This window comes from Lygodium microphyllum, chromosome 1 (genome assembly GCF_053477565.2).
Source record: "Lygodium microphyllum isolate KBCC chromosome 1, Lygodium_microphyllum_v1.1.10, whole genome shotgun sequence".
Classification (NCBI taxonomy): Eukaryota; Viridiplantae; Streptophyta; class Polypodiopsida; order Schizaeales; family Lygodiaceae; genus Lygodium; species Lygodium microphyllum.
This window is the reverse complement of record NC_141135.1, coordinates 130,781,339-130,853,427: the sequence shown is the minus strand read 5'-3', so window position 1 is coordinate 130,853,427 and position 72,089 is coordinate 130,781,339. Positions and strand designations below refer to the sequence as shown.

The window sequence follows — 72,089 nt, the reverse complement described above, 5'->3', positions numbered from 1 at the left end:
AGCCATAGGGTTAGCCACAGAAGTAGGTGGCTTATTGGATACATCAACTGTCTTGCCCGTAACAATGGGCAAGCTAGAGACATGCAATCTTTCTCTTCTTCTATGCTTCTTCACAAGTGCAATAACAGCTTCCTTGACATGTCTCCACTCTATTTTCAAACATGTCTCTAAAGTTTAATCCTCCAGTAAATCATCAAGCTTCTCTTGAAGCTCAGGATTAGCTGCCTGTAGAAACAATTCAATTTTCTAGCTTGCAAGAGCATGTTGTTTTGCAAGATCCAACTGTTCAAATCGACTTTTAAATTCTCTTAAGAATTTTGTAGCCACAAGACCCTTATTGGATTGTAAAACCCACTCTTGAAAAGTCTTGCATGTAATCAAACTAGTATCTTCAATGTAAAATTCTTCCATGAGTGTCTTTTTTAAGGCTATCCAGTCAGCATCCTACATGTATAATTCAATAATCCGTGCTTTTGGTTCATGTACAGTAATACGTATAAAATACCGGCTCCATGCAGGTTGAGCCATCCCAAAGAATTCCATCTTCTGAGCATGGGTATGTACATATGCAGATACATTCCTGCCATTGAATAACTTCACCTCACGCTTAACTACTTGCAAAGCATTCATCACAATACTTTCTATTTGAGCAGAAGCTTGCATCACCTGTTGTTGTTGTTGTACCTGCATAAGCATATTCATATTTTGCACCAACTGTTGCAAAACATCACTAGAGATTGTGTTTGAAGATTCTCCCATCTTGTGTTTCCTTCTTCTGATGACCTTTCACATCGGGTTCACCAATGTCGGAGGGGTTTTTGTCGAAAGGTCAAATCCACCAGGGATTAGAGATAGAAGGAAGTAGAGATAGGAGATGGAAGAGAAGAAAGAGAATAGATAGCAAGTAAATACGACAAAGACAAAGCATAATGAAGTGAATCAATATGTATTGAAAGAACCTCGAATCTTTGCACCACTCATAAGCAATCTCCAGGCATTAGATCTCCTGGAGCTTCTTCGTAGAACAAAACGTGCATCAAAATTACAACTTCTTCTCTACTACTCGGAACCCAAAACTGATGTCTCCGTTGGCTTCGAAAGGGGGGTAAAACTCTAGGACACCTACTCATGGATCTCCCAGAGGAAAAAGGAGGAGGATGACATAAGCCTCACCGTGTGTAGGCCCATTGAGCAGTAGTTCAGGCACGACGAGCCGGAACCTTTAAGACCAATCTAAAATGAAGGGCGGAACTCAAGCACCCAGGTGCTAGAATTTGTGTAGTGCAAGAAGGCAAGGGCAAAGCCCCAATTACCCCCATTCCCACTCTCTTGACACTCACCATCACCATCACCACCGCCATCTCCACTCCCAGCTCCACGACCCAGGTCGATGCCAATAACCTAATGGCTTGGGTCCAATACTTTGTGAATAAAGAAATGGGCCAAGGAGCAGGAGAAGGAACCCCCCTTGTGGGAACCAAAAGGCCAACTGCAGTAGATGCTGAGTCGAGGCAAGACCTGCAGAGGCAAAAGGTGGCAAGCTCCACAACCTCTGCCCCCCACAACAGAGAGGCCACATGAAGACTACGACAAGTACATCAAGGAGCTCCTAAGGAAAGTCAATGAACTGAAAGAGCAGCTACAAGCTAAGGAAGAGATAGAATGGAATGGCAGGTGTGCTTGAACGAAGAAATTGAGGCCACACAATGCCTATGGTGTCACAATGAAGAGATTGTGGCACACTATGAGTATCTACAAGCTGAAATGGAGAAAATCACTAAAGCCATAGAAGAGCTGGAGAAGCTGAGGGAGGAATGAGCTCACAGGTATGAAAGAGAGGCGAAAAAACTAACACGAGAGGCTGCCACAACACAAGTTAAGGATAGAGATGGAAGACCAAGAACACAGACGAACAGTGCTAGCCTAGAGATAGGGAGAGAACCACACAGATATGAGCAAGAGGGCAGAAGAATGGGCTGATCAGAATGAAAAAATAGTTAAAGCCTTGGCATGCTGACTCGTTCAAGTAGGAAAAGAAAAGATACTTGCTGAAAGTAGAGCAGAGACCGCCCAAGTGAGCTTCCAGACCCAACAACGTGTCTTCTTAGGTACCCTATTGGACATCACCCAAATAGAAGATGGAGAGTCCATAGAGGCAATAAAAAGGAAACTGGGAATGGCTCACAGAGCACTGAAAGAAGGACTATAGATGCTGCCACAACCTAGCGAGGTTGGCCCAAACCTGCACAATAAAATAACTGCACCAGTAAGTCAACCTCATAAAGATACCATAATCCAATGTGGCCTTAAGGTATTGCAATGTATATCTCACACTATCCAAATGAGGCTTACAAGGAACCTACATAAACTCACTCTCCCAGCTAGCTATGTAGTTATAATCTAGCCTGGTGGATACATGCATGTGCACACACACACAACCCATGCACTAGAACCCTTGCATGTGCGCACACGCAAAGTGCACAAATGTACATGCACACAACACACTTGCATATAGATACATCTATGCACACACGTGCACACCATACACCACACACACTATGTGCACATCACCCGTGTGCACATAAACTCATGCAACCCCCACACACACTAGACACACTTGTGCATGTAGACACATTTAGACTCACATAGACACACGCCACATGCACATATGCACACACACACAACCCATGCACTAGAACCCTTGCATGTGCGCACACACAAAGTGCACAAATGTATAGGCACACAACACACTTGCATATAGATACATCTATGCACACATGTGCACACCATACACCACATTCTATGTGCACATCACCCGTGTGCACATAAACTCATGCACCCCCACACACACTAGACACACTTGTGCACATAGACACATTTAGACTCACATAGTCACATGCCACACGCACATATGCACACCAACTCACAATGCATCCCATTAACACCCATACACATGCTCCACACTACACACATAGACATAAGACTCATGTCACACACACACAGACACACACATAAACCCACAAGACATACATAGGAGCACGTGGCATACATGAGGCACACATACCACACCTTATATCATACATATACACACTCCTTACACACATTCGCTACACACATACTCTACAATACCACACACATATAGATGCACGTACCATACATACCTATGAAGAACACATCGCACACACATAGACCCCTTACACACATACATCTCATACCCCACCCACACATATACCTTGGTAAACATATACGCATACACACACATCTCACCCATACACACATAGACTTAGCATTACACACACATATGCACATATATATAGGCATGCACATAGATACACATAGTTGCACACATAGTGATACACACCCTAGGCACACACACATTACTATATACACACTACCCCACTCACACACGCACACACACAAACTCTCTCTCTCTCTCTCTCTCTCTCTCTCTCTCTCTCTCTCTCTCTCTCTCTCTCTCTCTCTCTCTCTCTCTCTCTCTCTCTCTCTCTCTCTCTCTCTCTCTCCACAAACATCACGTATACATACACTACATGCATATAGACACATGCACCACCTACGTGCACGCACAATCACATAGCCTACATAAGTGCACACACATCGCAACATGTACTGCACAACCTAGCTACACACATAGAAGCTACATACACAAGTACATCCACACCTCTCTAGTGCATACACATAAACCCACTCCCCACATTTACTCCACATATAGATACACATACATGCCACAAACACCTTCTCATACACATTGATACACCACACACCCTACGAGATACATACACCACACACACCTTACACTCGCATAGTGTTAACACGCCGTGACACACTAGACACCCTAGATACACACTCACACATAACTACCTCATGCATGTAGCACCATCCATACATACACACAACATAGACACATACATGTTCACATTGCATCTCGCATCTACACACACAAATAAGTCTAGGGAATATAGCCTAACTCCAACCACGACACGCATAAATAACTTTGTGCTGGTGAACTTAAGGAAGCCCAAGAGCTACAAAATGCAAATAGCTACCACAATCACTACAATCATTGTTGAATTATAATTAGCTTATTAAAATGCTGCAAGTTTCACAAGTATTTTATAAGAATAGGAAGCTTGCTTGTGCACTATGCAATTGCACATAACTAAAATCATGGGAAGGTGGAGACATTGCTTTTGATGGTCAACAATTGTTTTGCGAAACCATAACAAGCTATTACAACACCTTTGTGGCTGATCAATTAAAGAAGGAGTCATTCTTTTGGGGTGTTATTCTTGATCACAACTTTACACAATTGAAGGAAATGCTTACTTCAGCCCCCATCCTCATATGCCTTGATTTCTTCGAGGAGTTTGCCATTCAGTGTGATGCCAGTGGTGGATGGTTTATTGTATTGTTGCAAGAGCATGGTGTAATTGCTTTTGAGAGATATAATCTTGATGACAAGGAGATGCAAATGAATGTTTATGACCAGGAGATGTTGACCATCCTCCACGTTGTCAAGAAATGGTAGCATTAACTATATCACAACCGTTTTTTAGTGAAGAGCAACCATCGAGTCCTGACTTGGTCTACTTCGACTCCTAAGCATAGGAGATGGGTGTAACCTTGCAAAACTATGATTTTGACATATCTCATACTCGGAGCAAAGATAATATCGTGGCAGTTGTTTCACTTTCACGGATGTGGGCATGCATAGTATCTTCCACTTTAGAGTTGCATAGTGATTGGATTGAGGAACTTCAAGAAGCTTATTTGGTGGGTGAGGACTTTAGCCACATATTTCAGAAATTACAGCATGGGGTAATGGATGAAAACTCCCAATGTCAGCTCAAACATAGCCTTATTTGATCCCATAGCAAGATTGTCATTCCCCACACTTCTCCCTTCACATAGAAGATCCTGGAAGAGATGCATTTTTTCTCTATTTTTGATCACTTGGGTGTTTTCAAAACATACAATAGGATTGCCAAGAGCTTTCACTAGAAAGGCTTATGGAGGGATGTCAAGGATTTTGTGATCAAATGTGTTCCATGCTAGGCAAAACAAGGACAATATGCTTAGATCCATCAGCCTCTTGTAGCCCCTACCTATTCTTGAAGGGAAATTGATATATATTACCATAGAGTTTATTACTGGCCTCCCCATTACCAAGAAAGGATGGAACAATATATAGGTGGTAGTTGATTGCCTCACCAAGGCTACTCACTTTATCCCTATTAAGACCCAATATGCCGCCTCTCAAGTGGCAACTCAATTTATAGAGTATGTATACAAGTTTACATGGATTACGGCAAGTCGTAATGCATGATTGGGATGCCAAAGTTTATGAGCAACTTTTGGCAAACAATTTTCACATCTATGGGCATCCACCACTACATACCACCCATAGACTAACGGGCCAAATAGAAAGGGTAAATAAATGGCTTCAGGAGTACCTACGATACTTCTGCCATGATGTACAACAATGTTGGGATATATGGCTCCACTTGGCTGAATTTGTATATAACAATTCCACCCACTCTAGCATAGGGGTTTCTCCTTTTGAGGCATTATATGGGTATAAGGTTCCCCTCCCCACAGTCTTCTTCAATTATAAGATCAACCTTGAGAGTAAAGTCAAGTTGGATGGCATGCAAGCCTTGCTTCAAGAATGAAAAGTGAATTTTGAAAAGGCACAACTATTATGAAGCTTTATGCCAATGAGAAAAGAAGGCATTTGGAATTCCAAGAGGGAGAGCTTGTCCTCTTGAAAGTGCCAAGTCTCATTACTCCACTCTCAAGAAGGTAGCAGTAACAAGCTGGCCCACAGTTTCTATGGCCCCTACTAAATCCTCAAGAGAGTTGGTGACTTGGCTTACCGACTAGAGCTTCCCCCTACCACCAAGATTCACAATGTGTTTCATGTCAACCATCTGAAGCCCTTCATTGTGGCACCTCAATGGACTATGTGGAAGAGCTTCCCCCTATAGACGAAGAACATATCATTCAATACATCTCTTAGGCAATCATTGGGTAGCAAGATAAACACTTGAGATCTTGATCCATCAAGGAATACCTCATCAAATGGCAAGGCCTACCCCTGGAAGAAGCCTCCTGGTGCCTAGCCACTATTGTGAATGAATTTCCTCGCCTCCAAGAGGCCCAACGGGTTGAAGACTAGCAAGTTATTTTCCCTTTTGACCACACACACTACTTGCAGAATGCACACTATTTTAGAACAGTTTTGTAATTGCCTAAATTATAGCCATGTGCTTCATATGTGGCCTGAAAGTAGGCGTCATAAGCTCCATTTCATCATGCAGCATGCTCCATTTGGAGCAACCCATCAAAAGTTATGGCAGATTCACCCAAGTAGGCCTATAGTAGATAGCATGTTGTCCATAGTCTTCACCCACCCCTTTTCATTGTAATGTGGATCAAAGTAGTACTATGCACCCCAGTCCTTAGCCCCTCTATCAAGTTCCTCTAGTTTTCTTTTTTTTTTAAAAGGGAAAAAACTCTCAGGTGAGGATGGAATGTAATGAGTGGGATACACGAGGACCAAGGGTTAAACACCCAGCCACACTGACTAGGGTATATAAGGTGTAAAAAACCCAGTTTAGGGCATCCAGATATTATCAAGAACTGACTCTTCACCTTCATCTTGATCTTCCATGCTTCCTCTCTCTTTCTTCCCTCTTTCTTGTCTTTCTCTCTCCTCTTCTAGTCTTTCTTCTTCTTCTTCTTCTTCTTCTTCTTCTTCTTCCTCCTCCTCTCTTTCTCTCTCTTTAGCTCATTCTCCTCTCTTCTCTCAGCTTCATTCATTACACAAGAAGGGCTATTTTATGTGGAAAAGCAAGAATAAAGGAAAGAAATAAAGTGATGAAAATAGCAAGAAAAAAGAGAAACAAAAGGCAAACATAAAGGAGGTTAACACCATAAGTGGTGATGATAGTGATGTGATGTATGTCTTTACACTTGGGAAAGGTTCTTGGTTGCTATTATTGATGACGGCATGTCAAGATTAGATTTTTGATTGAGGAGCATCCTTTCGTGTTACTCCTCATAGCACGTGGTTTTCTTTATATGATGGTAAAAGAAAGGGATATGTCCGTTTAGGGAATAATTTTGATTGCAATGTTGTTGGGTGAGAGATGTACACTTTCACTAACTAGTGGTTTTTCTTTTGTACTTAAGAATGTACTTCATATACTAGACTAGAATAAAAATTTAATGAGTACTAGATAATTAGATGATTGTGGTTACCTTGTGATCTTTGGTAATCATGATTAGAATACATGGAAAGGATCCCTTGTAGTTGCTAAAGGGCCAAATTATATACCTTATAGGTGCAAATGTAGTATCAAACATGCTACTTTGTGCCCCAGGCATCAAGCCAATGCTACCATACATAGGGTTTGGGGATTATATGTGTGGCAATGATGCATTCCAAAAATTCTTGGCCTATACAAAAAGTTAGTCACAAAAGAAGTTAAAATGCATAAGTACTAATAATGGTGGAGAGTGTCGCTCTTGTGCATTTTAGAACTATTTTATAAGCATAACATCAAAAGAAACTTAACCTCTCTTAAAAACTCAAGTCAAAATGGCATGGTTGAAAAGATGAATAGAAACATTCAAGAAAGGGTTTGAAGTATACTATTAATACAGGCTTAGCTTATGGTTTTTGGGTTGAAGATGTTAAGAAAATTATTTATTTCATTAATTACTTAGCCAACAAGCCATTGGATGGCAAAATTTCAATAGAGTTTGTCAAAATCAAAAGTGGTCTAATAAGCACAACATGTAGGGGTGATGTTATCTCATGTCCCCTCTTGAACTATGTTGAAACATATGGCTTCTCAACATTACTTATCTCATCTCAAAATACAAAAGGATATACTTTACTTAATGTTGCCTATGTAGTAAAATATTTATAAGAAAATGCATAAATAATACTTGATAAGACATGCATCTTCTCTTAGCATCTAGTTGAGCAACATGCATAGTATGGATGGGGTTGATGCACAATGTGGATGGGAAGGATGCAAAAATATTGAAGCATAATAAATCTTGGAGCTCCAATTTAGTCCAATCATTAGGTATCCAATTAGCATGTGAGCAAGACACCTTGCACTCACAATCAAAATAGTACATACTAACATTAAAAATAATCATAGTATATAGCCTCTATATATAAAGGAGAACCCATATTAGTAAAATCATCAATTGGTAATCTTTCTCTAAGATTTATATGAATCTTGTCATTTATAGATATTGGATATAGCATAACTTACAATTCAATTGGTTAGGCTAAAATAAGATAATAATGGAAAGTAAAAGTGAACATTTAACAAATAAAGGGTATAAAAAACCTAACAAAATGTATTAAGTACTTTCATTTAATTACATTTTTACTCCCATATGTAATAAAAAATAGATGTATATAATCAATTTGGTGATGGACAAATGGAAAGTTTACGTGGAGTAAGCAAAAAAAGAAATACAACACTTATTTGACAGTTTGAAATGATTTCATATTAAAGAGGGAATGAGAAGGTATAGTACTTTTTATAAAACTTCATTGTACACAATACCAATGGTGGAATTTACTGTATTCTCTTTCTCATCAATCAAACTTGTAATTTGTGCGGTGGCATTACTTTAGAGAATACAACCCCAAACATGATGTTATTTGTCTTTGAGATTCATTAATTGTTTGTGCAAATGCCAAACTAATAGGAAAGTGTGTGTGTTTCATAGAAAAAGAAAGTTGAATGTAGTTGGGATGAAAGTGATTATTTGAATAAATAATATACCCTAACATGGTTCATGTTATTATCTATAACTCAATGATCTTCCTATTAAATGCATAAACCATTAGAAGAATTCAAATTCCTAAGTGACATTATTGGAGCATTTATCTTTAATGGCAAGATGTGAGAATTGATGCTTCCACTCAAGTCAAGGGAGTTAAAATTTTTCATAGAGTAGAGGAAGGAGTTTTGCTCAATCTCATCAATGGAATCAACCTTACTAGGCGCTCCGCGCCTAGCCTCGGCCCGGCGCTTCGCGCCAAAATGTGAAGCACAAATGTTTTAATTTCTTCACACATTCTTCCACTTAGTAATGAATCAAATAGTCTTGCAATCTTTAAACTTCATTATAAAATCTACCAATTCAATATAATAACATTGATTATCTCAACCATAATAATTGGAAAAGATAACTGAAGCAAAAATGATTTTTAAATATCATTGAAAGAATTCCAACTGTAACAATAGGTAAATGGAAAAGAAAGTATATAATGTTTTCAAAAAGATAGTCGTATTGTCGAAAATCAACTATCGAAAAGAAAGCTTTCTCTTCTTAGATGAATTATCAACAGTGGATCTAGAATGGGGAACATGTGTGGGCGAAGCTGTGACACACCCTGCCCCAAATTGTGCTGCAACATCTAAAAACGAAAAAAAAAAGACTTTAGAAATAACAATATTAAATTTATAAAGCAAAACATTAATGAAAATGGTGAGTAAGAATTACCTGGGGACGTGATATGATTGGCTCTAACATTAGTAGAGTAGTTGGTGAAATTTGGATGAAACTGATGCAAAGTTACAAAACATGATAAATCTTGAAACTCCCATTTACTCCAGTCATTCGGTATGTGTCTAGTGTGGGACCGAGATATGAAGTACTCAACATCTGTTTGTCCAACATAGTAGCATTGGATCCATCTAAAATATAAAATTTCTACATACAAAGGAGTGTTTCCATTAGTAAATCCATCATTGGGTAATCTTCCGATTACCCTAGCCAAGTTCTATGGATAATATCATCCGTAGCAATAGTTCGCAATGCTTCTTGAAGTCTCATTTGATAAGGAGAGGCACGATAATATTCGAACATTGTTTGGGCCATCTATTAATAAAATTTAGAAAACATAAAAATTAGTAATATTGATCAAATTTTTAAAAAGGAAAAAAATGAGTTTACAATATTGAAATTAGAAGACCAATTTAGAAGAGAAAAAGAGTTTGTAATGCATATTTTATAAATATTGTATAAAAGAACTTTATACATGATAATTTCTCAAAACTTATTTTTGTATAAATGCAAATAAAATTTCATAGAAAATAAGTCAAACATGGTTTTATTCAAGGAATATAATATTTCAAAAGAGCATGAAAGATTAAAACATTTCATTTTTTGTTAAAGGAAAAAAGTTGAACTTACTTTTCTTTGAAGACCTTAATACTTAAAAAGAACAGGAGACAATAAAATAGTTCATTTCTTGATAATATATAATTAAAAAAGAATAAATAAACTTTGATGATATTGCACCAAAAATATTATGCAAATATAATATGAGAAAAAAAACATTACAGTTATGATAGAAAGTTCAAATAACTTTTTATGGTAGAAATAATTGAACAAAGAAGAAAAAAAGGCTTTGATTGTATTGAAATAAAAATATTATGCAAATATAATATGGGAGAACAAAGATTACACTTTTGAAAAAATAGAGGTTATAATACTTTATGTAAAACTTCTTTATATACAATATTGATGGCACCATTTACCATGTCCTGTTTCTCATCAATCAAGACTTTCAATCTATCCGGAGACTTTACTCTTGAGAAAGCAACATAGAGTTGACCATGAGTAAAGACTGGGGTTTTTAGATATATCCCCAAACATGATAATGTTTGGCCTTGAGATTTGTTGATTGTCGTTGCAAACGCCAAACGGATTGGGAATTGCAAGTGTTTCATTGAGAAAGGAAGTTCCAGTGTAGTTGGGATGAAAGTTATCCTCGGGATAAAAACTCTGTCACCAATATTGGTCCCTATAATTATCTCTGCATCAATGACCTTGTTATTGAAAGCCTTGCATACCAACCTGGTACCATTGCATAAACCTTTAAAAGGATTGAAGTTCATGAACAATATTATTGGAGCATTTACTTTGAGCGGCAAGATATGAGGAGGAATACCTCCACCGAGGTCAAGGGAATTTAGATATTCCACAGAATAGAGGAATGAGTTCTCCTCAATTCTATCCACAGAATCAGCATTGTAGCATTGTTTAACCTCTCCCGGCATCACCTGTAATGCATGATTGTTTATCATTTCCACATCATTGTTTCGAGGTGCAAGAATGGCACGTCCACTAAAGAACATTTTGTAATCAATTACACAATTCATTTCACAATAGACAAAATTGATCAAGTCTTGCATAGATCCTCCCTTTAACAACAATGCAGGTGGAATTTACAATATATTATTAGTATGTGTCAAATCTTTTCCATCTCCAATGTCTTGCAACCATGCAACAAACTGATCCTGATCTGATGCGACCCGCATATTCTGTGTAAGTTTCAAAACATTGAAATATTGCCACAAATTGGAACAACATATAGCAGCACCGACAATATCCTCACGGGTACCCTTTGGTACAACAGGTAATATTTGCCTAAAATCTCCACCTAGTAGAATAACTTTACCACCAAATGGCATATCACACTGCATAATATCCTTTAAAGTTCTATCCAGTGCCTCAAAGGTATTATGATGCAACATAGGAGCTTCATCCCACAAAATAAGACTTGCCTCTTTAAACAGTGCTGCAAGGTGACTTTGAACAGGTATATTGCATGTAGAATTATTATCTGCTTGCAATGGAATTTTGAACTTTGAATGGGCAGTATGACCATGTGGCAAAAGCAATGCAGCAATGCCAGAGGATGCTGTAGCTATGGCAATGCGACCTTGACTGCGAAGCTTTGCAAGCAAACATTTGTATAGGAATGTTTTTCCAGAACCGCCTGGGCCATCTAAGAAAATTGGTTTATCCAAACCACTATCAATAGCATTCATTATTACCATAAAACAATTTCTTTGTCCATCATTCAACATAGCTTGCATTGTTAAGAAGGTATTCTCTTGTTCTACCTTATCATATAGTTGTTCATCAAGGATCAAAGGATTTGTGTACTCTTGCATTGTCACCTCAAGCAATCCATGATACTCTGCCAAATTGCGTCCATGTTGATCTAAAAGTTTTTGAATATGCATCAACGCATGATTATTGGCCTCATCTTGCATATCAACATTTCGCCTATTTTGCAAGGCGAGTCGATGTTTTATATCCTCTATCTCAGCAGAACTAAGAACTCTTCCCATAGAGCCCCAGGTCGGACAGGCGAACAAAATACCAAGATGGATGCAAACAAATTTCTTAATTGAGCACTAGTTTGCATCAATGCAGCTTCACGCAAACACATTTGCCATTCATCATCTATTTCCAACAGTCCTTTTGCAATACAAGCCTCCTTAAAAGTTCAATATACCACATTATCAACCGTACGCAATGCCTCAAAGGATGTGTACCCCTTGCGTACAGTGAGTAGTAGGCGCAAATAGTATTTTTCTCCACACATAGGTGAAACAAAGTATATTCGACCACATGTGTTTCCTTGCTTTCTCTTTATCCACATTTTTTTGTGTGCGTTCCAAACCCAAAACATTGGAAAGTCTTGATAGAGAACTGTGTTAGCATCAGGGTGCAAACGATTGCATGTAAACCATTCTGTGAGAGTTGCTTTTTGAGCATTTTCATTTTGCACCACATCAAAAATGTTATCAAAGTCACAAAAGGAAACAATATTCTCTCTAGGCAAATGTATTTGCAATTGTTGAATATCGAGTTTCTCGTCATGAAGTTTGAATTAAAATATTCGCCAACATGCTTCAAAAGCTGAAATATATCGTGCATCTAAGTACCTCTCAATCTCATCAATATTTTGTGCATCAATATTTTATGTGTCAATATCATTGGATCTGGAACCATGCGTACTTGTAAACCAAATGGTTGCTCGATCATGGCCCTTATATACATATTTATACAAATATTTGATAGCTGCAATTGTTGAGCAAACCTCAACATTTATGTGAGCACTATACTTGGAACTCAAATAAGGATTGTAAGGCACTATCCATCGGTTATCCAAGAGGTTACCATTAGCATTATGAGTCCTTCCATCCTCTCGACGTCTGTATAAAGGATAACCAGTTTTATCAACTGTAGTTGTATGTATAAACTTTTTTGGATAATCCTTTATACACATTCCATCCACCATGCAAGCACTTTTTGGATTGAACTCACCACACGGACCATGTATGTTACATTTAGTAATAATTTGATACAAATCCGAAAACCTTTCCTTGTCAGGTAGCTCAGCACACACCAATCTATCATAATGACGTGCTTCTAGTGGCTTAAAGCGTGGTTCTAATTTCAAGAGCATATGTGAATGAGGCAAGCCTCTCTTTTGGAATTCTATGACGGACACATATCCAGCAACTTTACCAAACAACTCCTTTTCCACTATCGACTGCATCATGTCCTTATGTTTCAAATGGAAAACTCTAGCAGTTAAACCTGGTCGATCATGTGCAGTTTGACCAGGCAACAAAGCATCTGTAATTTCAGACCACTTTGGATTGCATGTCATGGTGATAAACAAATCAAGTTTGCCTTTGCTATGCACAATTGCCATAGCATCTTGATATAATTGGTATATGAATCTTGGTCCACCTGTAAAGCTAGATGGCAATACTATTCTCCTACCCACACCAATCCCAACGATATTAGTATCAACTGCATCTGAACCATTAACCATATTAGCCAATCCCTTATACATTTCAACTCACAATGTTGCTTGATTACGACGACACCAAGCCAATCTACATTGTTCAATGCTACAATAAGCATCGACAATGTATTGTTGTAGCAAGCGACCACCACGCAAAAGACATGCATTAGTATCATCTTGAATCTGAAGTCGAAAAGCGTAATACTGCATTTGAGTGACACAATCTTTATTTGCAAGATTATTGGCATTAATATGAGCATCCACAAATGCATATGGAACTTTAGTATGCCATCCACCCTCTCCATTTGGAAAAAGAAGAACATATAACAGTGGCATATATTCCTTGTGTAAGTTAGAAATATAAATCAAATGGCCTTGTCGTGTGCGAACTTGAATGCTACAATGATCAAGTGTATCATCATCACCTTGTCCAGGCATGATCGCAGCAACCTCGCTTGCAGTGGGAACTAAATATCGTCTAGAGGTGGATCAATTTTGAAAAATGGACATTCTTATTTCTACTGATGGATTGCATTGCAAGCTTGCGCCAACTGCTATAAAGGCTTGTGTGTGATCATGCATCATTTGTTGAAGCTCTTGTAGTAAACCTAGCAAAAGCCCAGGTAAAACCCCCATGCGATTCAATAACTCATGAACAGTGTCATAAATATAAAGTTGTGCAAACTTTGGTATTTGTTGTCCATCCTCACTTGGCAATAGGGAACTCATCCGGTGATATATTGATCCATGAACTCGAAAAGTATAACCATTTCCATTTTGAGGCAAAAGCTCATCAATTTTTGCACCCATTGAAACAAAAGCCAATGCGCTATTATAAGCACATATATTTTTTTTGAACTCTCTACTTTGTGGATGTGTGCCATCAAGCAAATTACATAAAGGTTGTGGTGGCTGTTGTAGAGGTGGTAAAATTACTTTCCCTTCTCTACAGCAATGCTTTCCAATCGAAGTTGTATGCATTGTTTTAGTTTCACCGTGCCACAACTTAGCCATGCAATGGTGACAAACCTTGCAAAGGGTACCGATTGCATGCAAATTTGGTTTTTGGAAGAGCAAAATTGTTACTGATGGATGAATATACAAATTAGGTGGCATGTCATGGAGAATTGAACAAAATCCACCATTTTGAGGTAGAAATATAGGAGCTTGAATACTGTACTGGTCATGTACCATCTTAGTACTTGCACCTGCATTTTGGAGAGCTTCATTCTCTTCTTGAATAATGTGAGGCAATTGAACATCTAAGGACAGTAATGTTGCACTAGGCATTTGAGCACTTATATCAATTGTATTTGTTGTAGTGCGATGCAATTGTTGTAATTGTGTTCTTGCTCTTGCCTTGTGTCTACGTTCAGCTCTAGTAGCATCAAGCATTTGCCTACAATTTCTTAATCCACCATCTGGATTATTTGTGTTTCCATTTCTTTGTCAAATTGTGCTACGTACCCCCACTCCGAAGGTTAGCAATTCATGGTTATCCAACATCTCAACATCTATATTGTGGATAGTTGCATTGTCTCCTTGACGAATAGGAGGTGATTGAACTTCCAACGGCAACAATGGTGCAACTGGCATTTGGACACTTGTAGCTTGGACGCCATTGTATCTATCTCTATCTATGGTAGCATGATGCAGTTGTTGTAATTATGTTCTAACTATTGCCATGTGCATACGTTCAGCTCTCGTAACATTGAGCATTTGCCTACGCACACTCAAGCCACCATTAGGATTGTATTATCGAGTTGTGGTAGACATATGAACTTGAAAGGATACCAAATCATGAGCAACATAGCGAGATGCAGCGCGAAATTGATTGGTTTGATATAGCTGATTTGGGATTTGAATATCCATATAGTTTCCATTTGCATGATGTTGTTCATACATATCTCTTGCATGGTCACGATCATGTAATTTAGTCCTAGCTCTTGCAACGTGCCTACGTTTATGTCTAGTAATTTTGAGCATTTCCCTACGTGCACATAATACGCGATCTCTAGGCACAGAATGTGTTGGAAGTACCATTGTCTAGAAAAACCTGAGATAAAAAGAAAAAGGTACTTTGATATTAGTATTTACAAATGCGAAGTTTTTTGAAACGTTATGATAGTCTATACTATGATAAAGATTATAATTTCACATAGGGAATAACGTAATCTCACATAGGCAAGAATATACATTGAAATAGCATATTACGTCATTGTTGTGAGGGATACATAAGTCCAAATCACATGAAATTTCTCAAACCCAGCAATAGAATGACATATCTATTGGAGGATTTGTCCAAGAAGTCTTGAAGGAATTAGATATGTTAAGAGAACTATGCACTGGATGAAACTCGTATGACGATTCACACCAAAGTTCTGGTAGAAGGAGATTGAAGCTCTTTGAAGTTTGATTAAACTCTTCATTTGCTTCTTAACTGTATCCAACCGATGCATGAGCTTTAGGGATACAACACAATTGTTGTTTCATTTGACATATTTGAGGGCACATCAAACAGACTTCATCCTTGCCATGCCTTAGATTTTACGGACATTCATCCGGGCGTTGAGAATGCACGAAACGATGTTTGGTACAGGAACATTGCTTCTTGCATCAGATGTTTTAGCACACTCCATATGGTCATCGTTATACAACGTATTTTTAAAGAGAGAGAGAGAGAGAGAGAGAGAGAGAGAGAGAGAGAGAGAGAGAGAGAGAGAGAGAGAGAGAGAGAGAGAGAGAGAGAGAGAGAGAGAGAGAGAGAGAGAGAGAACATTTTTAAAAAGTAAATGCATACTTTGATGACCTAGGCGTACTAAAATTTCTTCCTATCTCTTAGGGAAGACTTTAGCAAAGATATACCTCAAGATAAATTCGTTCTAAACACTATTTCAATATAAAATTTGAAGATTATAACATCACATAAGCAACAATATAATCTTACATGTGCAAGAATATAAATTGAAAGAGCATATTATGTCATTATCATGGGGGATACACAAGTCCAAATCACATGAAAAGTCTCAAACCCAACAATAGAATGACATATCTATTGGAGGATCCGACAAAAAGTTATTGAAATCCTTAGATATGCTAAGAGAATTATGCATTGGATGATGCTCTTGCGACGATTCAATAGGTTCAACATTGCAGAGAACCTATTGAGGCAAACTTTTAGAGATGTGACATGCACATCGAGGCAAATGCTCTCAGGTGCAAGCACGCTGCATTCTTTTGAGCCAGTAATTCACACTCCATCCTCTATATAATTATTGCTCTTAGCAAGGTCTTGCAACTTTTTTGCATGGTCTTCCAAAGCACACCCTGGCCAGTGCTTGCAAACCAACTCATAGATTTCTCCTATATAGCCCTTTATTTCATCTATCTCGTCTTGCAAAATTATCCCATCAGCCAAGCCTCCTTCATATTTTTCTGACAGGATTTTTTCGATCCTTTGAAGGCAATCACCAAAGTTTTGATAGAAGGAGTTCGAAGCTCTTTGAGGTTTGTTTAAACTCGATTTGCTTCTCAATTGCATCCAACCGATGCAGGAGCTTTAGGGATACAACGGAAGTGTTGTGTCCTTTGACATGTTTGAGGGCACGCCGTACTGACTTCCTCCTAGCCATGTCTTTGGCTTTATGCACATTCATTCGTGCATTGGGAGTACACAAAACAATGTCTGGTACATGGACATTGTTTCTTGCATCAGATGTTTCAACATGCTCCATATTGCCATGGTTACACAAAGTATTAAGAGATCACACACACACACACACACACACACACACACACACACACACACAGAGAACATTTTTAAAAAGTAATTGAATACTTTTATGACCTAGGCGCACCAAAGTATTACAATATTTATGCATACATGAGAGAGACACAATGAGACTATGTTGAGAAAATATTTGACACATCTTTTTCTCCACATCAAAGCATGAATATCCATACACACATGAGGGACATCATAAAAGCATTAAACTATTAAAGTATTCAAGCATTAATTAAAACTTAAATGAACAAAATATTAAGTTTTTTAAGTTCTAATAAACAATTTAATTACTTTATTCATCAACATTAACACATCTTTAACTCTATATTAAACCATGAATATCCACAGGTATTTGAGAAAGACAAAGTGTGTATCGATAAAGAAAAACATTTTACATGCAATAAATTACAATATTTAAATTTCAACTTTGTAACTTTTAGACAACACATAATAGACATTAATTAATAACACACATACACATATCAATACATAACATTACACAAACATAACAATATTATCACACATCCTCTCCATAACACACTTAACACACATTTATTTTTAAATGCATAATATACATTAATTATTAGCACATATATACATATGAATACATGCTATTAACACAAACATAATAATGTTATCGCACATTTATACTAAAACACATACACACATTAATTAATCAAACACTTAAAACACGTAATACACCTTAACAATGTAATGACACACATAACACATTAATTAATAACACGCATAAACACATTAAGAAATAATATTAACACACTTTCATATCAAAAGACATGACATGCATACATTAATAACATGCATAATACACATTATTTAATAACACACATTCATTTTTAAATGCATAATACACATTAATTATTAGCACATATATACATATGAATACATACTATTAACACAAACATAATAATGTTATCACACATTTATACTAAACACATACACACGTTAATTAATAACACACTTAAAACACGTAATATACCTTAACAATGTAATGACACACATAACACATTAATTAATAACACGCATAAACACATTAGAAATAATATTAACACACTTTCATATCAAAAGCCATGACATGCATACATTAATAACACGCATAATACACATTATTTAATAACACACATTCATTTTCAAATGCATAATACACATTAATTATTAGCACATATATACATATGAATACATACTATTAACACAAACATAATAATGTTATCACACATTTATACTAAAACACATAACACACATTAATTAATAACAGACTTAAAACATGTAATACACCTTAACAATGTAATGACACACATAACACATTAATTAATAACACGCATAAACACATTAAGAAATAATATTAATACACTTTCATATCAAAAGACATGACATGCATACCTTAAAAATTAAACATGCAATAAATTAAAATATTTAAATTTTAACTTTTATAACTTTTAGAGAGAGAGAGAGAGAGATGCCTACATGAATACTTAAATGAGACACATGATAACTTTATGAGAGAGAGAGAGAGAGAGAGAGAGAGAGAGAGAGAGAGAGAGAGAGAGAGAGAGAGAGAGAGAGAGAGAGAGAGAGAGAGAGAGATGCACCTGAGAAGTATTGACGATGACGAAAGAGTAGAGTTGATGATGAAAGCAAAAGTACAAAAACTGCATGGAAAAATGGAAATGATGTTAGAGAGTAATGTCAAATATATTTAAGTGCATCATAAACATTTGCAATGTAATAATGCACATTAATTATTAACATGCCTACACACATCCCCCTCTCTCATTCTTCACAATAGCATGCACACAACACACACGCACGCACTTGCACACGCGCGCGCGCGCGCGCACACACACACACACACACACACACACACACACACACACACACACACACACACACACACACACACGATATCCTTACATTAATAACTCCCGTGCTATAGAGTATAGAACCACCGTTTCATATACCCCCGTACATTAATAACTCCCACGCTATAACTCCCGTACATTAATAATTGATGCAATAACTCCCATGCTATAACTCCCGTACATTAATAACTCCCATGCTATAACTCCCGTACATTAATAATTGATGCAATAACTCCCGTACATTAATAACTGAAACGGTGTGCATGTACGGGAGTTATAGCATTAGTTGAAGAAAATATTTATGATGTCACAAACCAATATATATCGTATAAAAGCAGTATGAACCTAGCTACAGAGGCTTATAAGTTCTAGTGTGATCGCTACTCCGGAGTGGACAACTTGTTGAAACTATTTGGTTCGGTGGGAATCTTGTGTTCATCCTTGGGTAGAGCCGTGAAGCTCCTTATATAGGAGGGTCGAGGCTCGAGGAGGGCAGTGGGGGTAGGTCAAGGCTTTCAGTACCTGGAATGATCGAGGCGGGAGCAGGTCGAGGTTGGCGCAGGTCGAGGCGGTGCACAGGTCGAGGACGGTCAGGTGCTGTCATGGCACCCGCCCCCGCCATTATTCGTGGGGAGGCTGGGGGCTGCCATGTGGCATTCGCCCCCACCTCCCCCTTAACTAATAGTAAGGATACTATTGGCTCACCTCTTTTCCACCGCACTATTTAAGATGCAAGAATAATATAGTGACTAAATAAGACCTTGTGATAATTGATGCTATGCATATCTTGATAGACAAAACCAAGTCTTCCATTGAGCCCCCTCCAACACTATTGTAGGTGGAATTTTCAACACTTCATTATTATATAGTAAACATCTTCCATTCCCAATGTCTTTGTAATAATGTGATACGGTGATCCTCATCCATATTTACCCGTATTTTCTATATCAATTACCTTGTAGTAGTGCACTTTGTAGTAATGATTTGAATAGGTATATTGTAAGAGGATTACTTTACTTATAAGGGGCATTTTGAATTTAAAGTGGGCTATATAACCATGTGGCAGAAGCAATATAATGATGCTAGAGGATGTTGTGGATGCAACAATGCAACCTTGACTATGAAGCTTTGCATTTTAACATTTATAGATAAATATTTTCCTTAAACCAATTGGGCTAGCCAAAAATTTGATTCACTTGAACCAATATCAATAATATACATTAACTACTAGAAAAGTATCCTTCTATCCATCATTGAGCATAGCTTCCATAGCTAAGAAAAATCTCTCTTGTTCTTTTTTGTCATAAACTTGTCATAAACTTGTTCTTCATAGCTAAGAAAAATCTCTCTTGTTCTTTTTTGTCATAAACTTGTTCGTCATAGAGCATATCTTCCATAGTTAAGAAAGTCTTCTTGTTCTTTCTTGTCATAAACTTGTTTATCTTAGAGGAAAGGGTTTACGTCAAGATGCACTATTACCTCAGACAATCCATGAGAGCAAGTTAAAGCATGACCATGTTGACACAAAAGGACTTGTAGATATATCAAAGCTTCATTAATGGCTTTACCTCATAGACAAACATTAAGCAATCAATGTGGAATACTTTGTTAGCGGCCCTAAAAACTCTTTTCAAAGTAGAGCAGGTCTTGTTGGTGAAAAAAATAGAAAAATAAAAACAGACAAAGTTCTCCATTACATGCCTATTTGGATCAATGTAGCTTCATGCAAGCACATGTGTTGTTCTTTATCATTTGTTGTCAACATCATGTTTGCTATGAAAGTTGCCTCCTTAAAAGTGGAATATATCACATTATTAACTATATACAATGCCTCAAAGTGTACCCTTGAATACTACAAGAATGCAACCAATATTCTACCTGATATATACACACAACACAAATAAATTTTCCCACATGTATTTCCCTACTTTCTCTTTCTCTATACTTTTCTTTATACATTCCAAACCCCATATATTAGAAAATCCTGATATGGAAGTGTATTAGCCTCATGATATAGATGATTACAAGTAAATCCTTATGTGAGAATCATTCTTCTAGTATTTTCATTTTGGAACATGTTGTGAATGTTAAAGTCACTAATGTAGAAAGACTAACAATAATTTTACCAAAATTAAATAGGACACAAAGAAATTCACATAAACACAAGGAAATGGGGAGAGGAAGAGATAAGAGAGATCATGACACAAAATTGGTGAGAGGAAGCAATGAGAGAGAGAGAGAGAGAGAGAGAGAGAGAGAGAGAAGTTTTTATGGGTACTCAATTACCCTTATTCTTCATTGTCTTCACTAATATATAACTTTACAATGTCCACTAGTACAAGATAGGATTTGGCCCATTAGCCTTTACCCCGACAACCTCCAACTTAAAGGCCAATATGCCTTTGTGCAAACTCTTCCTAAGAAGATATGCAAGGATATTACCTATGTGGACCTTTGACAAGCTCAATCCATTTTCCTCAACCACCTCCTTGATGAAGTGATACTTCACCTCAATGTGCTTTTTTCTTTGCATGAAAGATAGGATTTTGTACCAACACAATGGTACTATGACTACCACAATGCAAAATGGGCACCTCTCCTGCAATAAATCTCCTGCTAGAGGACTAAGCCATATAGCTTCCTTGCATGCCTTAGTGGTTGCAATATATTTTGTCTTAGTAGTAGATAAAGCCATACATGGCTATATTTGAGAGATGCATGTGAATATATCTCCTATGAATGTGAATATAGAACCTATCATAGACTTTCTAGAGTCCACATCTCCTATGAATTTAGCATCGACATAGCCAAGGATAGATGCATCCTTCCTAAGAAAGCATATGAACATAGCTCTGTAGTGTCAAGTATCTCATGATACTCTTCACTACTTTCCAATGTTGCTTTGCTAGGGTTTGCATAAATCTACTCACCATTCCCACTACATGGGGATGTGTAATGAACACAACATACATCAAGTTGCGAACAGCCCGATGCATATGATAGCTTGGCCATTTCAACCTTTTGATTGTTCAACTTAGAGCTATCTTAGAGCTATCCTCTTGGCTAAGTTTCAAAGATGGAGATTATGAAACACCTTTTCATATTAAAATGCTCAAGTACCTTCCCAATGCACTCATTTTGAGAAAGATAGAGAAGCTTTCTTACCTCTATCCCTCATAATCCTCATAATAAGAATATGACTTGGATTCCCCAAGTCCTTCATATGAAAGGTTTCATGCAACCTTTTATTCAATGCATCCACATCCATGAGTGACTCCTCATCATTGAGCATGTCATCCACACACATTATCTCATAAGGCTACCATCCAAAGCCATTCATGTGTATAAGTAGTAATAGGTTGCACTCCTAGTGTATCCTTGAGACCTCATGAAGGCATCGACCTTATCATACCACTTCCTTGGAGTTTGTTCCAATCCATATAAGCTCTTATAGAGCTTGCATATTAAATGGTCCTTGCCTTTCACAACAAAGCCCTTTGGCTTTTGCATATAGATATAATCTTGCAAATCCCCACATAAGAGAGTTGTCTTGACACCCATCTAAACAAGCTCTACATCTTCCTTAATAACCAATGGAAGTACTATAGGAATAGTGGTCATCTTGACTATTGGTGAGTAGATTTCACCAAAGTCTATACTCTTCTCTTACTTGAAGCTCTTGGTTACCAGCCTTGGTTTGTGTCGTAGGCAATGGATCAGATGGATTCGTTTTTAGCTTAAATGCCCATGTGCATAGTAATCCATGCTTGCCCTTAGGCAAAGGAACAACTGTCAAGTATCATTCTTGAGCAATGAGTCCATCTCTAAATGCATACCCTTTTTCCACTTATGACTATCATTCCTAGTCATAAAATTAGCATAGCACGAAGGATCTCCACAATAGTCAAGTGATAGACTATGTCAAGAGGTAGAGTGTATCTATCAAGTGGTCTAGAGACCCTCATAGATCATCTCAATATTGGCTTAACCTAACCCTCTAGCTATCCCAACTATTTATGTTGCCCAATGTGAGATTGTCCACTTGCCTATGGTACTCCCACCTCAGCATTTCCTAGTTGTCTAAGCCTTGCATCATGTGGGACAAGTCATACGCGTTGCTTGTATGGTTGTTGTCCATCCTCTTGGAACACTAGTTTGTGTATTTTAAGTGTCATTATGTGATGTTTATGCATCTTATCCTCATTGAATATAAAATTATGGTTATTTATGGTCTATGTATGCATCCTGCCCTCATTGAATATAACATCATGGACATACATGATCTTCTTAGCTTTAGGATCCCAAAGACAATAATCCATCTCACTTGAATCTCCATATCCAATAAAAATGCACTTTTTGGGTTTAGGGTCGAGCTTGTTTCACTTGTCCTTAGAGATATGGATGTACACCTCACTTCTTGGGTTTAGGATCAAGCTTGTTTCACTTGTCCTTAGAGGTATGTATGTAAGCCTCACATGCAAACACCCACAAATGATCATAATATCTCTTTGTAAATACATCCTATAATCAAATTGGGAAAATATTTAGATGTCTTAACAAGTTTATAAAGTGTGTTTGTAAGTGTGAAGCTATCTTCTTAGTGATGAATATTTGTCATGACATAAAAGCTTATTGATTGAATAAGTGCCAAAGGCACAACATTAACATAATAGGATTTACTTTAGCATCATTGCCTTATCCTAAAATTGTAGGTCTCTATAAATTTTAAATTTTGTATGCCGTGCAATTTACTACAGTGATCGCAATAACAAAATATGATATGTATATATGAAGTTATTGTAACTAAAACTGCTCTTACTATGCTAAGTGTAGCTTAGGGTGCAAAGTGCACTTTGCTTTCATGATGCTTTGTGCAACATAGGCATGGAGCACCTATTAGAACAATCAAAAGCAAGATTTGTAAAGACATTGATAAGAGGATTAAAAAAGGATGATTGTTTGCTAGTTGAGGAAGTCTTGCTTCTTAAGTCTTTATCCTATCTCTCTTTGTAGTGGTTGATACCTTTGTAGAATGACAACTTCTATTATCATTGCCAATCATCTCAAAGGAGCTATTTTGTGCTTGCATGAGGACCATAATTGTAGTCCTAACTATAAGGTAACTATAGAGGATGTCATGACCTCAATGGCCTAAATAGGGGATGGTTATAGCTTAGAAGTATGTTGTAGAGATACGTTGAGTGTTGTCAGATGGTATACTAGGACATGGGGTTCGTAAAGGTTGGAGAAATGTTGATGTGGACCATGGACAAGGTGTTGTGAGGGGCCAAGGCAAGATACAAGAGATTTAATTGCAAAGAAGGCACAAGATTGATTAATGATATCCAAGTAATTTAGGTGAGAGGTGTGGCAAGGAAGGAGCACAAATGTGGTCGACGCTATGTTCCGTGGCTAGGCCAAATTTGTGTGAAATGTGGGGTGGAAAGCACTTAATGTTATACCCATGGTGTGGCAAAGCTCCTCAAGGGACAAATGACATAATTAGAATCTCTCTCAACATTTCTTCTTGCAATCTCCTCATCACATGCATCATGCACTCAATACATCGTAGTAGTAATTCGAGAAGACAAGGAATGCACTTGATGCCTATAGTGGTCCTCTTTGTTAAAATTTGAAGAATAGCACTTATTATCTTCCTTTATGCACTCTCTATTCACTTCTTGCTTTGTATATACTTGCGAAATCAAATCTATAGAGTGTATGTCTAATGATTGCTAATATTCGATGAGGAGTATGTCCCCTAAGGTAACACTTAGTCCTACTATTTGATGAAGAGTGTGCCCCTATGATTTCTATTAGGTCTAATGAACACTATTATTTGATGAGCAGAGTCCCCCCTATGGTAACATATAGCATCAATACAAGCAAGGTTGGTAAGGGTAAATCATAGTGTTGTGGCAAGTTTAGTCCTACAATGACCTTGGTGGTTTCAATTTGCCATCGTCTTCTTCTCCCTCACATTCTATTACTTTCTTCATTGTGTACACTTTATGGATCTTTTTAGCTTCTCCTCTCAGAGTCATGCATTTCTTCATCATCAATAGCAAGCTACAATATTCCAATCTAACCTAATCAACAACCACTATTTGCATGCACCAATTCTAAAACCATGTTTGGATTGGTAACCCCTATAAGATGTTAACAAGCTATTTGAGTAGCCCTATAACCCTAATACAGAGTAAGCTCTAGAACACCTACAAGACATTAACAAGCTATTTGAGTAGATTTATACATTAGCAAGCTATTTGAGTAGCCATAAAACCCCAATGAGCAAAGATTGTTTGGATTTGTTTAGGAGACATTTTATCAACCCAACCAGTAGGCATTATATATTCCATATACCCAATACTAAAGTGTGGCTTAATTAAATCACAACCACCAACCAAGAAGTGATGTTGGTAAATTGTTGCTCAATTAAGGCACACACAACTTACTAGAGTTGCACGATCCCTTATAATAGATTAGGACAACACTTTTATAATTGCTTAAGGAACCTAGGAGAGCTCTTACATACACATGCATACACACACATACACACATGCGGAGAGTGGCTCCTCTTTATACAAATAGATTGTTAGGTGGTGAAGCCATGCCTCATTGCTTTTGTTGCCATATTCTATAGACTCTTCAAAAAGAAAAAAATTTGTAAACTCCCCATGCCAAAGACAGGAAGAGAGGGTGGAAAGAAGTCTTATCATGTATTGTCTTTTACTCTCTATTATTTATTGTTCATAAGTGAAGGAGGAACGCCTTGAGTTCTTTGTTTTACATATGTACACATGCCACTTCAACAGGGAATTGCACATACTCCATTTTCATATGTACACATCTCACTTCAACCAAGATATGGACATTATCCATTTTCATGTCTTGAGTTCATTGTTCTACATATGTACACATCCCACTTCAACCAAGACATGCACATACTCCATTTTCACGAAGAGCCACATTTTTGCAACATGACCTTCTTGACATGTAGAAAGAGTATTGCATCATAGAAATTACTAGGAATGTATCAACGTGCATATCAAGTTGTCAAAAAGGTTATTGAAGCACACAAACACCTAGCATGGGCAAATGATTAAATGGTAATGTAGCTTCAAAGAGGTGCACCAAAAGTCCTCAAGGAGTCATCCTCATGTGCCAAAACAAATCCACCATGTTATATGTTGAGGTGTTGTAAAGGAAGTGCAAGTCTTAGAATGTGAGCTTCATCTGATGTTGTAGAGCAAAGGTGTAAGGTGGCATCGTATGGGCTTTTGAAGTATTTTGACAATGTTAACTTATTATATTTCTTTTACATATCGTGACATTGCAAACTCAGTACCTTAAGGATATCAACTATTGCTTTGGACCAAGATTGGAGAAGGCATTGATGATGTTGCTTCACTTGTAACAAGTCGCTGCTTTTAGAAGCGAAACAAGCCGCTACTCTCGACGAATAAATAGCACAAGCTTTCGAGAAGCTGCAACTTGGTGTGAAAGGACCTCTATTCTGCATTAAGAGGAAAGTGACAATTGAATCGAATTAGTTTTGAATGGATTACTAATAGATTTCTCTTTGCATTAACGTTTAAGAGAAAAAGATAATTAAATTGGATTGGATTATTGAACGGATCCACAGTAAGCCAAGGCCCTTCATGCAACTTGCTATCCGATAGCAATGGAGGTGGCAGCGAGAGGTCTGATTCTGCAGCCATCGATTGTTTACCAAGCCCCCGTCCGTGGTAAGGATGTAAGAAGACGCAGCAGCAGCAGCAGAGATGCAACGAAAGCAGCCATGGTTGGAACAGGCACTGACTCAAGGAAGAAGAGCGCGGTGGTGGTGGGAGGTGGCTGGGCTGGATTCGGCGCAGCCCATGCGCTCTCCAAAGCAGGCTTGGCGGTGACTCTCCTCGATGCTGCGCCGGCACCGGGTGGCCTTAGCACTGGCTACCGAACATCTCAGGGCAGGCCTGTTGAGGCTGGCATCAAGGGTTTCTGGTAAACTGTTATATTGCACTCGCCTGAGAAGATGAAAATTCTGTATTATGTCTTATCATATTCAAATTAATATGCCCTTTATTTATACAGAAGAAGTTTAAGGCACTTCCCACATTTTAATTCCATTTCTCAAACCCCCAAAGCTCTGACAATATCACGAGCTGCTGCATGGGAGCCCTGTTGCCGCAGAATGAGCACGCTTGCAGTCCCCAACCCCCACCGCAACAGGCTAGGCATGGGGTGGCTCCCTTGCAAGCTTTGATTCTGTGTTACCACAGGTGATATCATAGAGATTTAACAATGGAAAATGGCTAAAACTTTGTGTTAGAGAAGAGGCAATCTGCTGTTAGACAGGTGTTGTGTCTTGTATTGCTTCTTCATCTCTTCTCAATAGGGTTTAGCTATGGTGCCATATCTATATTTGCTCTCAGAAGGCTGCAACTGTATGGTTCATTACTTCCTCACCTGTTGTTACAAGTGCAACAGGTCTTACTCCAGTGGCTCTTGCAGTTCATGACATTGACATCTCTATGCATCCATATACTTTGTTTTTAAGCTATCCACATTACTCATATTGTGTTTGTTGGCATTGAGATAACACATATGAAATATCAATTGTACGATCATTATAATTAATCTATCTACATACTCACATTGTGCTTGGCATTGAGACAACGCATGTGAAGCTTCCAGTAGGTGCACTGCAGATCTCTTAGTGAGCTAGGAAATAAGCTATATGAGGTTCTATGTTAGCCTAAGGCGGGTCAAAGAGTTTTCTCCAATAAATACTTGTGAATTGCATGAAATTTCTCTCTTGAGGAGAGTTCCTCACCTAATCTATTGCACCACCATTTCTATGGTCCACATATATCAACAATTGTAAATACTTAGTACCTAGTACCTAGCTAGGTTACATTCTTCTGAGTGCCAACACATGTTGTGAGCCTGGAAGTTGGAAGGTATAGAGTCGTCACGAGTTTAGATGTGTTGTTTATATGTAGGGTAGTGGTAGAAGGGTACTTTATCTTACAAAATGAACCCTACTGATAGCTCACATTATGAGACATTAGTATGAAGTTGCATCTTTATAAGTTCCTCATGATTTACTATTCAAACTGCTTCTGCACAAGCTATCAGCCCTCATGCATTGGTCAAATGCAACTTTGGCATATCTTTTTCGTGAGTGAATATATTTTGCATTTCGTGCAACCATGTTCATCACCATTTTCTTTGGGTTTTTCATATCAATTATTATCCTCTTCCACCCCCTATCATTGCTAGGCAACCTACATGCATTTGTTCATGATCAATCCTAGTGGCAACAAGAAACTTGAACTCAAGAAAAGAGGGAAGAGGAATGAGAAACAATAGGTCAGCATGTACATTTGTTTGAAGTGTGAGCAAGATTGCAAGGTGTTACTTGAGGGGAGGAAGATATGAGCAGCGTTATCTAGGAAAATTGTGCTAATTGAACTTTTATATTAGTGATAGCTTATCGAAAGTTGACACTTTGAGTGTCAAAATTATTAGCAAGGATCTTTCATGTGCCAATCCTCCTACTTCTAGTCATGTATTCATGACATTTATGATGGGATAACATAAAGTATTAACAATGGAAAATGACTTAAAATTGTGTTAGAGAAGGTGCCACAGTAAAGCAAAAGTGGGCAGCACATAGGTTAGGTGGGTAGACCTATAGTAGGTGCCCAGCAGGCTGCTGGAGATGGACATAACGAGGATGAAAAATATGATAGACATGATTGACATGAAAGCTCCAAACATCCTTGTTTGACTCAAGTTGTGGCTCACAACTAGGAGATTGACACAAGAAGAGAAACTAGCCTTCTTGTGGAGAAGGGTGGGGAATCCCTGATTTACAAGTAATTATAGCAAGTGGATTTCACCCAAATAATATAATGAAATTCAACACATTACCAACTTTGGGCTAGATTGGCCTCATGAAAAGAGACAAGCCGACATTGGTTGGCCCCAAATTAAAGCAACATGATAAGTTTGGGTTGACTTCCAAAACAGAAGCTTTCGTTGGCTATAGCTCTCAATCACAAGGATACATGATTTTTGATCCCATATCATGGGATGTCTATATTGTCAGAAGTGGAGCAGCGGTGGAAGCATAAACATGTGCTGAAATAAACTGCTGAAACACAAGACAAAAAGAGAAAAGAAAAGAACACGATACAGATGAGAACTCAGATGTATGCACGGGAAATGGAATCCATATATCTGAACACGAGACAGTCGCATACAACAGTGAGTCACTGGCTGCGTGGGGACTGGCACTGGCTCCTCTCTCCACAGAGTCTGCAGATGGTGAAGATGAAGTGACTGACTGAGGAGGAGCCACTGAGTATAAATAGGCTGAAAAAGTGGGGAGCAATAATGCTGGTCGGACAGCATTTAATGCTGGCCGACTGGTGCATAAAATGCCCCAATGGCATAAAATGCCACACCAGAAAAATACCTAAAATACCTAATAAAAAATGCCCAGCCCAGATCAAGCTCAGACTCACACATGAGCTGACAAATACTCTGCTAACATATATGAGCTTAGTTGTGCAATTCATTGAGTTTCCAAGTATAGAGTGGGGTGAGGAGCATCCTATTCTTGGAGGGCTAGGTGATAGTTGCACACTTGATCTAGTGTCTATGGAACCTACGCCTCTTGAGGCTCCATTGATAAATGAGGAGATTGCTCCTTTATTGGATTCCTTGTTGGTGGATGTTCCAGAGACTTTAGGAGAGGCAAAGACACAAGAGGAGTATCAACCTTCTCCTCATTGGGCTCGTGAGAGACATTGCCATGCAAGGATTGAGGGGCTTTCCAAGGAGTGGCAACTGCAAGATGGCCTATGGGGATCTCGAAGGAATTGGGTACACTCCATCGAGCTTGTTTGCACTAACTATGGTTTGATGACCTGTGCCATGCAAGATAGGGAGTTGACATCGATAAAGGAGGCATCAGAATTTGCTTGTTGGCAGAAGGCCATTGAGTAGGAGTTGGAGTCCATTGAGTGGAATGACACTTGGTACCTTGTGCCTTAGCTGGCTCATTGGAAGGTGATTGGAGTTAAGTGAGTCTTGAAGACCAAGTATTTTAGTGATGACACACTTGATAAGCACAAGGCATGGCTGGTTGCCAAAGGCTTTGCACAATGGCTAGGTGTTGACTTCCATGATAGTTTTGTCCCCATAGCTCGTATGGCCACCATTCGGATAGTACTTGCTCTTGCTAGTCATAGGAGATGACTGATTTACTAGTTGGATGTCAAGTCGGTGTTCTTGAATGACGACTTAAGGGAGGAGATCTATGTACAACAACCTCTTGGCTTTTCTACCTGAGATGGTAAGGTGTACAGGTTAAAGAAGGCCCTCTATGGCCTCAAACAAGCTCCCCACACTTGGAATGAGAAGATTGACTCATTCCTTCGAGATAAGTTGGGCTATTAAAGATTTGTCTCCGATCCAAATTTGTATATCCACACATTAGCTGGAGGGCATATACAATGTTTGTTCTTTATGTGGATGATCTCATTCTGAGAGATGACCATGCCTAGATGGTCAAGTAGGCTAAGAAAGCACTTGATGAGAAGTTTGAGGGGACAGATTTGGGGTTTCTTCATTTCTTCTTAGGTCATGAGATATCTCTCAAAAGTAATATGCGCAAGAGTGCTTGACCACTTTTGAGAGATGTAGGTATGTTGGACCATTTCTACTCCCATGGATTTGAATTGGAAGGTTATGGATCGTATAGATTCCTTGTTGGTAGATGCTTCTTGCTATAGAGAGTTGATTAGGTCGTTGATTTGGCTTTTAATATTTCATTGTACTTAGGCAATGTATTAGTTGGAGATAACTTTAACTTATGGACCCACTTGCACGGTAGTGCATGTTTGCTCTTAAGCAAAGGACTAACTCCTAGATAACATTCTTTCCCAAAGAATCCCTCTTTGACTACATAGCCCTCTTCTATGTATAATTGTCATCTATGCATAATTGTTATCGAGGACTTTAGGAGCTTTGACTACATAGCCCTCTTCTATGTATAATTGTCTTCTATGTATAATTGTCATCGAGGTCTTTAGGAACTTTGACTTGTTTGTCACTTGTTTTGACGGAGGAAGTAGCTCATTCTAGAGCACTCGGTTTATTGCCTTTCAATGCATTTTCTCCTCGAGTCGGGATTTTTTGTGCATTTTCCGAGCAGTTTTTGCATATAGCAGTCTGCCTCACTTGTTAGACATTGTCCACCTTTTCTAGGATTTTTTTTTGAGCTTTACTAGCATTTTACCAGCATTAAATGCTGATTGGTCATATTTTTGGCCCTAGATTGCAATTGGCCAGTTTTTATGGTTTGTGCCTATTTATTTGACACTTCTCCCACTTGGTAGACACATATCTTCCTAATCCCTTGGCAGGTGCACTTCAACTCTGTCATCTTCCTCCGTCTCCGGTGTTGCCATCATCATTAGCTTGATTTGGTGCCCTCATTGATGTTGTGGGCTACGTGTAGCGACTGATCAATCCTTGTTTTGTATTCAACATTCTTTCCTTGTCGAGTTGTAGATTACTTGGTTCTTTTCTTGCAGTCTCTCTTTGTTCCTGTCTTTGTGTTCATGTTTCTTCTTTCGTTGCGCACTCTCACAAAATCAAGGTTTCCTAGTGCTTCCATCAATAAGTTGAAGTTCCACACTTGACTATCATGGCTTGTGAATTAAGGGGAATTTGTGAAAACCCTTCGCGGATGGCTTAGAAAGGGTGATGTATAGACAAGGTCCTAACTCATGTTTGTTGCAAGTTCAATCATTTAATGTGTACTCAAATGTTATAAGCCAGAAAAGGTTACAAAGTGTTGCAATTTGCTTTCATAAGCACAGATTCTCAACATCATCAGTTAGGAAAGGATCAACATGTGGACGCATTCTAATCTAGTTCCACAATCTTGTAATGTATCATAATTGCTACCATTTGCTTATCATAAATACGAGCATCAACTCAAATCCGTTAGAATATCTTGGTAGATATTAATCATTTTTGCAGAAGGAAAGCTAACTTGCCAAAGAGGGATGGCTAAAGGATCTATAAAACTTTGTTCCAAGGGACACTTTGTCTTCTAGAAAATTACTAGCATCAATTGCCATGAATAGTGCACAAATCCTTTGCTAGCAAGATTGTCAGCTCATGTGTGAGTCTATGCATACTAGTTGTGATGGGCACATTTGTTAGTATTTTAGGCATTTTTATCATGGTCACTTTATGTGGTTTTTGGCATTTTATGTTAGTCGGCCAGCATTTAATGCTGGCCTTATTGGGCTCCTCCTCCTCCTATGATATATAGTCATCATCATTCACTCGGTGGACTTCTTTCTAGAGAGAGGAGCTGGTGCTAGTGCCAATGCAGCCAGTGACTCACTATTGTACGTGACTATCTTGTGTCTGGTATATGGATTCCATTTCTTGAGCACATCTCTGAGTTCTCTTCTTTTGCAATATACTTCTATTTTCTCTCTTATGTTTTGTGTTCAACAGTTTATTTCGGCACTTGTCTATGCTTCCACTTCTGCACCACTTTTGACATGGTATCAGATTGTAGGATCTAGGCTCTTGCTGCTTGCTTCTCTACTGATTACAGGTCCTTCTTCTCCTTGCTAATCAAGCGCCAGTTTGTTGCTGCAAATTGACCTGTTTGCTGCCAGTTATATCAGTGTTTTTTGCATTTAATGCAGTGACAACATCCGTGCACTCCTGGATGTGCGTTATCAAGCTCCATTGCCATTCCATCCCTTGGCAGTCCCCATACTACTGTGGACTTCTGATTTTTGCTCAGCATCTCTGCGTTCTCAGATTTGGTCTTAGTCTTGTGCAGGGCGACATCCTTTGACTAATTGCTTGTGATTAGCTTGTGACTATTGCGTGTGAACTCTATTTTTGTGCAGTCTATGCTGTTTGGTTGGTTGCCTTCTCTCTATGTCTATCTTCTGCATGGTATAAGATTGTAGGATCTAGGCTCCTGTTGCATGCTTCTCTACTGATTACAGGTCCTGCGTTCTCAGATTTGGTCTTAGTCTTGTGTAGGGCGACATCCTTTGACTCATTTCTTGTGATTAGGTTGTGACTAGTGCGTGTGAATTCTATATTTGTGCAGTCTATGCTGTTTGGTTGGCTGTCGTCTCTCTATATCTACCTTTAGCATGGTATCAGATTGTAGGATCTAGGCTCTTGCTGCATGCTTCTCTACTAATTATAGGTCCTTCTCCTTGCTAATCAAGCGCCAGTTTACTGTTGCAAATTGACCTGTTTACTATGAGTTATATTTTCTACATTTAATGCAGTGATAGCATTTGCACACTCGATTTGCGTTTTCAGGTTGCGTTGCCATTCCACCCCTTGGCAATCTCCATATTGTTGCGGACTTTTGATTTTTGCTCAGCATCTTTGTGTTCTTAGATCTAGTCTTAGTCTTGTGCAAGGCAACATCCTTTGATTCATTTCTTGTGATTAGCTTGTGACTACTGCGTGTGAACTCTATTTTTGTGCAGTCTATGCTGTTTGGTTGGCTGCCTTCTCTCTATGTCTACCTTCTATCTTCCCTTCTTATCCTCTCAAGATGGCTCTTTCGTGCACTTCTATAGATGATAAGTTACATGGACCTAACTATCTAACATGGAGTGCTGTCATGAAAGCTTGGTTTGTGCAGAAGCAAATTTTTTACATTGTTAGTGGAGCTATTCCTCAGACTTAGCATCCTTTCTCTCTTCTTGACGATTTTGATGAGGACAACCATGAGGAAGTTATACTTACATGGGATTTGGACGATGCACGTGTATATTTTGCATTGCTTCGTTGTATTTCTAAAGAAGTTCTACTGGCGATCACCTCCTACAGGACATCTCCTGAAGTATGGTCGAAGCTTCAGATGTTGTACAAAGCACCTTCCACCATGCATGTAGTGATCCTTTATGGCCAGCTTTTAGATGAAGTTTGAGCCAAAGAACACCATTCAACCCTTTTTGCTCTGTGTTAGATAGGTACAGTACTAGCTTCGACACATGCAATTTTCCCTTGAGAGGCACATCTCGTGGGAATGGTACTCTACAAGCTTCCCCTGGAGTTTAATGGAGTGGAAAATGCTTTAAGGGTGCAGCCTTTATCTACATCTGTGAGCTTTACACATATGTCCTTGATGTTGATTGAGTATGAGGCATCTTTGCGTCTATAGGGGAGGCTTATGGAGGTTCTAGTGAAGCCTTTATAGTTTCAAAGCTTGGTGACAAGAAGAAGATGTTGAAGGCCCAGTATTATCACTGTGGTAAGAAGGGACACTTGCAGAAGGATTGCAAAGAGTTAATAGCCTCATGGAAGAAGCAAGTGAAGAAGAAGTAGTAGGATGCGGACTCCTTTGATGAGTCATCTTCTTCCTCCAACTCCGATTCTCCAGCCAAGGGAAAGTTCAAAGCATGAAAGGGATCTGCTTCTTTAGATGGAGGGAAGGGCTTGGTGGCCCCTTTCTTTGTTGCTTTCTAGTCTAGGTGATGCAGACATCCCTTAGAACTCTCTAGTGCGAGAGAGGAGTGTTAGATGGTGGTGAGATAGGGCAATCAAGCCTCATCTATACAGGTATATAGGTGCACAGGTTCAAGAGAGGGATATCCCTAATGCATCAAATGAAGTTTGGTAGGCTTAAACCTTGGAGCTAGGATTGGCATCTAGGTTCATGATCGGCTTTTATATGATAGAGAGTAAGATTGGCTCCTAGTCTTGAGCTCACATGAGGGGACACTTTGGCGGTTTTGCCGGGGAATCCATGGTCACATATGTTTAGGCATTTTCGATAAGTTGGTTTTGTATGCTAGTGTGAGACATTGATGACAAATATAGAGACATGTTATGGTTCTTCTGTATTTTTCAGGAGTTGGTATGATTGATATCAATCTTAGGTTCTCTCCGAGGCACCTTGGTGGTGGTTTGATCACCCACTGCCTAGGTATCCATGGTTCTACTTTGGTGTTCTATGTTGTATGAACTCTGATGAGTCCTTATCATTGTATTGGATCATCCATGATCTAAGAGGGGGTGTTAGCAGGATTGTCAGCTCATGTGTGAGTTTGTGCATGCTAGTTGGGCTGGGCACATTTGTTAGTATTTTAGGCATTTTTATTGTGGTCATTTCATGTGGTTTTTTGGCATTTTATGCCAGTCAGCCAGCATTTAATGCTGGCCGACCAGCAGCAGCAGCAGCAGCAGCTGCTGCTGCTGCTGCTGCTGCTGCTGCTGCTGCTGCTGCTGCTGCTGCTCCTCCTCCTCCTCCTCCTCCTCAGATATATAGTCATCATCATTCATTAGGTGGACTTCCTCGTGGAGAGAGGAGCCAGTGCCAGTGCCCACGTAGCGAGTGATTCACTGTTGTACACGATTGTCTCGTGTTTGGTATATGGATTCCATTTCCCAAGCACATCTCTAAGTTCTCATCTTTTGTCTTGTGTTTAGCAGTTTATTTCAGCACTTGTCTATGCTTCCATTGTTGCACCACTTCTGACATCCTTAGGGTTTGATATCAAGTGGAAAGTGTACAAACATTTAGGAATACCAACTAGGCATAATCCAATAGTACAACCAATCTCCAATGTCAGAAAAGGCCACCTCAAATGTCTGCACATCTTTACTCATTAATTGGAATATCACAAGCATTGAATGCCGCGTTCTCAGGTCCACTCATTGACCATTTATCCCTAGGCCCCACACTCAAATCGGCTACCCTATCAGGTCTTCTCATATTCCATTGGACAGGACTATTGGTTCTTAGAACCCCATAGGACCGTGTTTATAATAATATCTCTAGATTATGTCCATTCCAGCCTTTCAAAAGAACCGCATCTAATTTCTATTGACAAGAGCACCAGCTCGAATAACAGTCCCAGGTACAAAAGCTAATACATGGATTAATTTTCTGTATTCTATATCTGGAAGCAAGGGCAAATTGAGTGTGGGCATTACAGACTCTCTCTCAAAGTGAGGGCCTTCCTAATCTATTCATGGCAGAGGTTCTACCTGTTTGTGCTTCGTCAGCTTGCGGTATTTTGCCCTCAAAGTATCGGTAAACTTGCAGACATCCAGGTGTAGAGTTATCCTCATGCTTTGGAAGGTGTACTCTAGTTTCCTCTAAAGCATTTTTTAAAATGAGTATAAGTACGATAATCAATCAGAATATGCTTTGTGTGGCTATCGGTCATAGATAGTATTGTGAAGGATCCAGTGAGGTCCTAATGTTATGTATTGGTAGAAAGTAATTTTAATGAAGGAGAGGGGGAGAGTGGGGGGGGAACTGAAGGGAGAGGATGAGAGGAGGGAGGGGTTCTGCTACGATAATATTTCATTCGAAGCCTCTAACAGTTTTCGTAGTCACTGATGTGAATTGGCTATTGCACAATCTAAATGCCCAGTATTATTCACAGGTTATAGGGTCTTTCCACTTCATGAAATACTTTGAAGTTTGGAGAGTCTAACAAAAGTAACCTGTTTCACTGATCAGGTGGCAGTATCATAACATTTACAATCTTATCAAAGAACTTGGAATTGTAAGTTTTTCTTTGATTGATTGTTTCTCTTCAACGTCATTCTAGACTTATCTGATTACCCATTTGGACACCCTATCTGCAGCCTTGGCCATTTACAGATTGGACAAGAAGCATGTTCTACTCTCCTCGTGGAGTTGAAGTGGAAGCACCAGTCTTTAATTCCTTACCAAGAATTCCAACTCCTTTGGGAACTCTTATCTACACTCATCCGTACTTCAGGTGCAGAGAAGTAAACATTGCACACTTTTGAACTTGTTTTTGGAGGTCATGTTGTTGGAAAGCTCTAATTTTGCTCTTCTTTATTTAAGATCATTGCCACTTGTGGATCGATTTACAGCTTTTCCCCTTATTAAAGCTCTCATAGAATTCGATGTGGTGAGTCATCATTTGGATTTAAACCACTCTTCTTCAACATAGTCATTATGGTTGTTCACCAAGAGTGTCTAAAATGGTTCAGGCTATCAAAATGCCTGGTTCTGGTTCCTATGTGTGATTGCACTATGGAGTGTATTTTGTGCAGGAAGCTTCACTCAGTGATTATTAAGGTGCACTGGTAAGATGATTCCAGGATGAAGAGACATATAAAAGATACGATTTGATGACGGCGAGAGAGCTGTTCCGTGAAGCTGGTGTCTCTGCACGTTTGTACAAAGAATTTTTAGAGCCTATCTTGCTGGTTACCCTGTTTGGACCTCCAGAAAATTTATCTGGTGAAGCTGCCCTCTAATGTGAACACAAAACTTTTGTATTGTCAACTTGCTTAGTGGTCACCTTAGTTGTGTTGTATGAGAGCCCTGGGCTCTCAACACATGTATATCTCTCCTCACTCTATCTTTGTCAACCTTTGGAACAGCTGCAGCTGCTTTGGGTGCCCTTTACTTCTACGTTCTAGCTCATCAACAGGATTTTGATGTACGGTGGTGCAAAGGATCTGTAGTGGATCTTATCTTCAAACCATGGCTCAAGGCAATTGAAAACATGGGTGGCCGTGTGCTTGGTGGGAAGAAAGTACAGAGTGTTGTCTGCGATGACTTAAATCGAGTATCTTTTGTTTTGGCATGTACGCACCTATTTGCTATTCGGCTTCTGACCTTAAAATCTCAAAGTCTAGCTTTTTTAAACATTTTTTTGGTCTGCTGTTTGATTATTTTCTCAAAGCTGTGTTGTTGGACAAAGAAACAAGACTTGCCGTACAGATTATTTTTGCTGTCAAATTTATGTATAAGAATGTTGTGAAATTTACCAGTCAATTCGAGGTCTAAACAAGTGCTAAATCTGAATGGACTTAGTAAATGGGTCAACTGTACTTATAGTCCTTATTGTTTGTTTTTCATGAATAAATTGCACAAGAATATGAAACTGTAATTCATGCATACATCATGCTATGAGATGTCTGTTGAGCATTGGCAAATCCATGGAACTACCACTGAGCAATGTGAGTGGAAGGTGACCTGCAGCCGACCACTGAGCTGGCATGAGTGGAAAAAAAAAGGGAAGAGAAGGAAGTTATTTTTTCCTCCTAGGCACTATTGCTGTTTCATTTCCAGGATGGGCTCGATCATTAAGTTGGCTAGTTGAAACACGACAATCCTGAAGATATTGAGGGATGTAGAGGCCAAACACAATAGAATGGAGATGGATAGCTGCAAACTATGCCGATAGACAGCTGAACAACAATAGAGTGAGGCTTAAAGCTAAAAATGCAGCAGTCCAGCTCTGGGCACAAGCATAGGGTGGAAAGGGCATGATGGCAGCATGCCATGATGGTGATGTCAAGATGATTAATGGCAGCAGGGAAAAGTTGGAGAGTGGCAATGTTAGCGATTCCCCTTCATAGAATTTTTTGAGCTAGTTGTCCTACCAATGTTCAAGGATCTAGTATTCCATGGATTATTTTTTTGGCACTGTTTTGAGAGCAAAAAAATGCCAGATAAATAGGATAAGGTTGTGTTGATTTCTTTGTGCCTTAACACCCCATCTTAGGCCCAAAAAGAGTATGATTGAAGGGAATGAGAAGTAGTCTCTAAGTTTGACCCAAAAGGTCCCACCCCAACGAGACCAAGGCATCGGAACGAGGGTGTTATGTGGGATTACCCAAAGGACTACAAGGATCAGAGAGGTGATGAATGTTCTCTTTTGAGTCACCCAAGACTTTTTGGTCTCCAGCCACTTGTCGAGGTCATCGAGTCTTATACTTTTCTTATGATAATTTTTAGTTGGGGGACACATTGTTAGATGCACGTGTCATGCATCCTTTGAGTTTTCTTCACTCCCAATGTCCTCATTGCTGCTACAAACTATACTGTGTGCAAAGAATGCCATTGTATCGGCCATCTTTGTTCCTTGTGCTGATATTCAATCACGTTTTTCTTCTCTTCGTTTGTTCAGCATCATTTTGTTCTTTCTTCTATGATTATGTGTGCTCTCTGACATGTTCATGAGGATGATGATGAGGACAACAATGATGATGAGGCTGTAGCTTGAGGCTTGAGCTCATCGTTTTTTATGCATTAGGGCAACATGAACAATTACATTATGAATTTGAACTTGATTCCTGGCTCACATATGATGCATACATTCCTTCCCCCCTTGCTTCTTGTTAGTGGAGTGAATCAAAAAGGGCTGCACTATGCTAAGCTACCTGGATTTTCTGCTTAAATTATCCTATTTTTCTGGCCCTTAGATCAGCCCCCAAAAAGCACTTGTTCAATTTAGATGAGGCTCAAGACTTTTCGGTAGGTCAGCTGGCTCAGATTGTTCTGTTGCACTACAACTTTTATCCCTTCTTCCTTCATCTTCGCCTTCAGTGCCAGCTTTCCACTTTCATCTCTCCATCATCCAAGCTGCTGCAATAGGGCAACACGTGCTGGGAATAACGGCTCTCGTGCCTTTAAATGTGCTCGGGTGTGAACACACCCTTAGTACTTGTACTTACACATATATATCTATCTAAAAACCTAAAGGTACTCGTTCGTCATTGTACCTAAAAACGTGCTCACTCTCTGCTATTGCTCTCACTCACTCGCTCTCTCTCTCACTGCACGTAACAACTCACTGTCTCGATCTTCGTGTCCGACCTGTCACTACAAACTAGTATCAGAGCTGCGGTTAAGGAGTTCGTACTTCTCGGAGTTTGAGCAGGAGCTGACAAGCAAGCATGCAGGTCGTGAGGTCGTTTTTTGACCTGGCAAGCAGGCGGGAGGCAGTCAGTTGCAAGAGCTGACGAACGACAGGTGACCGGTTCTGAAGACACACTGCAGGAGACCCTAGACGACATGTTGCAGACGACTAGGACTAGATGAAACGACCAGCAGGCGACGTTGTAGATCAGACGATGGCCAGTCCACGCGGGTTTGGCGCGTGACGGGGGCAACAGCCGTCAAGACAGGCCTAGCGCGTGGCGGGACAGTCGAATGGGGTCAATGGACCTTGTCACATCTTTAAAAAATAAAAAAGGGGAGAAATTATATTTCTTCAAAATCTCCTTTGAATTTGCCTCTTGTCCTCCAGGTATTCGCGCATGCAAGCACAGTGCGCAAATCTGTGTAGGTTTAGGTCCAAAAATTTGGGGCTTTTCCCGAATTTGGGGATCTCAACGCAGAATTGGACAATTTGACTCAGAAATTGCAAAGTCAATACACATTTACCTGGGAGTTTTGGGGCTTTTCACATTTTAGTGAAATTTGGGGATTTGTCTAGATTTGGTGTGAGCAAGATGCAATAGTGCTATCTGTCTTAGAAATTGCAGGAATTTTGTGACATTTTGTCCCATTTGGGGCTTTTCATGTACATGCACAAATTGAGCTGAAATTTACCCAATTTCTTGACATTGATGCACATTGGACCTCGTGAAATTTGGGGCTTTTGCAGCCTGGGAAAATTTTGTGCAGCATTTGGTCATTTTATGTACATGTAGGTTGAATTCCGCGCAATTTGGACATCAACACTTGGTAAAATTTGGGGGTTTTGCTGAAATTGCTCTATTTTGGCAAAATTGGCCTGTCCTATGCATGACAGAGAAAATGCAGATGTGTGGTTGATGCTTTGAGCACAAAATTTTGGGGTTTTTTTGACCGTTCGTGTCAACTTTTATGCCCGTGGATACATGTACAATAGAAATTGCAGCTAAAATTTGGGATTTCTCATGTAATGTGATGTATATGCCCTTGGAACAGTTGTAATTAGTTGTGGAATGCTGTAGCACATGGTTTGGTGCTTCTGAAAATTTATTTACAGATCTGAAATTTGTGCTTCTACGTGGTCATTTATTGCTGGTTGGTACTTTTTTGTACCTTGGTCACTTGGGTGACAGTTTGGGCTTGCATTTGCTGTTTTCTTGGCCACATTTGGGGCTGAGAATCATGGCTGGAAGCAATGATAGTAGTAATCTGATGCACATAAAGAAGCTTGAAGGAGCACATAACTTTGCAGTTTGGCAAAGATAGTGCTACAATACCATGTTGCAAAAGAAGCAGGTAAAGCCGATCAAAACCAAAGGGGCAAAGCCTGTGGACATGGAACAGGATGATTGGGATGAGTTAAATGAGCTTGCACGCCCAACCATTGAGCTATCGATTTCTAATGCCTTGCTGTTTAACATTGAAGGTTTGGATTCTGCATATGCTATATGGACTAGACTGGAAGAACTGTATGCACAGAACAGTGGTGCAAGCAAAGTGTATTGGCTGAAAAAGCTTATCGATTTGCGTATGAAAGAGTGTACATCAATGTTTACTCACTTGAGTGAGTTTAACTCCATTTTTAGCCAGCTAGTTGCCTTGAAGTTCTTGATTGATGAGGAATTTAGGGCTACTTTTCTTGCTTTGCACTCTACTAGAGAGTTGGGATACATTCAGGACTGCTATGAGCAATTCTAATGTGATCTTTTTGTATGCTGATGTAGAGAGTGCTCTACTCATGGAAGAAATGAATCGGCAAAACAATGCATCCAGTAAGTCTTCCAGTGCTTTGCATACTAGGGGCAGATCACAGTGGAAAGGCAAATATGATAGCAAGGGATGTAGTAAATCACGCGGCAAAGATGTTGAATGCCATCATTGTGGCAAGAAGGGTCACTTTAAACACGATTGCTACAAATGGAAAAAAGAGAAAGAAAAGGGCAAGAAGATAGATGATAGCAAGGAAGAGAAGAAAGACAATTAGCCTAAGAAGAGTAGTGTAAAAATTGAAGAGGTGAATGTAGTCACTTATGTCAGTGATAGTGGGAGTGACGTACTCTTTGTCTCTTCACACTTTGGTGCACATGCTTTACTTGTAGATACAAATGATGACATGCATACTTGGATTCTCGATTCAGGTGCTTCCTTTCATGTCACCCCTCATCGTGAGTGGTTCTTTGCTTATATAGGGGGTCGACATGGTGTTGTCCATCTTGGGGGATAACTATGCATGTGAGATTGTAGGTATTGGCAGTGTGCAATTACAATTTCAACATGGCTTTGTCTTTACACTTCAGCATGTACGACATGTATCTCAAGTCAAGAAGAGCTTGATTAGCACAAGGTAGCTAGATGATGATGGTTTTTATAGAAGGGTGAAATGGCCAAGATACCATATGCTTCAGTTGTTGGCAGTTTGATGTATGCTATGGTCTTTGGTGATAGAAAATGGAAGATTTGTAAGGGATCTAGGGTTATTGCCAGAGGTTGCAAGAGTGATACTTTGTATCCACTTCATGTATCTAGTGTGCATGACCATGTTGTTGCCGTGACCGAGTAGCCAAGTGTTTCTTTGTGGTATGGCCGGTTGGGACACATGAGTCAAATAAGAATGAAAGTGCTTTCTTGTTTGGGTTACTTGCCTTGTCTTCGTCATGCTGATTTCGAGCATTGTGATCATTGTATTTATGGTAAACATGCACATATGTCTCATAAAAAGTTTCTTTCTTTGAAATCTTCTCCTCTAGAGTTAGTATATTCGGATGTATGTCAAATGCTACGATTATCTTTAGGGGGGAAAAAATATTTTGTGACCTTTGTCGCTGATGCTACACGGAAGGTATGGGTTTACCCTATTCGTAGCAAGGATGAAGTGCTAGACAAGTTTCAAAAATTCCTGGCATTGTCTGAAAATCAGACAGATAAGACACTTAAGTGTCTTCGCTCTGATAATGGTGGGGAATATGTGTCCAAGGCCTTTCAGGCATTTTATGACAACAAAGGGATAAAGAGGGAGCTCATTGCCCCTCATAATCCACCCCAAAATGAAGTTGCAAAGTATATGAATCGGACTATACAGGACAAGATCCGTACTATGCTGTCTCATACTGCATTTACCCATGGTGTTTGGGCAGAGGCTATTATGACAGCTGTTAACTTGATTAATCGGTCACCAAACAGGTCTTTTGGGGGGGGGGGGAGTTCCCCAAGAAGCGTGGTTGGGCAAACCACCTTCATATGCTCATCTGAAAATGTTTGGCTCCGAGGCTTTTGTGCACATTCGTAAAGAAAAACATAGCAAACTCGAGCCAAAGTCCTGTAAATGCATTTTCCTAGGATATGGTGACGAGGGTGAAATGGGTTATAAATTATGGGATCCTGAGAAAAGGAAAGTAGTACGTAGCAATGATGTTACCTTTCGGGAAGATCGCATGTATAAATAGCCCGAAAAGACTGAGGAGGTCCGTAGGGTTGTGTTCCGGGAAGAAATACCTTTTGGACAGCAACATGTGCCCACTGTGCAACAGCAAATACATGTTGTAAATGGACTTGTAAATGCAGAAAATAATGTCGGAAATGATCAGCCAGCAATTACTCATGATAATGAGCCACTACATGTGTAGAAACAGCCAGGACAGCAAGATGTTAATGTTGATTTGCAGGCTGAAATGCCAGGATAGCATGTTGAAAATGGAAATTTGCAGGAACAGGTAGCAAACAATAACCATTGGGTTAGGAGATCTTCTAGGGCTACTAGACAACCTGATAGATTTGTTCATGGTGCAAATTATGTGGTTGATTATGTCATGTTGATAGACTATGGTGAACCGTCTTGCTTCAAGGAAGCATTGGACAGATAGGACAGCAAGAAATGGTATAAAGCCATGTTGTCAGAGATGGAATCGCTTGAGAAAAATGGCACTTGGGACTTGGTGCAGTTGCCTAAAGGGCAGAAAACCCTTTCACGCAAATGGGTTAACAAGATGGTCACTTTGGTTCCTTGCCAAAGTAGAAAGCAAGATTGGTTGCAAAGGGGTACAAGCAGGAGCATGGAACTGACTTTGATGAGATTTTCTCTCTTGTAGTCAAGATGACTACATTGAGAATCATTTTGGGCTTGGTTGCAGTTGAGGATATGGAACTCATATAGATGGATGTAAAGACTACATTTTTACATGGTGATCTGCACGAAGACATAGCAGCCTAAAGGATTTGTGGAAAAAGGGAAAGAGAAGATGGTATGTAAACTCAAAAGGAGTTTGTATGGGCTGAAACGAGCACTAAGAAAATGGTATCATAAGTTTGATACATTCATGCAGTCTCAAGGCTTTCATAGAAGTCAAGTGGATCACTGCTTGTACACCAAGAAGGCAGCAGATGGCAGCCTAATTATCTTGGTTTTGTATGTTAGTGACATGTTGATTGCTGGCAGGGATACTCATGCGTTGGATTTACATGAAGGATCTTGGTGATGCAAATCACATTCTTGGCATGCGAATACTCAGAGATAGGTCGACATGCTTACTCTATCTATCTCAGCAGGAGTATATCTCCAAGGTTTTGTAGCGTTTCAATATGGAGGGGGGGAAAACAATTGGGGTTCCATTGCCTCCATATGTGAAACTCAGTGCAGAGGACATCCCTACATATAATGATGAGATGGCCAAGATACCATATGCTTCAGCTGTTGGCAGTTTGATGTATGCTATGGTTGCTACACGTCCTGATATTGCCTTTGCAGTGGGAGTGGTTAGCAGATACATGGCAATCCATGGCAAGAAGCATTGGGGTGCAGTGAAAGGTATTATGAGATACCTCAAAGGCACAAAGGAGTTTGTGCATGTGCTTTGGAAAGTAGAAGGCATTTGTTGTTGGCTTTACGGATGTAGACTATGCTGGTCATGCAGGTTGCAGGAAGTCCACTTCTGGGTATGTGTTTACTTTCACCGGAGGAGTAGTCTCTTGGATCTCTAGACTACAAAAGTATGTTGCATTGTCTACTACTACAGAGGCAGAGTATGTGGCTGTCACTGAGGTATGCAAGGAGGCTTTATGGCTTTCACGTTTGGTGGGAGAGCTTGGCATCACAGAGTTACCTGTTCTCCATTGTGATAGTTAGAGTGCTATCATGCTAGCACGAAATCCTGTCATTCATGCAAAGACAAAGCACATATTGGTGAAGTACCACTTCATTAGAGATGTACTTGACAGCAAGAGCATTGAGCTTGTCAAAGTGCATATAGATGATAATCTTGCAGACCTTCTCACGAAGGGTCTTCTGGTAGAGTAGTTTGCTCATTGCCGACAGATGATGGGAGTTGGATAGATATATGTATTTCAGCTTTGTACATACCTAGACTTAGCTGATTCTTTTTTCCTCTTAAGGCACATTGCCTTTAGGTGGGAGGTTGTTGGGAATAAAGGCCCTCGTGCCTTTAAATGTGCTTGGGTGTGAACACACCCTTAGCACTTGTACTTACACATATATATCTATCTAAATACTCACTCGTCATTGTACCTAAAAATGTGCTCACTCTTTGCTATTGTTCTCACTCTCTTTGTCTCTCGCTGCGCGTAACGACTCACTGTCTCGATCTTCGTGTCTGACCCGTCACTACAAGATGAACAATGACATTATGCATTTGAACTTGATTCGTGGCTCAGATGTGATGCATACATTCCTTCCCCCCTGCTTCTTGTTAGTGGAGTGAATCAAAAAGGGCTGCACTATGCTAAGCTACCTGGATTTTCTGATTAAATTATCCTATTTTTCTGGCCCTTAGATCAGCCCCCAAAAAGCACTTGCTCAATTCAGATGAGGCTCAAGACTTTGTTAGGTCAACTGGCTCAGATTGTTCTATAAAAGTTGGACACAGTTGCACTAAAACTTTTATCCCTTCTTCCTTCATCTTTACCTTCAGTGCCAGCTTTCCACTTTCATCTCTCCATCACCCATTGACAAGCTGCTGCCATCCAGTACCATACCAGCTGCTGGTCTGCCTGTGGCTGCTGCTGCCTGGCCTGCTGGTGGTGCTGCCCAGCTGTCCACATCCACCTGGCTGTGGCTGCTGGTCAGCTTCTGTACCATTTATTGCTGTTGTGGCCTGCTCATTTCACCTTCCTACTGGCTGCATTTGCATCTGCAGCAGATGCAGCTCGCTGTATTTTTCCCTCCAGCTGTTGCCATTCCTTTCAAAGGCTGTTGTTAGATTGCACACTCTTTTGCCATCCTTGGCCTAATAAATTACTGCACTTTGACATCCAGCCTGCTATCCTGCTGTCTTCAGCCCTCTGAATCAGATCTATCCATCAACATCGGTGCTTTGCTGCAGCACGGATCCATTCTTGAAGGATGGCACTGTCTGACACTACTCCGACGAGAGGCAGTGGCTGTTGGATAGTTTCCCCTCCTTGAGCACACTCAATTGTATCTTTTCCCTTAATTCATTCACTCATTCTTCATTCTCTTTTTCATTTGCATTCTTTTCTGAATTCAATGTGTGTTAGTTTTTTCTGTTGAGAAACACGGATCTAGAGCTAGTTAGCTATGGTGGACGCAAATTAAACACACGATACATGATCAAAATGAGAGATTGTAACTCAAGTGAATTAGGTTCCAAGATAGATTAGCTTGGACTCATAAAGACAATCTTGAGTAACTCAAATTGATAGTTCCATTGCATTGAAATGAGTATCAAGTACATGCTTATATAGCTTTTTGGATAGTACCACTCTTCCTCATTGGGCATATGGGATTCTGAACATCTCTTCCTAGAGCATACATCATTTGTCTATCTTCTAGCCTCTTCAGGGCGCCATACATCTAGTCTCTATGGGCAAGCATCATTTGCTAATCTCAACACTCCCCCTCAAATGATGAGTTCCTACACCTGTTGGCATTTTCCCCCCCTATATGCGGACATGGACCAAGAGACTAGCTCTTTGGCAGCCTTAGTCAGTTCAAGCTTGAAACTCGACATTTTCGGTAGGGTTATCCACTATGGGAATACATTTTGCTTATTTGTGGCAGCAAAAAAAAAACTTCTTCATCTTTGTTATGCTTCTTTGGCACCCTTTGTCTTTAGGCTCTTTTCCTTTGTTGTGCTCTTTATCCCTTTTGTTGATGCGTGGTATGTGCATTTTTCTCTAGTTTTCTTGACACAATCTTTCTGCTCAATGCGATAGATATAATCTGGTACATTGCTTTGACATGGTAGATTTTTTTTGACATACATGACTTGGTGGTCTTGAAATACATAGGATTGATTTTTGGCTTATCATGTGCATTGCAGTGTTTTAGGCATTCAAGATGGATACACATCTCTTTGAATAGCTCTTGGGCTTGTTGGGATATATGGCTTGATAGCACATCATGGCCTTGGATACATAGAGTTTGGACCTTTGGCTTAATGGCTATATAGCTTGTCATTACATTGATGTTGGATCTTCTTTCAAAACCACACATCTTCTTAAGGTGATTACATAAATCAGTTCAAGGCAAAGGATAGAGTGAATAGGGCTACTTGGACCACTTTTGAGAGCAATAGTGTGAACACACATTAAAAGAATTAGCTCGAGTGTGAAAGGAGAGATTGAATTAGGTCTTTTTTTCAACCTAAAGCCTTAGACTTTAGGAAAAAATAGAAAAAAAACCGGAATGGAGAGAATATCAAGATACAGGCGGCGAGCTGCTTCAGGCGGCATTTTTTTTGTCTTCTCATCTCGGTCTAATCTACAGGTATCTATGATGGTAGCGCTAGCCTCTGTCCTCTGTGGACTCGTGTTGCAAGGATTGCTGCAGGCATGCTGTCACTTTGCCACATCCAGGGGCGCGCTTCAATTAAGCAAAGGAGCTTGGCCAAACTCGTCTGCTGGACCTCCTCTTGCAGTAGAATTAGAAGCTGCTGCTTTCGACTCGTAGAGCCCTTGTCTTCTTCCATGCTCACCTGTCTCAAATGCTCCAGGTCGCACTTGTTACCAACGAGCATCGTTACGATGCTCATGTCTGAGTGGAGCCGACGTTCTTCTAGTCATCTTTAAATGCTCTGGAAGGTGATTTTCTTGGCTATGTCGTAGACGAGGAGAATTGCGACAACTTCCTTGTAGTACGCCAAGGTCACAGCCCGGAAACGCTCCTGGCCCACCATGTCCCAGATTTGAGCCTTGATCTTCTTGCCATCGATGATGAGACTCTGCGACTGAAACTCGACGCTTCTCTATCTATTACACCCACTTCTTCTTTCTCTTCTTTGTCAAACCAAAAAGCATACTCTTTCCTTTTTCTTCAAAGCAAAGCCCTTGCTTGTAATTGAAAGCAAGTCCTCAGCTTGGCCTTAAGTAGGCCCCTCTTCTTCTTCCTCCAAATGATAGCTTCTGAAATGAGAAATGAACCTTAATACCTCTAATGTGAACTCCAAACTGAGCTTCTTGAGCAGCACCGCAACACCTTGTGTCTTGAGCTTCTTCACCTCATATACAACATTGGATATTGGCTTGAAAAATTGGAATAGAGATAGGCATGTACAAGGAGAAGAACGAGATGGAAAGGGTTTAGAATATGCAAGGAAGAAGGAAATGTTAGGAAGCTATGCTCACTAGCTATCTAGCTCAGCCATGGCTTTGATTGAGAAACACGGATCTAGAGCTAGTTAGCTATGGTGGATGCAAATCAAACACACGATACATTATTAATATGAGAGATTGTAACTCAAGTGAATAAGGTTCCAAGATAGATTAGCTTGGACTCATAAAGACAGTATTGAGTAACTCAAACTGATAGTTCCATTGCATTGAAATGAGTGTCAAGTACATGCTTATATAGCTTTTTTGGATAGTACCGCTCTTCCTCATTGTGCATATGGGATTCTAAACATCTCTTCCTAGAGCATACATCATTTGTCTATCTTCTAGCCTCTTCAGGGCATACATTTAGCCTCTATGGGCAAGCATCATTTGCTATTCTCAACATTTTCTTTGTGTTCTCTGCAAATGTAGTGATCCTCACACAATAGATGAGGCTAATCTCAAAGAAAGGCCACAAACAAGTTGGTATCCGTCTCAGAGCAGTTTTTGAATTGACCAAGTATTTGTCACTGCTTAAGATTTTCCCTTTATGTACCAACATAATGTTTGGCTGCAACATTCCATCAAACTCTTCCATCTTAGGTGGGTTTTCAGTCATGGTTGGCCAATGGTTTATCATGATGTTGGTCAATGATTTATCGTGATGTTTATGATGGGTGCCATGCTGGTAACTAATCAAGCTTTGGCAGGGTAAAGCTCTAGTAAAACCTTAGACCTAGCATTACTTAGGTCTTTTTTGAGAAGGTTAAACATTAAAGGTTCTTTTCTTTGCTGTTTAAGATAACATAAAGATATTGTAGTGTGCAATACTGGTTGAGTCATCTATAAAGCTTCTCATCACCACCATTGAACATCTTAGGCCAAGTCACAAAGTTTGGAAGATTCAGTTCTTTTTCACTTCACTTAATCAGTTGTGTTCATTTGTTGATATCTGCACTAGCACCACCCAATTTGTCATTTAAAGGTTTCTATTTTGCATTTTGAACAGACTGCTGATTTGAGTAAAGGTGGCAGGACATAAAGCAGAACAAACCAACTGATTCTTTTATCAAGCATTGTAGCGAGTCTAGTTCATGTCTGCAGTCCTTTAGTGACATAAAATAATCAGGGGGAAGGAGTACTCTTTTTATTATTTTTGGTACCTTACATTGTAGTTTTTTCAATATTTAATTCAGCAAATACCTCCGGAGATCTGGAACTATATGAGGCGGATGTAATAATATTTGCCGTTGGAGTTCAAGCTATGCAGGTCAAGAAAGTTCAAAGCCCTACTATATGTTTTGATTCTGTTTCTATTTATAGTGGAACCCAAAATGCTTATTCTACTCATCTACTGATGAAGTAGCACCATGTTAGGGATGCAGAAAATTGTGGCTTCCTCCCCAGTTTTAGTGCAAAAGGAGGATTTTTCTGTGGTTATGAACATTGGAACAATTGATGTGCTTGCTACACGTCTTTGGCTAGACCACAAGATCAATCTACCCACAGCTTCCAATGTGCTAGCTGGATTTGAGCCTACAACAGGAGGGACCTTTTTCCATCTAAATGAATTACAGGTCCATATAAGAATGTACTCCAACTGATTTATTTTTGGTCCCAATCAGCAAGATAGCACAATAAATTGGTCAGGATCAATCTTGAATATTAGATGAAATTAAGAGGATGTGCACTGAACTAGTCACAATAACTTTTCCTGAAACCTATGCAGTTTTAGGTTTTATTCCCTTTATGAATGTTGGTGTTATATCTGGTGTTGGTGTGCTGATGTCTCCAGGAAGAATTTAGACATGAAAGAGGCAGTGTCCTTGAGGTAGATTTGTATCATGCAAACCAGCTTCTTCCTCTTCCAGATGATGCCATCATAAACAGGGTAACATTTCTTTCATCTGGGTGTGTAAATATGGCCGGAAAATTTTTATTGAGAGCATAATGTATTAGAGTGCCCTCTGTACAATGTTTTTCTTCAAATTATTTATGGACATTATTGCAAGTGCTTGAATCTTTTTGTAATGTGTTCAGAAAGTGTCAGGGTTCATATGGGACAGCATGACTGCAGTAAAAAACTTGAGTAGCTCAGTAGAACTGAGATGAACGGGGCTCTTGACTGCAGTAGAGGATTCATGAATGCAGTCAAAAACTTGAGTAGCTCAGTAGAACTGATATGAACAGGGATCTTGACAGTAGAGGATTCACTGTAGCTGAATTGGCTCAGAATACTGGTTTATTTACTTGACTTTGGTCTGTTTTGTTCTTTAAAGCATTAGAATCAATCCTCTTTCTGTTTACCTCAGATAATGAAGAACTATCTGGCCAAGTGCAACCCAATGTATTCTTCAGCAACTGTCATTGACAGCAGTGTCCTGCGTTTTAAAGGGGCAGTTACCTGCTTTGGTCCAGGAACGCATCAATACATGCCATCTACCTCTACCAGTCTATCAAACGTTTTCATGGCTGGTGATTGGTTGAACCAAGGTCCAGGCTCACATGGTGCGAAAGGTCTTTCCCAAGAAAAAGCATATATAACTGGCCTTCAAGCAGCTAATGCAGCTGCATCATTTTTGGGAATAGACAAGCGTACACCCATTCTAAATGTGGAAAAAGATGAGGTTCATATCGCTGCTGCAAAATCAGTAGTGAGGCAGTATAAACAAGTGCTGCAGGTATCTGGAATAAAATCACCCTTTCTGTGGTGACTAATTTGTATGAGATACATAGATTGATGTTCAATTATAGAAGAGAAATAAAAGGATCTGGTAGTGTCTCTGTATCCTGGTTAATTATGGCCAACAACATATAACCAGCATATACACGAGAGCCATTACTAGTACCAGACTGTAGCTCTCCATTTGAGCCAGAGTCCCTGATGTAGAGAGAGGAGACGATTTTTTAAAATCCATTCTGCGTGCACTCCAGTGATTTTTTGAATTTATCCAGTTCTGTGTCACGGGCATCCTAGTTTTAGCAGCATGAAGCAACATAAAAGAACGGCAAAATGCTTAAACAATTGCATAATTGTAAAAGCAAAGGTAGTGTTAGCCTTTGTTCAGGTGGTATTTGCTTATGCTCAATTGATCATGTTTACAATCTTGTGAAAGCAAGCTTCTTTTGAAACTTACAATGGCAAGCTAGAAGATTTGGTTGTAACAATAGGTGGTTTGTGAACTCTCCACGAGCTCTCACTAAAGGTATTTATTTGTATAAAACTTTAAACCTAAGAACGCATAGATCATGGTATGAAATAGTGGTAGTTTTTGTGCTCTTGTTACCCATTATTTGTAGTACAGAGCTTGGCAATTGCATAACTATAAATGCAAAGGCAATGTTAGCATTTGTTGCATGTGATATTTATATATGCTTGGTTGATCATATTTGCAAACTCATAGAACCAAGCTTTCTAAAACTAGCAATTACAAGCTAGACAATCAATGTTGCAACCAAAAGTTCTTTGTATGCACTTCATTAGGGTCTTAACATTTTCAATTGTGTGCAACTTTAAATCTAGGAAACTATATATCATGATGTGATGTCAATATAGAGCTATGATATTAATCTATTTAGTTGCTTACATCAATCTAATGTAAATGAGTTTAGTAGTAAGAGGATGCACTCTTCAAAGTAAAATACACCCACTTATTAAAATCATTCATCATGTTGTTTTATACAAGTCGCCCTAGCTATAAGGTGCACCTTTACCTTTGTGCTAACCAAAATGAGCAATCTTAGCTTTAGATGAATAAATTGTTTGCTCACTTTAATTCAATGATGTACACATAGTACAAGTATTTCTTTTAAGTTTCCAAAATCAGTATAATTATTCATTATTTATGCCCTTTTGTCTTTCAATCTGGGATCATTATATCCATAGATATTGAAGAAGTTTTGGGAATAATCTTTCCTTTTTATAGGCACTAATGATGTGCCATCATGAGAATTGTACTTCAAATTGGGGCATGTGTAAGAGGTGACACCCCCAAATTTTATGAGAATTTTATGCCACTTTTCACATGTAACTTGTGTCCTTGTTGCAACACTACATCAAAATTCTCATGAAGGAACCAAATCCCAAAAAGCTCCTTTTGGCCTCTCCACTGAGGCCTTTCATATAAAATGCCGTGGGTTAGATTTTCTCATTCATTGCCACCATTTTCAAGATTGACCCATCTCTCAAACCTTGTATCCCCATTCTCTAAAGCCCCCTATTCATTAAACCAAGAGTTGACCAAGATGTCATCTTTTCTACTAAGCTTGTTGGCATTGACATGTGCAACAAACAATCCAAGCTCTTAGCTCCATACTATCTATCTCCATTGTAATTGGATGCTATTTGAACATTGGCACCAATACTAGGATATTCCTAATCAAGTTGGTACAAAGAAATTTTAATAAGATAGGTGAATGCATTAGCGTTGATTTCAACTACTTTTGGGGATTTAGGATTTACTTTAGAAGTTTATAACTTGTAGAGGTTTTTCCTAGATGCTCTTTGGCACTTTCCGTTTTTGTTAAAATGCCATTGAATTTCCCCTTTGACTCCTAACCATTTGCTAGTCGTCTCTCTTATCTTGCTTATTGCTTTCATTTACATACTAGCTATTGGTTTCCCTTGACAATGTTAGCCCAAAATGAGTTGTTTGGTTGAGGGTTTGGCAGTTCATTATCATGATGTTGAGAATGGAAGTTCCTATAATAGGATCTCCAAAGACTACAATTGTAGTGGGCTTCAACAAAATTACCCTAGACTTTGAGCTCACTCACACAAGGGACATCAATATCTAGGAATTTGAGCTCTTCCTCCTTGGTTTGAACAAAATTGCAAGAGAAGGAATGTATATCAATTCTTCGATCCCTTAGGAATATTAAGTAGTATCACAAATTACCCAAGAACTTTGAAATCTCCACCCACATGTAACTTTCTTTCTTAATGTAGTCATGCCTAGTCTCTATAGTTTGCCATAGCATGATATATAGAAGGTCTAGGTCCTAGGAAAAAGATCCATTGAGCCAACACTCTTGGTCCTAGAGATAAATGTCTTGATCCAACACCCTTTGAGCTGTCTCCTTTGTGATAGAAACTACCTTGAAGAAACCCTTCCCACCATAATATATTTGGACAACTGGACCATTGTTGTTAATAATGGTGTTAAACCACATTGCAACTTCCATAGCTTTAGGCAATTTTTTTGGGAAGAAGACAAGGATAGATTTTGTATTAACTTGAGTACACTATAACAGACCTTGTTGGCTGCTAGAGTGACTTTCTTTGATGGTCCTTTCGCTTTATCCTCTGCATTTTTTCTTGATAGATTAGGCTAGAATTTTAACACCAATTACGGGTTCATCTCAAGCCTAAAATTGTTGTCCTCTTGTATGTCAAGGATATGCTCTTTTGATGCCTACAATCACTCCAACGGCTTAGTGGAAGTGTTGCTATCCTATTTTGATGCCTATAATCACTCCAACGGCTTAGTGGAAGTGGTACAATCCTCTTTTGATGCCTACAATCACTCCAATGACTTAATGGAAGTGGTGTTATCCTCATATATTTCTCCTTCACCCCTCTCGTGCTTGTGCGGGCTTAAAGCCATGTCACTAACATTTTTCACCAATGCTCTCGTCATAGGTTTTGGGAAAAAAGTTTTTAATGAAGAGAAAGCAAATCCTTTTTGTCATCATCGAAGAAGAAAGTATCCTCGATTTAGAATGTATTATATATATATATATTTTAAAAAGTGTATTCCAAAAAATTGAGAAGAATTTTTTCCAAGGTGAATAAGTTCTAGATTGAAACAAAACCAAACTCTCCTCACCTGTCTCTTCATCCTTCTACTTGGGTCTGTGCATGTCATATGATGGTGTTTGCTAGTCTGCATGTGGTCCAAGATCTACATGTGTGTTAAGTAATAGACCCCCCCTTAAAGGACGTTGATTAGGCATGTGCTTATTAAATGGCCATGTTCCCACTCACCCACTCCAATTCTCCAATTCTTCATGTTTGCCATTGAATCAAATTTCCATCTGACAACCCTATGGAGGGTGCTCACGCTCAACCGCCAAGACCCATGGACCGCTTATTGTGTCAAGTGTTTAAGCGAGCTCTAATGGCTCTCATCTAGCCAACGTGCCTTCGAACCTATGAGTGTAGTGAGCTTACCTCGATGCCGAAATGAGTTGCCTCCTCCCTCGCACACATCGGTAGCTCCACGATCCTAGATGCTAGCTCAAGCATCCTGAAGCCTCCTCCATCGAGCTCCATCTACCATAGCTGCGCGCGCGTGAGAAAAGAGAAGAGAAGAAGAGAAGAGGAGATGGTGAAGAGCTTCACCCTCTTGATCCCTCACTCCCATACACTCACTCTCTCCTCACACTCTCACACTCCCTCTCTCAAGAGCACACACACAAGCAAGGTGAAGAGAAGCTTCTTGCCTCATGCCTTAAGCCTACACCCGTCTATTCTTTTACAAATGGCATAGGAGGGAGCCTGGCACTCTTTTACAAGAGTTTTTAGAGTTTTTTGAGGCGACTTCCATTTAAAATTGCGCTTTTTGCCTTAGCTTAGATTTACGGGCCGCCTCTGCGCCTTTGCTCTTTTTTTGTCATTTTTTCACTCTTTGCTTCATATTTTCGCCATCTCGAATTGAGGTTAACATTACCCCCCTTCGAGACGGGTGCCAATCCCATGGCACTTTGAGATCTTTGTTGTGGAAGGGTGGGCAATGGGCAAGTGGTTGGTGGGGTGATGATAGGGCCACATATGGACTTCGTTGATTGGGAAGCTTTGGTAATGATTTGGATGGAGAACCCAAGGTATGTCGAGTGGATGATGGGTACCTTCGAAGGTAGTGGTTTGCAACATCTTGTTGAAGGAGAAAGTGCTCTACCTAAGGGAAGTGTCTACCTCACCGTGCAGCGCTTTGTGCTCGTGCTGGTGGAACGGGGAGTTGGGTCTAACCACATGCAAGCCTGGGTGATGTCCCACACTTGAGGACCCCATTCATGCGGAGGGAGGTGCAGTGTGTGTAGCTTAGGGTGGCAAGTCTAACCATAGGTGAGCGTTACCTCCCTAGGTATGTCCTGCCCTTGAGGTGCCCTAAGCATAAAGCGGGGAGTCAAAAAGGGCTAGAGGGTTAGGAACGGAGCTAGCTGACCGAGGCCACTGGACATGCCTAACTTGAGGACCCCTAGGTATAGTGACTGTGAGCTATATGCCGCGAATTGTGTTTGGACGTGTCATGTGCTCCTTTCATTGTTAGTTATTTGCTGTCTTTGTGTTTGGCCTTCTCTTTTCTTTTCTTTGCTTTTTTTTTTTTGCTTGCTGAGTTACATGATTCGGGCAGTAGCTAATTGGTAGTTATCATCACTAAAATGTGGTGGGGAAGGGGATTTAATGGAGTGTCTCAAAAATTTCCAGCACTGCATGTAACCCTTAAGGTTCAAGCGGACATGGAGAGAGGTGGTAGAGAGGAATGGGTGGTTACAACAGGTGAATTGGCTGTCACTCATATACTCGAAAATAGCTAGGCACAGAAGGAAGGTAGAAGGCTAGCTCACATCATTAAGCAGGTCATTGTGCAGCTATCTATGGCGTTAGGATAAAAAAAGTGTGGGGGGAGACCACGTTCTACACTGGGGTCAGATCCTGCTTAAGTAAGATTTTTAATAGCCTAAGGTAGTTGCATGTGGTAATGAAGGCGGGATCAGGATATGAGGAGAAGTCAACAATGAAGCGGGTCATGGTAACATCTAGACTGCCCGAGGTGAAAGTGAGGGCTTGTGCTAAGGTAGTAGTACGAGGGTTATATATGATGGGGAAGTCATAGCGACCATGGGTGTTTGTATCAAAATCTACTCCTACCCCATGAGGATACACCATGAAGGTGGAGTTGTCCCTCTTAGAGAGGGAGGGTATTACAAAAAGCCATCTAGGATAACACATTGTTGTCGCAAATGCGTCTTCGCCATAGTGGCTCGCACTCGTATCCGAGCATAGATCGAGGCACTTCAAAAACCTTATTTTGCCAATACTCCACATCCTCTGTGCCCCAAAGGGTGGGATTCTTCTCTCTTTCTTCGAGCCATTGTTGGCCTAGCCGACTTCTAACACCGATCACCTCTTCCACTACTTTAAGGGGAAGGACTCTGTGCAGGCCATTGGGAGGAGGAAGCTGAAGTTAAAAGGCCGTTTCTCTTTTTCTTGTCTCTCCAAGACTACGAGTTTTGCATGGAAGCTGGCCAGTAGGTCACCTGGGCATGGTGGAAGAGGTACGGATGGCTGTGCCATAGGTTTGGCCCTCAATCTATGTCTGGCTTTTTCCACCATTTTCTTTCTCTTTTTCCTTAGGGCAGTTTTTCTTTCCACGGATGTGTCTGTTGACTGTTGATGTTCTTCAGAGTGGGGTGAAGGGGGTTGTGGGATTACTTCTTCTTCGAATCTGCCCATGTCAAATTACCCTTTGGCAATCTTCTTGCTGTACCTCCTCTACAAACCCTAGTGCATCAATCTCTTGGGGGGTTAGACCGGCCAACAATAGGTACTTGTGTTGTTCATTAAGGCTCAACCCAACTACAATGAGTTGTGGTGGCATGTGTAGCCCTGCTTGCAAAGCTTTGCGTGCTATGCTTAGCTTCTTCTTTACCACCTCAAGGGACTCCCCTTCCTCCGTGTGAGTGGCATCCATCAGAGTATTCATGAAAGCTTATTGTTGAGTATTGAAGCCCCCTTGGGCTACCTCTGCTCTGCTTTCTGCTAGGACTTTCTCTTTTTCCATGAGAGCCAGGCGATGCGCCAAGGTCTTCACTCTTCGTTCATTTTGACCTGCCCATTCTTTTTCATCTCCTCCATACTTTCTCCTTGTCTTTGTACCAGGGCCATGAGTCTCTGCTCCTGGTCTTCCAATTCCTTGCTCATTCTCTCATCTCTTTTCTTTCAAGGCTCAACTTTTTGGTCATGGTTTCCATCTCTCTGTGATGTTGCTCCTCTTCTTGCTTTCTTTCTTATTCCCTTGCGGCAAGCTCTTCCATGTCTCGTTCGATCCAATTTATTTTGCTTCCAAATCCTTATTTTGTGGCAAGCTCTTTCATGTCTCGTTCGATCCAATCTATTTTGCTGCCAAATCCTTATGTTGCATGATTAAAAGTTTATATTCTCTCTATATTTTCACTAGCTCTTGATTTTCATCTTTGAGCCATTGCCGCCAGCTTTCATCCTTGCCATCTTTGGCCTTTAGTTTCTATTTTAGATCAAAGATCTCCTTTTGTTGCATAGCTATTTGCCTCGTCTTTTCAAGTTGGAAGGTTGCCACCGACTCCTTTTCCACTTCCAACTCAGCCATCGCTATCTTTCTTTCCTCCTTTGCCTTCTCTAGCTGAGAGAGCAGTTTAGCAACATATTCATCATAGTTTGCTAGTGGTGTCATAGTAGTAGGGATTGGAGTGGTCGAAGCTTCCACCTTTTGGCGTTTCGGATTCTGCCTAGACTCGGCATCTATGGCTGGTCTTTTCTGCCTAGTGGCCATAATCTCCACACTCTTTCCTTGGGCCAGTTTCTTATTAATGAAGTAGTGCATCCAAGCCACAAAATTGTTTACATCGGCACTGGTCGGGGTGCTTGAAGTGAGAGTGCTTGCTTCGCTGGTGGGCACCAAGAGGGACAGGATGCGATGGATGGGAGCCTTGCCCTTGCCTTCGATGACCACATGTGGTATGACTTCGAGTACATGAGTGCTTGAGCCAGGTCCCTCATCCCTGGGTGGACTTAAAGCCCCTAGGTCATCGAGTCGGCTTTGCTGTTCTATGGACCCCGGCGAGTTGCTTCGGCCATGTCTTTCTCCTCCTTTCTCCTCAACTCCGCCTCCTTTTTCGCAGCTCTTCTCTCTCTCTCTTTCTTTGTTTTCCTTGATTCTTTTGCCAGCTTTTCAGCTTCTTTCTTCTCCTTCTTCTTCCTCTCTTCAGCCTCTTTTTCCGACTCCTTCTTGGCTTTTCTGGCTTCCTCTTTCAACTCCTCTGCCTCTTACTTTTTCTTCTTCTCCCTCTCTTTAGCCTCTCTTAGGGATTCCCTTTTGGCTCTCTCTAAATCTTCTTTTTCCTTCTTCTTGCCCTCATCACGTTTCTTCTTCCGAGCTGTCTTTTTAGTGGGCTTCTTTGCTTTTTTCCTTTTGGATTGAGCCTCTTAATCCTCCTTCTCTGTCTCAATTTCTATCCTGTCACACTCGATGGCTCTTTCTCCTAGTGGATTGGCGACCTATCTGGAGTCTCATCCTTTCCTTCTTCTCCTTACTGAGCTTCTTTTACAGCCTCTTGGATGATGGCTATCAGCACACTTCCATATCCGATGAAAGAGGCTTTCGAGAAAGGTTTCTTTCTCTCGGTACTTTTAGAGGCTAGGGACTCTCCGCCTGCCGGTCTGCTGCCCATGGCTAGTGCTTTGGCTGCTTGATCTATAGTCTTGCGCACGTAGCTATTCCAATCTACCTCATCCAAGGTATGGGCTGCCACATTCTCCAGCACATGCACACTGATTCGGTGCATGAGGGAGTTATAGCGCTGGCTAGAGAAGAGTGAGTGCACAAATTTTGCTTGCATACGAGCCCTAGCATCGGGGATATCCTGTATGTGGATGCCGTTGTTTTGCCAAAAAATCCTCCCTCTTCATCTTTAGCATAGCATACACATCTATCTTATGTTTCTTCTCCATTTTAGGTTCCAACCCTAATGCCTTTTCTACCAAGGCCTGGTTCAATGGCACTTGCACTTGTTTAGCATTCTCCCCTCCTCCCATAGTGACCATTCCACATTCTTGATTAGGGTTGTACGTTCTTAGAAATTCCACACACTTTGTGTGGTCAGGCTCCTACGCAAACTTCTCTAGGTACTTTGAGAGGTTACACTGTTCCACCACTCTCCTTGTAGCCTCCTCCTTGGCTACCACCTCCTCGAGGTTGTGGATACTGTGGAATTTCAGTTGATTATAAGCATGGTTTTCTAAGTTGATGCCGTATTCTGTCCTCTTCTCCTCCATGAAAGGGAGTTAGTGAGCACGATCTTGCTACGACATCTTTCGTTCCTGTCATGAACCATGATTCCCATTAGTGCTTTCAAAACAATTATTTGCTAAAAAGAAAGGCTTCATGTTTGTTGAATGAAAAATTTTCGCCCTTAATTTCAAAAATTTTGTGACATTTTTCCTCAATCACAAGTTAATATGTTTCTTTCCTTTCTGCATTTAAGTATAGACTGAGGTTTTCATGGCGATGTGTTTTTTCTTATATGTTTATGCATTTGCTTGATTTTGATTGATTCTAATTTGACTCACCTTATCCCCTCCCCTTCCGGATTTGAGAAGAATCCTTCCTAGGATTGAAGGTTAGCGGGCCAAGGGCATTTAGCATATGGGTCGAGTGTTTACCTTTGCATGAACCAAGCATAGAAGTCTGGATTGTACTCCAATTGAGCTTTGCGGTCTAGATCAAAGGGTCGGTTGCCTACATGTGTAATGTAAGTAAGGACATCCGTTAGGAAGTCACCATAATCAACGTGGCTAGCAATATGTAACTCTTCCTCGGTTAGGATGCGATCAAGGTGAGGGTGTCCTTTGATGTGCTCTTCCATGGGTCGGCCACAAATAGTTGTTAACACCCTATACGAGGTTAGAGCGTTGGGTCATACTTCTATGTCTTGATTACGCATCGCTGCTTAGCGTTGGTCATTATTTGGCATCCTTCGAGTTCCCATTGCAATCAAAGAGCATACTAGTTTTGTAAGAATGGGGATTCGATTTCAGCAAGCTGTTTTAACTCTTTGATTTCTTGGTTAGTGATAGCAGAAGTAGCTCGCTTATCGTATGACGTAATGAGACAGTGTTTGATGGCTCACTCTCTAGATATCTCAGTGTTGAGCAACCCTGCCACATCTGAGTGGGTGCTTTGACAAATGCGAATTCGAATGTGTCCCATGAACATACGAACTTCGATTGCCAAGGGCTCTTGCAACAGGTCCAAGTCCAAGCGGTCATAGCTTAGAGCCAGCGACATGAATGTGGCATCTAAATGTCTAAGGCAAGCAATCACGTCATCCCTTGTGTCTTTAGCTAGATCTGTGGCCAGTGTCAAGAATGATTTCCGCTCATAGGAGGGTCTAAGGCCTGGGGGTGGTTGGGGTTTGACAGAACTAGAGAGTTTGGCAACAAATGGTTGCGGTTTCTGTTGTTCTTAAGATTGCGATTGGGTCCTTGTACAACGGCAGGCTGGACTTTTAGTGGGACACTACTACTTGTGGATGCAGCTTCCTGAGTCTTGGTAGAGTTATGTGGTACTAGTTTGGGAGTAGCAGGTTGAGATTTGGGCCGATAGACTTGGTCAGGATCTTCATAGGCATAATCAGTTGTGAGTCTATGGGCTTGGTGTCTCGAGGCTTATGTGACTTTAGGCCTTGACACGTTGTATGGCTGGGTATGGTTAAGCGTGAGGGCAGCATTTGATCAATGCCTTTGGCTGTTAAAGCCTTAGGGATCCATATCTAGGCATTACTCTCATAATATCCTTGAGCTTGCAATAGGGTCTTAGGAACCCATCGCGGCTTGACTGTATGTCACTGTCTGTAGCTTTGTTTTGGCCTCCTAGGTCTTGAGGTTGCGTTCTTAGCCTTGCAAAGGTGTGGCCGATTGGTCCTCAGTGGTGGCAGGCTCTGATGTTTATAGGTAGCCATCTGAACTGGGGTTCATGGGCATTGGCTTTGGCCTTAGCGGGTTGCTGGCATAGAGGCTTGGTGGGTTATAACAAGTCACAACCCCCCTCCTTAGACTTGGCTGCCAGTGTTCTACCGGTGGCTTTGCGGATCTCGTAGGAGTTGTGCAACCCTTGCTGAAAGCTGCTACTATGCGGACATTGCCAATGGCTAGGTGGATACGTTGCGACTCATAATCGACATTGCAGTGAGCTTGCTTTTTAAAGGTCTTTGACCTAGCAATGACTCCATGCTTGCATCTTTAGTGTTTGGGAACACATAAAAGATCGTTGGTAGGCTCTCAGACTCGATAGAAACTGTAGCTCTACACTTTTCTAGGAGTGCGTATGATTGGCCCCCATATGGGCTTAGTTTGGCAGTAGTGGGCTATAATTGTGGTTTGCCAATGTGGGTTAAATGATTGTGGGTTAAGACATTGAAGTCTGCTCCCTCATTGATCAAGGTGTTGAAAGTGCATATCTGCTTGGCAGACTGTGATGCAGAGGTAAGCAGGTTCTACGGCTTCCTCATTTTCATCGTCAATCTCCGTGATGTGGCTAGTCATACCTTGACAGGGGGTTCTAGCATTGGTGGTTCATGCAGAGGATGCGTGGGAGGGTAGTACTTCTTGATGTGACTACCATTGAAGAAGCCTATGCTCTCACCTTTCAGAGTCTCGAGTTTGAAATTACCAGTTCGGATGATGGCACGAATCTTGAAAGGCCCTAGACCTTTAAACTTCATTTTCTATTTATGCCCCTTAATGGAGTACAAGAGCACTAAGTCTCCCTATTAAAAGTTGCACTCCTTGTTGACATGCTTATCAAACCAGCTTTTGCGTCGTGCTTTCTCGCATATGAGCGCATGGGTAGCTAGAAGTCGAGTTTCCAAGAGGCTTTCGAGTTCAACTAGAAATTTCGTCCATGTCTCCTTCCCTTCCCATCATTCGTGAAGTGCGATCCTTAGGCTAGGAACAAAGAACTCTATAGGTGGAATTTCTTCAATTCCATAGGTCAACCTAAAAGGCGTCTGGCCTACAGCCGTTTTATAGGTTGTGTGGTAAGCCCATAAGACTGCCATCAACTTGTTATCCCAGTAACTGCGCGAAGCAGAGACTACCTTGGTCAGGACATTTACTGGAATTTTATTTGTGGACAATTAGAAAGGTGGATTTTCGATGGATAATTAGAAAGGTGGATAGAAGATGCGCAATTACTTCATTAATGAAGTGTGTGTCCCAGTCGCTAACTAGTTCAATGGGGCAACCGAATCATGAGATTACTTGCTCCCATAGGAACTTGGCAATCGTTCTAGTGTCATTCTTTCTCATAGCTCTTACTTCTGTCCATTTCGTTAGATAGTCAGTGGGGCTACAATGATGTACTTGGCTTGCAAGTATTGTGCCACACAGGACTAATGGGTCCTATGAAGTCAATTTTCCATTTTTCGAAGGGTTGTCATGCAATTATTGGGGTTAGCTCCATCTAATCCTTGCGAATCGAGACCTTTGTCAGCTGACACTTGTCATAATGCTTAAGGAATCATGACGCATCGTGAAAAAGCATGGGCCACCACAGTTGAGACTGCAACACCTTGCAGGCTGTCGTATCTCCGCTAAAGTGTCCTCCAGTGATTCCGCTGTGCACAGAGTGCATCATGCATCTCATGCTCGCATACGCATCTATGCAACAATCCGTCTTGCCCTAGCCTATATAGCTGGCATGCTATCAATTGATAGGGTTAGATCTTGAGGATAAGTCACCTAAGTTGGGCTTTCTCTATCAGTCATTCAGGTAGTCCATGATCAAGCACTTGGACTATGTCGTCTGCCCAATATGGCGTCAAGTCGGCTCGAAATAGATCTCTTTCACTGGATAGGCTAAACAAGTGTGGGTATGGCAACTCATCGGCGATGCCTTGTCCAGCGGCCTCTCTCGTGGGGATGCGTGACATGTGGTTGGCCATGTAGTGCTGCTTTCCTTTTCGTACAACCACTAAGAAGTCAAATTCTAAAAGCAAAAGGAGCCATCGAGCTATGCGTCATGTAGCACAAGGTTTGTTTACTAAATATAGCAAGGCTTGATGGTCCACAAAGAAAGTGAAAGGCGTGGCTAACAAATAATACCAAAATTTTTTCAAGAGAAATACCATGGCCAGACCTTCTCTTTCTGTCATCGAGTAGTTCATCTCGGTCTCAGTGAGTTGTTTGCTAGCAAAGCTCATTGGATAGTTAAGCTTGTGTTTGCCAAGTTGGCACAACATTGCCTCCACAGCGAATTTCAAAGCATCAATATGCACGTGGAAGGTAATGGTCTAATCTGGGGCTCGTAGAATCGGTGTTGTGGTCAGAGCCTTTTTCAATTCCTCATATGCACATTGGCATTCTTCAGTCCATTCGAATATAATGAACAGTTTGTACAGAGGTCTAGCAATCAATGCATAATTCATCACAAACCGCCGATAATATCCCGTATGACCTAAGAAGCATTGAACTCCCTTATAGTTGATTGGGGTTGGAAGATCAACAATGACCCTGAATTTCAAAAAGTCCATGGCAATGGCGTTCTTCGACACCACGTGCCCTAGGATGCATCCGTGCTTTACCTAGAATTGGCACTTTAAGGGATTTAGAGAGAGATGATATAGGTGACACTGTTCAAAAACTGCTCGGAGTTTGTCTAAGTGTTCTCTCTAGGTCGAGTGAACACATAAGTCATCTACAAAGACTTCCAACTCTTTCCTGAGCATGCCTTTAAATATAGTACACATAAGGCATTGAAAGGTGGCTGGAGCATTAGTCAACTTGAAGGGCATGACTATGTAGGCAAAGATACCCCACTCAGTGTGGCGAATGTAGTCTTATGCCTATCGTCAGGATGCACTTGCACCTGATTGTATCTAGAGAAGCCATCTAGAAAACTGTAGGCCTCTTTGCCTGCCACTCTCTCGAGCATGTGCTTGGTGTACAACAATGGGTAGTTGTCCCTCTTAGTGGTAGCATTCACCTTCTTGTAATTGACGCACACTCTAATCTTTTTGTTTTTCTTCATTACAATGAGTATGGGTGGCACCCAGTCTGTGTGCTCAATTTCGTAGATAAATCCCGCTCTCATAAGCTTGTCAATCTCTTCCTTGACCACATGAGCGTGTTTTGGATTCATAGGGTACGGTTGCTGCTTGACTAGCATTGTATCTGGTGTCATGGGTATGTTATGAGTCACTACACTTGGATCTACCCCCTTAAGCTCTTCTAAGGACCAAGCGAATACGCCTATATAATCTCTCAAGAGAGCAACAAGACTTGTCTCCTCTTCCTCCATTAGGACATCAGCAATAAAGACAGGTCGGCGAGGTGTCTCCCCTTCCTAGGCTAGGTTCACCTCCCTGACTTTGGTAGGTCCCTCGATGGGTTCACTTGCTTGCCCTTGACGTTTGGCACCCAGCAGGATCACTACCCATCACCCTTCTTGAACTTCGTAAATCTATTAGAGAGGTCCTGTGGTTTTCATTGTTCATCTACTCATGCATCCTTAGGCTGTTTTGCCCTTTCTTCCTTTAATCGTCTCTGTGCCTTAGGTGGACGGGTAGGTCCCCCTTGTATGTCTAGTCTTGGAAGGCCTCACTTATGACTCAGAATCGAACTCTCCATCTTCACTAGAAGAGGTAGTCTCTCTCGGTGGTCGTAGCTCAGAAGGTGACTTTGTTCTAAGCACTAGCATGGCACTTGGTTGGGTTAGGTCTGCTTGTTCGAAGTCTATGGCTCTTATATGTTCCAACCAAGCGCGGTCACAATCCATGCGCATGACCCCTCGCTCTGTCCTGAAGGTGTTCTTTCTTTGTGGCTTGGATTCTGCTCATATTTGTTCTATCTCTCGTCCTTTAGTGTGCTATTCTATGGTATCTATCTCACCCTCACTCTCATCATTAAAGGAGTAGTAGTCTCTACATTCGTCATCGGAAGCATCTTTGTTTGACTGCTCGTCGTCTCCTAGGTCTTGGTATGTCTCGTGTCTTTGATCGGGGAGGACTAGGGCCCAATAGTACATGAGGTTTAGGTCATGCACCTTGGTCCATTGCCACCTTGGTTCATCTAAGAGATCTTGGAGTGGCTTGAGATTTGCTGTTGGATTGCTAGCTAGCTTGCCGGTTAAATACTCTAAAATCTCTTAGAGTTCCCTCTTGTTGTTTGGCACTTGGAAAGTGAGAGGGTTGGGTCTTCTGTGAAGATTTTCTGCCATCATGCAGACTGGTACCGAGGGTGTATCCTTGGGCTTGCCAATTTAATGGCCTGTTCATACTCCTCATTGTCCGAGAATGGCAGGTCGATGGTAGCAAGGACATGCATCCAATCTTGCTCGTCTTCAGGACATGGGATATACTTAGTTAGGGGCATGTAGGATTTCTTGATCTGAGCATCACCCTTAAGAATCGGGGAAATGGCATCGAGGTCGACTGGTGTAGTCTTCTGTCCATTTCTACCCTTACGGCTTCTGTTCTATTGCCTAGGAAGATGAGACCATTCCCCCAATCTTGATTACTCTAGCAGTGCGCATCCAGGGTCGGTCCAATAGGATATCATAGTCCACTCCCTTCATGACTATAAAGTTAACTGAGAATTGGACTCCTGCGATTTTCACTGGCCAGTTTTTTAGCACCCTAAATGGCTTCACTTTCATTCCGTTAGCTAATGTGACATTGAACCTAGCAGTCTTGACAGGTGGGTTGCCCCAAGTCTGGAGCACTACATGGCTCAGTACACTAACTCTCCCACCCTTGTGTTCACAATCCCTTTCCTTGTTGTGTCGCCTAGGGCTAAGACTGGTAAGACCGCATGCATGTTGATGCCTTTCCAAAAAGCATTAACATGCAAGAACTTAGGCACGGAGTGCAATATTAAACTCGGTATCTGCGTCTCTACATCATGTTCTTGTAGGTCTGTAGCAGCTTGCTCTCGTGATCCTTCAACCCACTGCTTCAAGTCTCCCAGGCTTAGTGTCACGGGGGTGGTCACTAGAGTGGTGAGGAGGTCATTGGCTGCTCGTCTTTCTCCTATTCCGGATTTTCCTGGCCAATAGCCATGATTGATTTGCTGGCTCGTAGTGTTAAGGCTTTGCCTAAGCGATACTACTTGTGGCGCAATCGCATATCTGGATTTTGGTCGAGGGGGTGAGATTGACATGCTTATGCTGGAGAGATCCTTGATCTTGTCCTCTAAGATGGGTTTAGCATCTTTCAAGTGTTCTTGGGCCTCCTTTACCCACTCCTTCACCTTCTCGATGGCCTCTAGTTGGCGTTTCGAGTTGGGGTACTCCCCGACCTTAGCACTTCCCTTTTCATTCGTCTTTGGGGCTGATGTCTTTGCCTCAGTGTTGAGAGTGGAAAAATACTGAATTTTTGACTGATTTTTGTTGTTTTTTAGGACTGAATGATCGATTTTTAATGGATTTAGAGTGATGCATGGTTGTTAATGGAAGTATTTGAGAGTGTTTTGGATGATATTGATTATGTTTTGGAAGATCATGATGATTTATAGTGGAGATATGAAGCTCTGTGATGTTCTGATAGGTTCTGTTGAGGTTCTGATTGGTTTTGTATACCTTCTATATAGCTTCTGTTTTGTTTTGATTTTCTTATGTATGAAGCATGGATTGATGATTGATGAAGATTGAGGTCTTTTGGAAGCCTATTGAATAGTTTTTGATAGTTTGGAATGGTTTGAGTATGAGTTATGAGGTTCTGATGACCTTGTGTAACCCTTTGAAGACTTTCTGTAGAGCCTCTGTATCTGCTCTTTCTCTACTCTGTACTGTTTTGTATCTGCTCTGGTACTGTACATTACTGTTCTGTAGATCTTCTGTAAGTGTTCTGTAGAATGTATGTGTGACTTTGGGAAAGTTTTCTAACTTTTGGAAAGGATGAATCTAAGTTCAAAAGAGCTAAAACAAATGGAAGAAGCAATTGCTGAAGGACTGAAGAGAAGACTGGAGTGACAGTGATAGTAGTGAGCTGTGAAGAGACATTGTAGTGGCTTTGGTGCCTCTTCACATCAAACATACCTCTTGGGAGGTGCATCCATAACCTAAGAAGGATTATTGAGAGTCATTATGAGAGTATTGTAGTGAGGAGATGATGTATTATTGAGAGAGAGAGAGAGAGAGAGAGAGAGAGAGAGAGAGAGAGAGAGAGAGAGAGAGAGAGAGAGAGAGAGAGAGAGAGTCAATTCTATCAAAATAGGGTAATTGTATATGAGAGATTGAGAGAGAGAACTATAAAGACATTGAAGATGAATACTATGGGATTGATTTCCATCAAAGATGGTGTATTCTTTTATGTTCATTGTTCTATTGATGGATTCTATGAAGATGTTGAAGATTATGGTTGATTCTATCAAATCCGTGGGAGATATCTACTATGATGCTGCGTGAAGAATTGCTGTTTTCTTTGTTTTGGTTATCAAAAGAATGAAATAAGAGCTAGTTGATGTTACAAGATAGATTTTCTTGCAGTAGAATCCCCTTTTCCTTGGTGTTTCTCTTGGGGCTTCATGTTTTTGGTGCGCAGCGGGGGAAACTTGCCATCAACAAGTATAAGAAGAGGCTGAAAATGAAGGAAACGACATTACCAAGAAGAGGAGAATTCATTGGATGTTTGCAAAGTTTCTTCTTCCACTAAAGAGTTGGAAATTCTCATTATCAAAGCTATTTTCCACAAGAAGTTCATCCCACAATGGCGGAAACATATTACCATATGATGCATGCTCTATGTGGTAGACTGTTTCCTCTTCTTGTTGAAGCAGTAGAAACTTGCATCTTGGTGGTAAACTGTTTGGGAACAAATTGAAGAGCAGAAGCAGAGAGAATGACCATCCATGGAAGATTTGGCATTCATTGAGAAGTTTCCAGATGTTAACCCTCAAAATAACGATGATGGAAAATTCGGAAAGCTAAAGCAGAAGACAAAGGCCAAGGCAAAGTGAAACGGAAGACAAAGACACACAAGGAGAAAAGTCCTAAATAAGGGAGAAAGGCGCACAAGGAAAAGCACAAGTCAATACTTTTGTAAAAGGGCGCAAGCGCATCATGGTTTAATTCAAGGAGCGTTGGGCTCTCACCCGTGCAATTTGTAAATGTAGATGAGCGGTGGAAAGGAAGCTAGGAAGATAGAAGGACAATGGGAAAAAGGGCCTAGGCCACGGCCGGCCATGTAAAAAAGGGGATAAGGGGATGACCGCCCAAAAGGGATTTAGGGTTTTGTATATAAAGTTGAAAAGTGAATGCGAAGCTCATTCTTGTGTGTGGCCAAAAGAGGCTCTCCTCCTCCTCTTCTTCTTCTTCTTGTTCTTGCTTGCTTGAGCTTGTGCTTGAGAGAGGGAGTGTGAGAGTGTGAGGGAGTGAGTGTGTGAGGGTGAGGGACCGGGGAGAAGAAGCTCTCCATCTTCTCCTCTCTTATTCTCTTCTCTTCTCTTCTTTTGCCTTGCTCGCGGTGATGGGGCTTGGAGCATGGAGCTTGAGGATGGAGCTTGCTTGAAGCTTGCACTTGGATCGTGGAGCTATCGGAGTGCGTGGGAGAGGAGGTAACTCGATCGGCATGGAGGCAATTCTTGTGTGTGGCCAAAAGTGGCTCTCCTCTTATTCTTATTCTTATTCTTTTTTTTCTTACTTTCTTGAGCTTGTACTTGAGAGAGGGAGTGTGAGAGTGTGAGGGAGTGAGTGTGTGAGGGTGAGGGACCGGGGAGGAGAAGCTCTCCATCTTCTCCTCCCTTCTCTTCTCTTCTCTTGCTCGTGGCGATGGAGCTTGGAGCATGGAGCTTGAGGATAGAGCTCGCTTAAAGCTTGCACTTGGATCGTGGAGCTACCAGAGTGTGCGGGAGAGGAGGTAACTCCATCGGCATGCAGGTAATCTCACTACACCCATAGATTTGGATGGCACGTCGGCTATGTGAGAGGTCGCCATTAGTGCTCAGCTTGGAACGCTTGAAACAATAAACGGTCTGTGGGTCTTGGCGGTTGAGCGAAAGCTCCCACATTTTTGGTTTCATTTCCGGGACCAACAGATTCAAGCCTTGAGCACTTGCGCACTTCGAATCGAGCATTGAAGTAGGGTTTTCCCCGAACCGATGCTTGAGGTAGATAGGTAGGAAGCGAGGGAGTTTAAAGAGGTATTTGATCTCCTTAGCAAGTAGGTTTTTGTTGTTTTGGACTTGGGAAAGCATGATGGAGTAGTGTAGGTATTTTTCTTATAATTTTTTCTTGCTTTCAGGAAGAATAGTAGCAAACATTGGAGCAAATAGTAGGGTTTTCTGTTGCTGTATAACAAGCTGAAACAGGGAAATAGGGACACGGATTCAGATTTCTGGCTAGAAGAGTACGAGGGACTAACTTCTGAGGTCACAGCAGGCTGGGATGGGGCAATAAGAGGCCCAGGGAACTAGGAAAGACCACATTTGACATCCTGCCTTTTGAGAAGAGAGTGAGGTTGAGAGCCAGGGGGGAGAGAGAGAGAGAGAGAGAGAGAGAGAGAGAGAGAGAGACAGAGAGAGAGAGAGAGAGAGAGAGCTATGGGGAGATCGTTGACGTGGTGATCGATTTAAGCGCCGCATCGTTTTCAGGTACGCTAGGCGTTTCCCTCTGTTGCTTTGCATCTGTTTGGAAGGCACGACACGATTCGGAGAATCATCTACGGGAGAGATTGTCGAGAGAGCTACGGGGAGATCGTCGACGTGCTGATCGATTGAAGCGCCGCATCGTTTTCAGGTACGCTAGGCGTTTCCCTCTGTTACTTTGCATTTGTTTGGAAGGCACGACAGGATTCAGAGAATCATCTGCATGATTTCATTGAGGTGAACCTTGATGACTTTTGTGTCTATAGCTTAATCCGTGAGCATTGGGGACAGCTAGAGCAATGTTTTGACAGATGCCAAGAGTATGGGATTTCTCTCAACCCTGACAAATGTGTCTTTGGCGTCTCCTCTGGAGTTCTTTTGGGCCATATTATCTCGGCACAAGGGATTGCAACAGACTCGGCGAAGATTGAGAAGATTGCCACTTTAACAGCACCAACAAACCTCAAGTAATTGAGAGGATTTCTTGGCCATGTGGGCTACTACAGAAGATTTATTGCACATTTTGCAACCAAGGCAGCCCCTCTGCACAAGCTCCTAAGGAAAGATGCGGATTTCCTTTGGACTCATGACTGTGAAGAAGCCTATAATACCCTTAAATAGTGCCTTATCCAAGCACCTATTTTACAACCTCTTGATTGGACGAAGGAGTTCCATGTGCACACAGATGCTTCAATTGAAGGGCTAGGTGCTATCCTATGTCAAAAGGGCCCCTCTAAATTAGATCAACCCATTTATTATGCAAGCCAAAAGGTTATTGATAGGGAACGGAACTACATAGTGATAGAACTTGAGTACTTGGCAATGGTGTTTGCACTAGAGAAGTTTCGACACTATCTACTGTCAATGCATTTCAAGTTCTATGTGGATCATGAAGCCCTCTCCTTCCCGATGAACAAAGCAGATGTTAAAGGATGACTGATGAGATGGTTACTCCTATTCCAAGAGTTCGATTTTGAAGTGGTCACTAAGCCTGGCCGTTCCCATGTCCTAGCTGATAATCTATCATGGATTCCTCAAATAGAAGAAGAGGAACATGATGATCCTGACCTTCCTAATACTTCCTTGTTTATAGTTGAAACAATTACTCCCTGGTATGCAGATATAGCCAATCTCCTGGCAACTCAACAGTATCCTCCTGGCATCTGAAGCTGTGAGAAGAAGAAGCTTCTGTTAGAATCAATCCCCTACACTTTGCTAGGCAGTGCACTGTACAAGAGAGGCAAAGATGAAGTATTGCGGAGATGTGTTGTCGGGGATGAAATCGGCATAGTATTGAAAGCATGCTATGACGAACCCTGTGGTGGACACTTCGCAGGAGAAACGACAGCCAGGAAGGCTCTGTTAGCAGGATACTGGTGGCTGACCCTCCACAAGGATGCATATGACTATTGCAAGAGATGTGATGCTTGTCAGCGAGAAATGGGGAAACCCACCAAAACAAGTGCCATGCCACTGCAACCCATTCTTCCCCTCAAGCTATTCGAGAAGTGGGGGATTGATTTTGTGGGTCCCATTGATCCACCCACCAGACAGAAGCAGAATAGATACATCTTAGTATGTACGGATTATGTCACAAAGTGGTGTGAAGCTAAAGCCCTGAAGTGGGACGATGGTAATAGCATAGCTCTGTTCATGTATGAGAATATTATCACCCATTTTGGCAGTCCCCTCGAGTTGGTAAGTGACATAAGTACTCATTTCCTTAACAAAATCATGGAGGAGCTGACCGAGCTGTATAAGATCCGCCATTGCAAGTCCACTCTCTACTACCCCAGAGCCAATGGCCAAGTTGAAGTTACCAATCACATCCTCTGCTCGATTCTGACAAGAACGATTGCCGCATATTGTCACGATTGGAACGATCGACTTACAGAGGCTCTTTGGGCATAGAGAACCTCCCATAAGGTAGCTACATGATATACTCCTTTCCAGCTAGTGTATGGTATAGAAGCCGTCTTCCTTGTTGAACTGGAATTGCCCTCTTTGCGAGTGGCAGTTAAAGACCGCTTGGGAGATGATGAGTCACTGCAACGCCATCTCCTGCACTTGAAATG

At 40.7% G+C, this 72,089-nt stretch overlaps 3 protein-coding genes across 4 annotated transcripts; 1 reads left to right on the top strand and 2 right to left on the bottom strand.

Moving 5' to 3' along the window:
- Positions 1 to 11,291: 11,291 nt before the first annotated feature.
- On the bottom strand, positions 11,292 to 12,203 carry LOC148041688 (uncharacterized). Its single transcript, XM_087695577.1, has one exon. It carries the CDS (start codon positions 12,201 to 12,203, stop codon positions 11,292 to 11,294), a length of 912 nt encoding a protein of 303 aa, XP_087551703.1.
- Positions 12,204 to 12,838: 635 nt separating this feature from the next.
- LOC148041687 (uncharacterized) lies at positions 12,839 to 13,702 on the bottom strand. The gene has a single exon (XM_087695452.1). It carries the CDS (start codon positions 13,700 to 13,702, stop codon positions 12,839 to 12,841), a length of 864 nt encoding a protein of 287 aa, XP_087551578.1.
- A 13,265-nt stretch (positions 13,703 to 26,967) lies between these two features.
- Positions 26,968 to 51,763, top strand: LOC148041686 (uncharacterized). Of its 2 annotated transcripts, none has more exons than XM_087681267.1 (10): positions 26,968 to 27,340; positions 36,888 to 36,933; positions 37,016 to 37,152; positions 37,242 to 37,308; positions 37,502 to 37,643; positions 37,793 to 37,993; positions 49,871 to 49,944; positions 50,060 to 50,251; positions 50,470 to 50,565; positions 50,987 to 51,763. In XM_087681267.1, exons 1-10 carry the CDS (start codon positions 27,021 to 27,023, stop codon positions 51,386 to 51,388), a joined length of 1,677 nt encoding a protein of 558 aa, XP_087537393.1. In that variant the 5' UTR covers positions 26,968 to 27,020; the 3' UTR covers positions 51,389 to 51,763. The 2 variants fall into 2 exon arrangements, with proteins under 2 accessions (XP_087537393.1, XP_087537386.1); XM_087681260.1 differs by having other exon boundaries at positions 26,969 to 27,340; positions 37,787 to 37,993; positions 50,987 to 51,761.
- Positions 51,764 to 72,089: the final 20,326 nt, after the last annotated feature.

Coding starts and splice junctions, on each gene's coding strand:
- LOC148041688 (XM_087695577.1), bottom strand. CDS start 12,203: ATGGGAAGAGTTCTTAGTTCTGCTGAGATAGAGGATATAAAACATCGA.
- LOC148041687 (XM_087695452.1), bottom strand. CDS start 13,702: ATGGTTAATGGTTCAGATGCAGTTGATACTAATATCGTTGGGATTGGT.
- LOC148041686 (XM_087681260.1), top strand. CDS start 27,021: ATGGAGGTGGCAGCGAGAGGTCTGATTCTGCAGCCATCGATTGTTTAC. Junction 27,341..36,887: donor GCTGGCATCAAGGGTTTCTG/GTAAACTGTTAT, acceptor TTCACTGATCAG/GTGGCAGTATCATAACATTT. Junction 37,309..37,501: donor CTCTCATAGAATTCGATGTG/GTGAGTCATCAT, acceptor AGATGATTCCAG/GATGAAGAGACATATAAAAG.